Source organism: Bufo gargarizans, chromosome 1, assembly GCF_014858855.1.
Source record: "Bufo gargarizans isolate SCDJY-AF-19 chromosome 1, ASM1485885v1, whole genome shotgun sequence".
In the NCBI taxonomy this organism is placed as follows: domain Eukaryota; kingdom Metazoa; phylum Chordata; class Amphibia; order Anura; family Bufonidae; genus Bufo; species Bufo gargarizans.
This window is the reverse complement of record NC_058080.1, coordinates 5,502,482-5,574,570: the sequence shown is the minus strand read 5'-3', so window position 1 is coordinate 5,574,570 and position 72,089 is coordinate 5,502,482. Positions and strand designations below refer to the sequence as shown.

The 72,089-nt window shown below is 44.5% G+C and overlaps 2 protein-coding genes across 3 annotated transcripts in view; one reads left to right on the top strand and one right to left on the bottom strand.

Moving 5' to 3' along the window:
• Window positions 1-29,983, top strand: part of KCNIP4 (potassium voltage-gated channel interacting protein 4) — a 469,961-nt gene extending 439,978 nt beyond the window's left edge. For both annotated transcript variants that reach the window (XM_044294254.1, XM_044294263.1), the window contains 4 exons: window positions 19,050-19,157; window positions 20,867-20,971; window positions 25,964-26,026; window positions 29,877-29,983. In XM_044294254.1, coding sequence (XP_044150189.1) covers window positions 19,050-19,157; window positions 20,867-20,971; window positions 25,964-26,026; window positions 29,877-29,924 — 324 coding nt within the window. In that variant the 3' untranslated portion in view covers window positions 29,925-29,983. The remainder of the gene's footprint in view (window positions 1-19,049; window positions 19,158-20,866; window positions 20,972-25,963; window positions 26,027-29,876) is intronic.
• A 9,455-nt stretch (window positions 29,984-39,438) lies between these two features.
• On the bottom strand, window positions 39,439-70,558 carry PACRGL (parkin coregulated like). Its single transcript, XM_044280155.1, has 8 exons — window positions 70,421-70,558; window positions 61,557-61,705; window positions 58,827-58,894; window positions 52,133-52,223; window positions 46,004-46,138; window positions 43,247-43,354; window positions 40,402-40,482; window positions 39,439-39,654 (listed from the first exon to the last, which is right to left on the bottom strand). Exons 2-8 carry the CDS (start codon window positions 61,686-61,688, stop codon window positions 39,598-39,600), a joined length of 672 nt encoding a protein of 223 aa, XP_044136090.1. The 5' UTR covers window positions 61,689-61,705; window positions 70,421-70,558; the 3' UTR covers window positions 39,439-39,597.
• Window positions 70,559-72,089: the final 1,531 nt, after the last annotated feature.

Below are 72,089 nucleotides of genomic sequence, written 5' to 3'. Positions count from 1 at the left end.
CACAATTCCCACCACTAAAAGAAAGCGCTGCCACTGTGTATATGTGCATACCCTGGTGTAGGTAAGTATTGATACCACCAGTTAGTGTTGTAATACTTAATCAGGGATGCAAACAGTTATATTTCCTCCATTGACTTTTTAACCTTTGCCAACCATACCTCATTCTCTAGAGTAGTATAAGCCTATGGCAGAGGTGGTCTTAAGTGGAGAGCAACCGTGATGAGGAAGACTGCTTGACAGCAAGCGTGGGTGAAGAGGAGCCTCCCTGCAGGTCTGCCAATTATAAGAAATATGACGTCCCTCTTGGAATTAGGGATAGTGTAAATCTTTGCAAGGACTGTACCTTTCCATCAGAGAAGATATGTTTACTGTGACTTTAAAGGGGTTGGCCCATCTTAAACATTGGGGGCATATCACTAGTCTGATAGGTGCGGGTCCTACCTCTGGAAAGGCCCTATGGGAGTGACGAAAATAGCCAGGCAGCGCACTGGGCTATTTTTGCGACTCCCATAGAAATGAATGAAGTGCGGCCGGGTTGTGTTCTACACATACTGTATGTGCGGCTTCCACCTCTGTAATATGACCCAGTGTACAAGATGAGCCAACCAATTTAAGATACTGCAATCACTAAAAATTAAATTCGGCTGCTTCTCAGTTATATTTGTTTTCAGGAAAACCGGGTGATAAGCATTATTGTAGGAACTGCCTGTCCGAGTGACAACCCCTGGGGGAGCAGTAATTGAGCCCATATTGGTTGTCATAGCTTTCTTCTAAAACAGTTTCAATGGGAAAAAACAGCTGAACACTGTAATACTGTACTTTTTTCTCTTTAGTGTGAATTTTTTTATTGCAGGAGCAATGAATAATTAATACATGCCTCTCATTATTTCAATTACAAGATAGACTGTGCTCGAGCCCCTACTTACACCATAGCCGTACCCTCAGACTTGAGTTAAACCCTGTAACTGACTTTCCTGAATACTTTCCTGTATCTGACTTTCCACAAAGCTGTCTCAGCTAGAAGGAAGCAAACTTTCTATTAATTTCCAATAGCATCTCCTTGCTGTAGATATAAATGAATGGTGTCTTCTTGTTTGTGTATACACAGTGCATTATCCTCACAGACAGAACTGTTGTGCACATTGGTCCGCTCCCCGTGGAGCACTTCCTGGCTCCATCTGTTCAGATGATTTATTTATTCACTGTACACGTGTTGAGGAGCATTTCAGCTAGAACACCAGTTGGGGAAGAAATTTCAATAAAAGTCTCTTATCGAAAAGCCTTGTGTTTATTTCTCACCTTGAGTCTCGAGAAACATCTCTCCCTGGTGTCTTATTTCCAACTTTGGCGTCTGCTGTTCTAAGAAACAATAAAATATAAAATTACACTTCAGATTGCACATAGATTCCTTGTCAGGACCATTATTTGTTTCAGTAAACCCTTTCTTCCCCTTTGAAGTCAATTGGGCTTGCTATAAAGAAACCTGTGCCTGTCAATTAAATTCAAGCTTAGCGGACAAAAGGTTTCTACAATGCTGGATTTTTTGCAAGTCATGCCACTATCCAACTCATTTTTATTGGATCACCGCTACTGGCCGTGACCAGTAGACCTAGCCTTACTTCCGCCCTGCTGATATCTGATGTAGGAGCAGATATCAGATGTCAGAATCTGTACATGTGGGCAGTTTCAGCAATAACACACAGCACAGGTTTCAACAGATTAAAAGTCCAAATCGGAAGCCAAAGTTAAGTCTTCATTTTGAGCAAAGCACAAACATAAAGAAAATAGGCACTGCCACTCTGACGTTAGACCTGCTACTATGCTGCTTGGACTGCAGTCAGGGGGGATATTAGTAGAAGAGGTTTTAGGTTCCTGCGCCGGTCGGGGTCACTCTTATCAGGCCAGGTGCTCCAACCATGCCGGAGGTAGAATAGTTTAGAGTACTCAGCTAGTTAATAGGGTGAAACTAGACCTCAATAACTGGCACTAGGTTACTATACCTAACCTCTTTGATGGTCTAATGTATCATCTCGGCAGGTACAAAGGATGCACCAGATACACATAAAGTTTTGAAACTACTTCAAATTTTGCATAGTTTTCTTTTTAAACAACACTAACAAAAGCTTAAGTTTTAGTGATTCCTCCATTTTGAGATGAACCTGCCTATCTGGGCACTAACTTACCATCAACATTAGATAACCTCTTGCACAACAAGCAGGTTTTGCAGCCTCAGGTTTTGAATGAGCTTCTCAGCCCTGTATTTATTCCCCCAGTAATAAAACTAGCAGGTAAACCCATGTTGCCTCAAGCTAGGGGAAAGTGTAGTACTGGAGTAGGGAGGGAATGGAAAGGCCCACTACCAACCTACCTGCCATTCCATAAAAAAGCCAGCCCATTAAACAATTTGAAAAAAGTGCCTCAGCAAACTACATTTTGCCGAAGCAACCCAGCTTTCCTAGATGCTTTTATCTCGCTCATCTAGGCATTCTGAGTGAGATTTATACCCCCCTCCAGTACTTTAGCAGACACTGTTTTACACAGGATATACTATTAAATATACTATTATACAATTAAATATCTTACATAAACTAAGGATAAGAAGCTGTGTGTGTCTGTAGAGGGAACATGTCCCCGTGATTACAGCAGCCTCTGCGCTGGTGTAGCTAGTGTGTATATACACTAGGTACTAACAGAGGAGTGTTAAAAGCAATGTGACGTGTCAGGATTATAGAAACTGTGGCCAGTTGTTTTTAGTGAATTAGAAAGAAGAGGTTTTAAGTAATTTTGAGACACTGTACACAAGAATAGATAAGAGTCTAAGGGGTGACACTTTAATTAGTGGACTTATCACTGTTCCTGTGCTGTCATCAAGATTTTTTTTGTCTGTCTGTACAGTATGCGTCCTGTGTCTCTCCAGCATGTGTTGTGCCTGTGCCTGAACAGCAAGTGGCAGCATATAGCAGACTAGCCTGAAAGATTATTGGAAAGAGTCAGTGGTCAGTGTGCAGGGGGTGGCTGTTGTAGGCTCTACAGCTGTAATAGACCCAATATAAACTTTGCATTATACTTACGGAGTGTGGTAGCCACCTATGAGAGCTGACTGGTCCAAGAACTGCAGAAAGACTTTGGACTGTAAAGTCTGTGTTAATTGCTGAGCTGAGAATATGGAATCATTACAACAGTGAATATACAGGATGTTTTCTGATTTGAAAGAATGTATACAGTCGTCCATGGAGTTATAAAAAGAAAATTTTTCTAAGCTGCAGGGGAGACTATTGCTGCTTCTTAGTCCTGAGGGGAGGACATTTTTAGTGAACGCCCGGAAGTTCTAGTCACCTCCAAAGTTTTCCTGGACCTCGGTGGGGCTGGACGCCTGTCAGCGGGACATCTAAATGTATCGTCCTATGAGTGGAACATTCCTACTACAGGTATCTATGTATTTACCAGCCCCACCTTTATCTACCAGCCCACTTTTTTGTTTTGTGTGAGCACCCGTCTTTTGTACCCCCTGATGAACCTAATGAGTGGGGGAAACGCATTGAGATGGCAGTGTACTTTTTTCAGGGCTAACTAGGGTAATCCAGGATAGGTATGAGGACAGGGGGTCACCACTAGAGATGTCCCGAATAGTTTGCCGGCGAATAGTTCCCGGCGAACATCGCTTGTTCGCGTTCGCCGCGGCGGGCGAACATATGCGATGTTCGGTCTGCCCCCTATTCGTCATCATTGAGTAAACTTTGACCCTGTACCTCACAGTCTGCTTTTTTTTTTTTTCCTGTGTAATCTAATTGCAGTTGCCGTGTGTGTCAGGCTCACAGCGTATACTGTGCCCACTTGCCCAGTGCCACCACTCATATCTGGTGTCACAATAGCTTGCATTTTAAAAACTTTTTTGTCTGTGAAATAATAGCAGTCAGTTTACTTCACGCGTGTGCGTTTCAGGGCCTGCCAGGGAACAGTGTCACACCAGTGCAACTCATATCTGGTGTAACAGTAGTGTACATTTAAAAAAAAATTTTAAATTTGACTGTGAAATAATAGCAGTCAGTTGCAAAACGAAGTAATGGCATGTCTGGCACACAGTGTTGGGGCAAGGGTCCATCTGACCACTGATACCTGGTCTGCAAAGCACGGTCAGGGCAGGTATATCACCTACACTGTGCATTGGGTAAACCTGCTGACGGCTGCCAAGCATGGAATGCGTGGCTCTGCAGAGGAGTTGGTGACACCGCCACGACTTGCAGGCAGGCCTACTGCCACCTCCTCTACTCCTCCTACTCCATCCTCTTCCATAACCTCCTCGGCTGAGTCCTCTTCTGCTGCGTCTTGCTCCACATCAACGGCCCCCCCCCCCAGCTCCCCAGGGGCTATTTCACATCCTGGATTCGGCAGTGTCACGCCGTCTTGGGGTTGACTTGCCTGAAAGCAGAGAGTCACACCGGACCAGCACTCCTGTCCGCCCTGAACGCACAGGTGGATCAGTGGCTGACTCCGCACCAACTGGAGATCGGCAAAGTGGTGTGTGACAACGGAAGCAATTTGTTGGCGGCATTGAATTTGGGCAAGTTGACACATGTGCCGTGCATAGCACATGTGTGTAATCTGATTGTACAACGCTTTGTGCATAAGTACCCAGGCTTACAGGATGTCCTCAAGCAGGCCAGGAAGGTGTGTGGCCATTTCAGGCGTTCCTACACGGCCATGGCGCACTTTTCAGACATCCAGCGGCGAAACAACATGCCAGTGAGGCGCTTGATTTGCGACAGCCTGACACGTTGGAATTCAACACTCCTAATGTTCGACCGCCTGCTCCAACAAGAAAAAGCCGTCAACGAGTATTTGTATGATCGGGGTGCTAGGACAGCCTCTGCGGAGCTGGGAATTTTTTTGCCACATTACTGGACGCTCATGCGCAATGCCTGTAGGCTCACGCGTCCTTTTGGGGAGGTGAAAAACCTAGTCAGTCGCAGCGAAGGCACCATCAGCGACATCATCCCATTTGTTTTATTCCTGGAGCGTGCCCTGCGAAGAGTGCTGGATCAGGCCGTAGATGAGCGTGAAGAGGAAGAGTTGTGGTCACCATCACCACCACCAGAAACAGCCTTATCAGCATCGCTTGCTGGACCTGCGGCGACGCCGGAAGAGGAGTGTGAGGAAGAGGGGTCAGAGGAGGAATGTGGCTTTGAGGAGGAGGAGGAAGACCTACCACAACAGGCATCCCAGGGTGCTCGTTGTCACCTATCTGGTACCCGTGGTGTTGTACGTGGCTGGGGGGAAGAACATACCTTCAGTGAGATCACTGAGGACGAGGAACGGGACATGAGTAGCTCGGCATCCAACCTTGTGCAAATGGGGTCTTTCATGCTGTCGTGCCTGTTGAGGGACCCTCGTATAAAAAGGCAGAAGGAGAACGACCTGTACTGGGTGTCCACGCTACTATGTTACCGAATTACCAGAAGTCGGAAAGGATGCAGCAGTTCCAAAATAAATTAAAAAGTATGCTTTACACAGCGTATAAGGGTGATGTCACAGCACAACGTGAATCTAACAGGGGAAGAGGGGAAGTAATCCTCCTCCTACCACGACCACGCCGGCAAGGACAGGACGCTTTACAGACGTGTTGTTGATGGAGGACATGCAGAGCTTTTTAAGTCCTACGCATCGCCACAGCCCTTCGGGGTCCCCCCTCAGAGAACGACTTGACCGACAGGTAGCAGACTACCTCGCCCTAACTGCAGAAATCGACACTCTGAGGAGCGATGAACCCCTTGACTACTGGGTGTGCAGGCTTGACCTGTGGCCTAAGCTATCCCAGTTTGCGATAGAACTTCTGGCCTGCCCCGCTTCAAGTGTCCTGTCAGAAAGGACCTTCAGTGCAGCAGGAGGTATTGTCACTGAGAAGAGAAGTCGCCTAGGTCAAAAAAGTCTAGATTACCTCACCTTTATTAAGATGAATGAGGGATGGATCCCAAAGGGACTGACAGTGGACGATGCATTCGACTAAAAAAGGCCTGGTGATGAGATGATCTGCCTTGGGCTAAAAATGGTCCACACGCTGCTGTATTTTATCTCTGAATGCAGGTTGACTTGCATGACTTATCCGCCACCAACTACGGTTCAAGCCGCAATGTTTTAGGGCACTTTCTGCCTGGGAAACAAACATAAATTTTTTCAGCGGCTGCAACAATACCTAATTTTTCTGGCCTCTGGTGCTGCACTGTGGCTTCAAAAACCAAACAAAAAAAAAGGCACATACATGTGTCAATTCCCCTTCGTGATCGTTACCTTGTTGTGGTGAAGGGGCTTGCGTATCACAATGAAGCGACCACCTCTATGAGTGTGTTGGCAATGGCAATGTTGGCACACCCCAGATGATAAGGTCGTTGCTTCATTGTGAACAGGCCAAAAGTGATCGGCTGGATAATTTTGCATAGAAAAAACATTAATTTTCTTTGTGATCATCTAAGGTGATTATTAAAGCCTACTAGGCCAACAATGGGTCCACACTGCAGAATCATTATTTTCTGGGTCACTTATCTGTCACTGAACTACCTCAGCACGACCATAGACTTTGAAAAACCCCCATCGCCTGCAATCTCCCAAACGTGCGCACGAGCACAGTCATCACTACACCAAGATTGACGCATAGAGAAATAAAATTTATGTCATGAGTGTGTCAACTATTGACAACTCTTTGCGGTTGTCTAAAATCGATGCCATATACACGTCCCCTGATAGGGGACGTAACAGGGATTAAACTGATAAGAATAGTACTACTTAACACGCCACTCATATCTGGTGGCACATTAGATTGCACGCGCAGTGCCCCAAATTTGAAGTAGGAGGACCAACCAAGAATCTTTTTCCATCTCCCAGTTCCTAAAATCGATTCCATATACACGTCCCCTGATAGGGGACGTAACAGGGATTAAACTGATAGGAATAGTACTACTTAACAGACCTTATAATAACGCAGAGAGAGGCAACGCAGAGAGAGGAGTCTGAAGAAGAGGAGTCAGAGGAGGAAGGTGGCTTTGAGGAGGTGGAAGACCAAACACAGCAGTCGTCCCAGGGGGCTTGTTGTCATCTTTCGGGGACCCTTGGTGTTGTACGAGGCTGGGTGGAGGAAGAGACCTTCAATGACATCAGTGAGGACAAGGAACGGGACATGTCTAGCTTGGTATCCAACCTTGTGCAAATGGGGAGTTTGCGGTTGTGCAAATGGACTGTTTGCGGTTGTTTGCGGTGCGTTAAACAGGGAGTTTGGTCTGTCACTGTGAAGCGGGCGTAACCGATACACTACATGATCGATACAACATCATACCTGATGTTTTAAAGCACGTTATTCCAAACAATTTAGGATTGTTAGGTGATTTATGCCTTTTATGGATTAAAACCCGACTCTGCGTCAACTACGTAATTTTCCATGGGAGTTTTGCCATGGATCCCCCTCCGGCATGCCACAGTCCAGGTGTTAGTCCCCTTGAAACAACTTTTCCATCACTATTGTGGCCACAAAGAGTCCCTGTGGGTTTTAAAATTCGCCTGCCCATTGAAGTCAATGGCGGTTCGCCCGTTTCGCCCGTTTGCGAACATTTGCGAAAATTCTCATTCGCCGTTCGTGAACGGAAAATTTTATGTTCGCGACATCGCTAGTCACCACCATTAGGTGATACCTCTGGGCTGAGGATCAATCAGGAATTTAATAGGGATAGTACTGTCCCAGGTACGATTGTTTTCCTCTTGTCTACTTAATCCTGGACCCTTTCCTATCCCATTTAGGGTTATATGTGCATCGTTTGACCGGTTAAGGTCATTTTAAGTATATTAATAAAAATCTATAGTTTTAAGTGTTCCTTAGTTTATTTTCATATTGTTTAATTGCTGAGCTGAGGATATGGAATCATTACAACAGTGAATATACAGGATGTTTTCTGATTTGAAAGAATGTATACAGTCGTCCATGGAGTTATAAAAAGTACATTTTTCTAAGCTGCAGGGGAGACTATTGCTGCTTCTTAGTCCTGAGGGGAGGACATTTTTTGTGGACTCCCGAAAGTTCTAATCACCCCCAGCAGTGACAGACATATGGTTTAGCTTCATCTGGACGTCACACATGGAAATTCTAACCTCAAGTAGAAGAAATGAAAATATTATACATTTTCCATATACTTAGGGGATGACTCATAGATGTAGAATAGGACGGGGGTCTGGTAGCACCTCAGCTATCACTGCTCAACTTTATCTCAAATATGTAAATGTAGGAGATACAGAAATCATAGCTTAAACGCTAAGCATTGACTGGATATAGAATAATATATGCCCCCATAGATACCACTCAGGCTACTTTCAAAATTGCGTTGTTAATTCTAGATCCGGCAGATGATCTCAATATCGGAATTAAACGGATCCGTTTTGATTTTGCACATCAGGATGCCTCCATTCTGTTAGGATGCAGTTGTGTGAAATCAAAACGGGAAAAAAACGGATCCGTCACTAAATACATTAAAAGTCAATGGGTAATGGCTACCGTTTTTAAGGCTCCTAAAAAAAACTGATCCATCACCATTTACTAAGGGTCCATTCAGACGTCCGTAGAATGGGTCCGAATCCGTTCCACAATTATGCTGAACGGGTGCGGACCCATTCATTTTCAATGGGGCCAGAAAAGATGCGGACAGCACACAGTGTGCTGTCCGCATCCGCATTTCCGGTCCGTGGCTCTGCAAAAAAATAGAGCTGCAGCTGCGGACAAGAATAGGAATCCTCTATTAAGTGCTGGCGATGTGCGGCGATGTGCGGACCGCAAAACACTATGGACGTCTGAATGGACCCTTATATTGTTTTTAGTGCAGCAAATTTGTCTCCAGTCACAAAATGGAATGCTGTCGGAATGGAAGAAGACATCCTGATGCATCCTGAAGGGATCTATTGCCATTCAGAATGCATGAGGACTAAAAGGAAAGGATTTTTTTTCCGGTATTGAGATCCTCTGCCGGATCTCAATACCGGAAAACAACAACGCAAGTGTGAAAGTAACCTAAGAAGGGAGGGGATATGATGGTGCAATTGACATCCATTATTAAGAAGAAGGAAGCATGTCCAGACTGTTATTATAGGGCCAGTTAACCCCATTCTACTAGGGATAGCTGGTGTTGGGGTCGGCAGTGAACTGTGCGGGATCTCTGACACACAACAGCATGACATAGGGATTACAGGGTGGGCCAGACCAGGGGTTAGGGAGAGCCTAAGCTTCTTTTTCAAACTGCTCATTTTCCGTACAGTTGCGCTGGAGTCTTTGAAATTGGCTTGTTGGTATATTAACCTACCATCTAGGCAAATGGCAACTGGACTGTTTCTTGCAACAAATTTATTGTTAGAGTTCAGCGGACACCTGGGTGTTCGGGTTCGGCCGAACTTGAAAAAAAAGTTCGGGTTCGGGACCCGAACTTGACCCCGAACCCGAACCCAATTGAAGTCAATGGGGACCCGAAATTTTGGCCACTAAAATGGCTCTAAAATAGCCCTGGAAAGAGCTAGAGGGCTGCAAAAGGCAGCAAAATGTGCTTAAGAGCATGGCAAATGCTCTGCAAACAAAGGTGGATAGGGAAATGAATAAAAAAAACATAAAAGACCTTAAAAAATAAAAATTAGGAATGATGTAGGAGGAAGAGGTTGAGGAGGCGGTGAATGGGTGGACGTGGCGGTATATGCTCACGTGGCGGTCTAGGTGGAAGCGGCGGCGAAGGAGGAATAGGTAGCCAACACAGATGTGTGTTATTTAGCATTTTTACATAGGGGTATCCCCCCAAATATTGGGACATATAAAAAAAAAAAAGTGCACTTGAGTACAAGGATGGATGGTTGAGGCTGTTAGAACTGTTTATTATGCACAAGGTACAGACAAGTCCTGAGGGATCCAAGCCTGGTTCATTTTAATGAACGTGAGCTTGTCCACGTTGGCTGTGGACAGGCGGCTGCGTCTCTCTGTAATGACGCCTCCTGCAGTGCTAAATACACGTTCAGAGAGTACACTGGCTGCAGGGCAGGCCAGCACCTCCAAGGCATACAGGGCAAGCTCTGGCCATGTGGACAATTTGGAGACCCAGAAGTTGAATGGGGCAGACCCATCAGTCAGTATGTGTAGGCGTGTGCGCAGGTACTGTTCCACCATGTAGTTCAAATGCTGCCTCCTGCTAACACGCTCCATATCAGCAGTTGGGGCCGGTTGTTGCGGCGAGGTGACAAAGCTTTTCCACATGTCGGCCATGCTAACCCTGCCTTCTGAGATGCTGGCGCTGACACAGCTGCGTTGGCGACCTCTTCCTCCTCCCCTGCCTTCACCTTGTGCTTCCACTTGTCCCCCGGCGTCAGTCGGGAATGCTCTCTGATTCTGCAGTGGTGTCTGAATCAGTGTGTATATATACTCATAAGCAATTCCTACTTTGCTCTTGCTATATATGCTGTGAACCGTAAATAGTAATGCCTTCTAGTGCAATTTTAGTTTTTTTCTAGTGTAATGCTTTAGTTTAAATGTCAGTTCTTGTTCCTCTGTCCATGGCATCTAGGATTGCTCCAAACAACATTCCATTGTATTGTACATTGTATTACATTGCATTGTACAGTGACAATAAATTCATCTTATCTTATCTCTCAGGAGCGCATCTACCAGCATGCGCCTGTAGTCGCGCATCTTCCGATCACGCTCCAGTGAGGGAATTAAGAACGGCACATTGTCTTTGTAACGGGGATCCAGCAGGGTGGCCACCCAGTAGTCGGCACACGTTAAAATTAGTGATGAGCGGGAGGTGCCATATTCAATTTCGCGATATTTCGCGAATATTCGATTGAATATTCGTATTATATTCGTCAAAATCGAATATTCATAATTATTTCATTTATCGCGAATAATATGCGATTAAATTAATCGTGCGATTTTTATTTTATTTTTTATAGATTTTATTTCCCCTGTATAACGTTCATGTACATCGTTCCTATGACTATGGCTAGGCTAATATGTGTATTTTACGAATATTCTTAATATTGCTCTAACTTCGTCTTTTAGAATATTCGTAATATTCTAAAAGACGAAGTTAGAGCAATATTACGAATATTCGTAAAATACACATATAGACTGTAATTTAGCTAATATAGTGCTATAATCTTTTTTTTTTGTTAATTTTTTTTTGCCTCTTCTGAACTTCAGTTTTGGAAAATATATACACTATTAAAAATATCACTATAGCACTATATTAGCTAAATTGCAGTCTATATGTGTATTTTACGAATTTTCGTAATATTGCTCTAACTTCATCTTTTAGAATATAACGAATATTCTAAAAGACGAAGTTAGAGCAATATTACGAATATTCGTAAAATACACATATAGACTGCAATTTAGCTAATATAGTGCCTTAATCTTTTTTTTTTTTTTTTGTCTAATTTTTTTTGCCTCTTCTGAACTTCAGTTTTGGAAAATATATACACTATTAAAAAAACTACTATAGCACTATATTAGCTAAATTGCAGTCTATATGTGTATTTTACGAATATTCGTAATATTGCTCTAACTTCGTCTTTTAGAATATTCGTTATATTCTAAAAGACGAAGTTAGAGCAATATTACGAATATATTACTGCTATATTCCATATTAGGCTAGAATTAACGAATATGGAATATAGCAGTACTAACTACTAAGTTGAAATCGCCATGCGATTACTTCGAGTTATATTAATCGCATTGTGATTTTAACTTACTGCTGCTGGGTCTCAACTAAACCAGGTCCAAGTTGAAATCGCAATGCGATTAATTCAAGTTATAATAATCGAATTGCGATTTCAACTTAGCACTGCTATATTCCATATTAGGCTAACTAATATGGAATATAGCAGTGCTAAGTTGAAATCGCAATTCGATTGATTCAAGTTATAATAATCGAATTGCGATTTCAACTTGGACCTGGATTACTATGGTTGGCTTGGTAGAATTAGCGAATATGACGAATGTATTCGTCATATTCCACATAAACGAAGATAATGAAGTATTCTCCATCTTCGTTTTAGCTCCATATTCATCAACTTCGCTAATTCTAGCAATCATATAGGAAAGTTTACTATAGAGACAGCTAAGTTTAATTCGCTATGCGATTATATTACTTTGCTTTTTTTTTATAAATAGAATAATAATAATAATTATCAGGTATTATAATTATTCTATTTATTTTAAAAAAAGCAAAGTAATATAATCGCATAACGAATTAAACTTAGCTGTCTCTATAGTAAACTTTCCTATATGATTGCTAGAATTAGCGAAGTTGATTAATATGGAGCTAAAACGAAGATGGAGAATACTTCGTTATCTTCGTTTTGTGGAATATGACGAATACATTCGGCATATTCTCTAATTCTACCAAGCCAACCATAGTAAACCAGGTCAAGTTGAAATCGCAATTCGATTATTAGAACTTGAATTAATCGAATTGCGATTTCAAAGTAATTCTCAAATCCGACAGTACATTCTAGTATATGGAGACGTTCCCATGGTGATGGGGACGCTCCATGAGCACGGAAGTCGGCAGAAGCGGCAACGGGCACTGACTTGAGCAACCAGGAATCCTAAGGACAGGTAAGAACAACTTTAGAGAAGTGGGAAAGAAAAAAAATAAAAAAAAAACCAAAAAAAACGAATATTCGATTTTGCGAATATATAGAACTATATTCTAAATATTTGCGAAATCTCGAAGTTACGATATTCGAGAAAAAAATTTGCAATTCGAATATTCGCGCTCAACACTAGTTAAAATGTGGGCAACTCTGCAGTCGTTGCGCAGGCACTGGAGCATGTAGTCGCTCATGTGTGCCAGGCTGCCCAGAGGTAAGGACAAGCTGTCCTCTGTGGGAGGCGTATGGTCTGCGTCCTCCGTATCCCCCCAGCCACGCACTAGTGATGGGCCCGAGCTGCGTTGGGTGCCACCCCACTGTGAACATGCTTCATCCCCATCCTCCTCCTCATCCTCCTCCTCCTCGTCCTCCAGTAGTGGGCCCTGGCTGGCCAAATTTGTACCTGGCCTCTGCTGTTGCAAAAAACCTCCCTCTGAGCAACTTCTAAAACACTGGCCTGAAAGTGTTAGAGATGACCCTTTTTCCTCCTCCTCGTCCTGGGCCACATCCTCTTCTATCATCGCCCTAAGTGTTTTCTCAAGGAGACATAGAAGTGGTATTGTAACGCTGATAACGGCGTCATCGCCACTGGCCATGTTGATGGAGTACTCGAAACAGCACAACAGGGCACACAGGTCTCGCATGGAGGCCCAGTCATTGGTGGTGAAGTGGTGCTGTTCCGCAGTGCGACTCACCCGTGCGTGCTGCAGCTGAAACTCCACTATGGCCTGCTGCTGCTCGCGCAGTCTCTCCAGCATGTGCAAGGTGGAGTTCCACCTGGTGGGCACGTCGCATATTAGACGGTGAGCGGGAAGGCAGAAGTTACGCTGTAGAGCAGACAGCCGAGCAGCGTCAGGATTAAGAAGGGCGCACAGACGGGGTGAGGGTCTGCTGCAAAGCTGACTTTCTAAAACATTAGAGGCGAGTGCCTGCTACTGATCTGAGCATCGAAAAAATTATGGCCTAGTGCCAGCTGCTGAGCTGACCATTGAAAAAATTATGGGCGAGGGCCTGCAGGTGAGCTGACCCTCTAAAACATTATATGCAAGGGCCTGCAGGTCAGCTGACCCTCTAAAAGATTGTAGGTGAGGGCCTGCTGGTGTACTGACCCTCTAAAACATTACATGCAACAGCCTGCAGGTGAGCTGACCCTCTAAAAGAGGCATCCTCAAACTGCGGCCCTCCAGCTGTTGCAAAACTACAACTCCCAGCATGCCCGAACAGCCTACAGGTATCAGCCTACAGCAGGGCATTGTGGAAGTTGTAGTTTTATAACAGCTGGAGGGCCGCAGTTTAAGGATGCCTGCTCTAAAAGATTGTAGGTAAGGGCCTGCAGGTGAGTTGACCCTCTAAAACATATGCGAGGGCCTGCAGATGAGCTAACCCGCTAAAAGATTGTAGGAGAGGGCCTGCTGGTGAGCTGACCCTCTAAAACATTACATGCAAGAGGCTGCAGGTAAGCTGACCCTCTAAAAGATTGTAGGTGAGGGCCTGCTGGTGAGCTGAACCTCGAAAACATATGCAAGGGCCCGCAGGTGAGCTGACCCTATAAAAGATTGTAGGTGAGGGCCTGCAGGTGAGCTGACCCTGTAAAAGACTGTAGGTGAGTGCCTCTAGGTGAGCTGACCCTCTAAAACATTATATGTGAGGGCCTGCAGGTGAGCTGACCCTCTAAAAGATTGTAGGTGAGGGCCTGCTGGTGTACTGACCCTCTAAAACATTATATGTAAGGGCCTGCAGGTGAGCTGACTCTCTAAAAGATTGTAGGTTAGGGCCTGTTTGTGAGTTGACCCTCTAAAACATTATACGCGAGGGCCTACAGGTGAGCTGACCCTGTTAAAGATTGTAGGTGAGGGCCTGCTGGTGAGCTGACCCTCTAAAACATTATATGCGAGGGCCTGCAGGTGAGCTGACCCTCTAAAAGACTGTAGGAGAGGGCCTGCTGGTGAGCTGACCTTCTAAAACAATATATGTGAGGGTCTGCAGGTGAGCTGACCCTCTAAAAGATTGTAGATGAGGGCCTGCAGGTGAGCTGACTCTCTAAAAGATTGTAGGTTAGGGCCTGTTTGTGAGTTGACCCTCTAAACATTATACGTGAGGGCCTACAGGTGAGCTGACCCTGTAAAAGATTGTAGGTGAGGGCCTGCTCGTAAGCTGACCCTCTAAAACATTATATGCGAGGGCCTGCAGGTGAGCTGACCCTCTAAAAGACTGTAGGAGAGGGCCTGCTGGTGAGCTGACCCTCTAAAACATTTTATGCGAGGGCCTGCAGGTGAGCTGACCCTCTAAAAGATTGTAGGTGAGGGCCTGCTGGTGAGCTAACCCTCTAAAACATTATATGCGAGAGCCTGCAGGTGAGCTGACCCTCTAAAAGATTGTAGGTGAGGGCCTGCTGGTGAGCTGACCCTCTAAAACATTACATGCAAGGGCTTGCTGGTGAGCTGACCCTCTAAAAGATTGTAGGTGAGGGCCTGCTGGTGAGCTGACCCTCTAAAACATTAGGAGCGAGGGCAGACTGGCAGACTAATAATCATTGATATGATGGAAAAGGAGGTGGAGGAGGACAAGAAAAGGAAGCTTGAACCATATACCCTTTTTTGTGGTGGAAGGAGTGCCTGGGAATACAGTGTATTCCGTACATTATAAAAAACACATTTAAAGTGGCTTTATATTCAGCCGCTTTCCTCAACCTGTCAGCATTTTCAGTTGACAGGCAGATGCGCTTATAAGTTATTATGCGCCGAGCAGCACTACATTCTCGTTCTTACAAAACACTGGAGGCAGGGCAGGCCAGCACCTCCAAGGCATAGAGCGCCAGTTCGTGCCACATGTCCAGCTTGGACACCCATTAGTTGTAAGGCACAGAGGGATCATTAAAGGACGCTGACACGGTCTGCTATGTACTGCTTCACCATCTTCCAAAACTTTTCTCTCCTTGTGACACTAGGCTGCGCATTAAGGTGAGGGTGTTGGCGGGGTGTCATGAAACTGTCCTAGGCCTTGGAGAGTGTTTCCTTGCCTCTGTTGGAACTGCTGTGTGTTCCCCTTGTCTCCCCTCCTCGGTTGCCCAAGGAACTACGTACTCTGCTGCCAGCGTTGTCAGATGGAAATTTTTGGAGCAATTTTTCCACAAGGACCTTCTGGTATTGCACCATTTTGCTCGTCCTCTCCACCACAGGAATGAGAGATGAGAAGTTCTTTGTAAAGGGGGTCGAGAAGGGTGAACAACCAGTAATCAGTGTTATCCAAAATGCGTAAAACAGCTGGGTCACAGGAAAGGCAGCCTGACATAAAGTCAGCCATGTGTGTCAGAGTCCCAACAGGCAAGACTTTGCTGTCATCATCAGGAGGATGACTCTCAATCTCCTCTTCCTCTTCTGCCCATCCACGCTGAACAGATGGACTTAAACTTACATGGGTACTACCCTCTGTAGCGGAGGCAACCCTCTCCTGCTCCTCCTCCTCCTCATCATCCAATTTGCGCTGAGAAAACAAACTGAGGGTGGTCTGGCTATCACCTGTGTAATGTCTTCCCCCATTTCCACCTCTTCCACATGCAAAGCGTCCGCCTTAATTGTGAGCAGCGAGCGTTTGAGTAGACACAGAAGTGGGATGGTGACACTAATAATAGCGTTATCGCCGCTCACCATCTGTGTTGATTCCTCAAAGTTTCTTAAAACCTCACAGAGGTCAGACATCCATGCCCACTCCTCGCTTGTGAAGAGCGGAAGCTGACTGGAAAGGCAACGACCATGTTGCAGCTGGTATTCCACTACTGCCTTCTGCTGCTCACAAAGCCTGGCCAACATGTGGAACGTCGAGTTCCAGTGCGTGCTCACGTCGCACAACAGTCGGTGAGCTGGCAATTGTAAGCGCTGCTGCAGTGTTTACAGACCGGCAGAAGCTAGCAGCAGGCACAGTTTCAACGCGCGCAGGGTGCACAATCAGCATCACGGACACTTCCCTGCCCCTTACTGCTCGCCTTCTTCATATTAAATGTTATATATGCTTGAAAGTATGTCACACGTACAGTAGCGTAGGATTTGTAAGTGTATGCGCCCCAAAAAATTAAAAAAGGTATTTGGGATGTGGAAACGTCACACAGAAGATATACTGCAAATAATGTCGCTGATGTCAGCAGAAGCTAATATAATATTACAGGGAATGTCACAGGAATTTGGGATGCGCACACGTCACACAGGAGAAATACTGCAGATAATGTCGCTGATGTCAGCAGCGGCTAATATATAATTACAGGGAATGTCACAGGTATTTGGGATGCGCACACGTTACACAAAAGAAATGCAGCAGATAATGTCGCTGATGTCAGCATTGGCTAATAAACAATTACAGGGAATGTCACAGGTATTTGGGATGCACACACGTTACACAGGAGAAATACCGCAGATAATGTTGCTGATTTCAGCAGCAGCTAATATATAATTACAGGGAATGTTACAGGTATTTGGGATGCGCACACGTCACATAGGAGAAATACAGCAGATAATGTTGCTGATGTCAGCAGCGGCTAATAAAAAATTACAGGTAATGTCACAGGAATTTGGGATGTGCACACGTCACACAGGAGAAATACTGCAGATAATATCGCGGATGTCAGCAGCAGTTAATATAAAATTACAGGGAATGTCACAGGTATTTGGGATGTGGAAACGTTACACAGGAGATGTACCCCAGGTAATGTCACTGTCCACAGAGGACACCGTCTACGGAAAAAGTACACTGGATGTCAGATATTTTTGGGATGCGCACAGGTTACACAGGAGATGTAACACAGATAATGTTGCTGTCTGCAGCGGCCTAACTGTTGCATGCTATTTAGCGCAGGATGCGCTAAAAATAGATATTGCTGCCTTACACAATAGTCCTTAAAAGGACTTTTGGGTCTGTAAAGTTTTAGCAATTTACCTCAGCTTGCGCTAAGAATATATATTGCTGCTGCCACACAGAACAATAGTCCTTAAAAGGACTTTTGGGTCTCTGACAAGATTTTCAACTTCCAAAAAAAAACAATTTCTCTCCCTACACTATCTTTCCCTTCCTCAGCACAGCTCTCTCTAACACTGAGCCGAACACGTGTCATCGGGTGTTATGTATCACCCGATGACGCGTTCCGGCCAGCCAATCACTGCAATGCCAGTAACCAACATGGCTATGGCATTACAGTGAAGGGCAGTACTTACCTGCACGTTTATTGGCTGCCTAGCAGACAAAAAGCGTGCGGGGAGGGGACTCGAGCATGCTCGATCAACACTAAAGAGGACCTTTCATCAGTTTTGCAAAAGTCTAATTAGGGTGTTATCTTATAGGGCGGCCCCCATGGATGCGATGACAGTTTTTTTTTTTTAAAAGACCCCCCCATTTGTCCGCTGTGGCCCTCCGTTGATTTTGGCGCCTTGTATTATAATGAGGAGTATCGGAACAAAGAGGAGGAGACTGAATCTTTCTCTGTGGGCGTCTCCTTCTCCCTGGCTGTAGTGCTGTCCAATCGCAGTGCAGAGCGTCACAGCCAGGGAGTTTTTTTCTCCCTGGCTTTGACGTTCTGCGCTGCGATTGGGAAGCGCTACAGCCACAAAGAAGGAGATGTCCATTGAGAAACCCTGGTGTCTCCTCCTCCCTGTTCCGATTCTAGTAATAAGCATACTGAGCAGGGAAAATACCAGAGGGCACAGCGGGCGAACGGAGCTGCGCCCAGGAATACTAGTAAGCACTATAGGATCCCTGCTTTATGCCCTACCTAACGTGCTACTTGTCTTATAAAGTCTGGACCCATAAAAGGTCCTCTTTAAAAGGTTTTCCGAGATTTAAATACTGATGACCTATCCTCTGGATAGGTCATCAGTATCTGATCGGTGGGGGTCCAACACCCGAGACCCCTGCCAATCAGTTATTTGAGAAGGCATTGGCACTCCTGTAAGTGCCACAGCCTTCTCTGTGCTTAACAAGCAGAGTGCCATACATTGTCGAGCGGCTGTTCCTGGCATCACAGCTCAGCCCCATTCTATAGGGCTGAGCTGCACCTAGGTCATGTGACCGATAAACGTGTCATCACTCGGCCTAGGGAATGCTGCAAGAAGGCTAAGGCGCTACTGTTCTCAAACAGCTGATTGTGGGGGTCCTGGGAATCAGACCCCCACTGATCTGATACTGAGGATAGGTCATCAGTATTTAAGTCTTGTAAAACCCCTTTAATTCTCAGGATCAATGGAGAGTCCCACAGGTCAGACCCTCAACAATTGTAAAGTGATGACATATCCTAGTGATTTGCTATCACTTTATAAGATAGAAAAACCTCTTTCACGGGGCTATGTGGACTCAACCTGAGGTTACTGGTTCTTAATTTTTTTCATATTTCTTTCCTGTCTCTGTAGGATTTTGTAACGGGGCTTTCTACACTGCTGAGAGGGACAATTCAAGAAAAACTCAACTGGGCATTTAATTTATATGATATTAATAAAGATGGCTATATCACTAAAGAGGTAAGGCCCATTCTTATACGGCATATACAAATCAATTTAATGACAGTTTAATCTTCCAATGAAAATGTTAACAAACTCAAGGATTTATGATGAATTATGAAAGTATTTGGATTGAAAAACAATAAAAAAAAGCAGCAAAAAAGAAAATCAGCCATCACAGAAAATACAAAACAGGTCATGATCTTATGAAGGGGCCTATTAGAGTGTAGATGTCATGTTATTACACTTCCTGGCTGAACTTGATGTACCTATGTCTTTTTTCAACCGTACTAACTAAAAAAATAATAATCCAGGCCCCTCTTGAACTCTTTTAGTGAACTCACCATCACCACCTCCTCAGGCAGAGAGTTCCATAGTCTCACTGCTCTTACCGTAAAGAATCCTCTTCTATGTCGAGTTATAAACCTTCATTCCTCTAGACATAAAGGATGTTCCCTTGTCACTGTCGTGGAAAGATCTCTATATTGACCTTTGATTCATACATAGTTATTACATCTCCCCTCAACTTTTTTCTAAACTAAATAATACAGTGGAGCGAGATTTTCGAAATTAATTTCGTGCTCAGTTCACTTAGTTGAACCAATCATCAGATTTGTTTTGGGCCTGAATAAATTCGACCCAAACTGAAAGTGACGCAATCGCCCTCAAAAGCCATGTATGACATTCTGTGGTCTCCTAGGACTGTATCCAACCCCTTTTCAAAGTGACAGCAATATACAATATCTACGGGTGGTAGCCAATGGTGACAAACATCCTGTTTAATAACACACTGCAATGTCGTACTTTACTTTTTAAAAGATGGTCCAGAAATTATCCCTTTTTGGTGGCAGATGCCTGCTTCTCTGTCTTCTGACCTGTAAAATAAGTAGCTGCCATTTTGAGCCCTTTTTCCAAAATGAATTTTGGGGGAAATTTGTAACAAATTCAATTTGATTAGAAACAACTCATCTGTGCAAGATACTACTAACCTCTAATTTTGATAATCTTTCGGGGTACTATAGTCCACCCATTCCAATTATTACTTTAGATGCCCTCCTCTGAACTCTCTCCAGCTCTGCTATGTCTGCCTTGTTCACTGGAGCCCAGAACTGTACACAGTACTGCATGTGTGGTCTGACTAGTGATTTGTAAAGTGGCAGGACTATGTTCTCATCACGGGCATCTATGCCCCTTTTGATGCAACCCATTATCTTATTGGCCTTGACAGCAGCTGTCTGACACTGGTTTTTCCCAACTACAATTTCCAAAAATTTTCCGAAGTCCTTTTCCATGTCAATTTGACCCAGTCTCATGTAGTAGGTAGTCTTGGTGTGTATGTTCCCTTTGCACATGCATTGCTATACATACTCCTCTTTAAATCTCATTTACATTGTAAAGTATGTAATTCCTCACTAATCTAGTCATCTCAGCCAGTAATCCTAGAGGTCACCTCTGGGGCCTGCACCTACCATATGTTGCAAAATGGGCGTCTACCTATTTTTAAACAGGGGACAACCAGCGACCTTGGCCTCTAGACCCTATTAGATACAGTATTTTACTATTACGTGATTATTATACATTATTCTTCATCATTGGAAATAAACTGATAGCCAATAAAATCATATTTCCCAATTCTATATTCATCATCGTCATTTATAGGTGGCAATGTAGAATTATATCCCGTCAATCAAGGCTGCTGATCTCGATAAACTTCTGATCATGTCTTACAGGAGATGCTTGACATCATGAAGGCCATCTATGATATGATGGGTAAATGCACATACCCTGTTGTTAGGGAAGATACACCAAAACAACATGTTGAGAATTTCTTCCAGGTAAGATCAGCATATAAAACTGAAAATATGTATGATAGATAAGAATACGCTTTGTCTGAAGAAGATATCTCTGTACATACATTAAATGACATAGTGCATTGTTCACACCGTGTCATTTTGGTGCAGCTTTTGCATAAGTTACCTTTATATTTTACATAGGATTTACTCCTGATTTTGGCTGGTGAAACTACAAAAACTACACCAAAATGGCACTGGATATCAGTAAGACCTCAGGCCTCAAAACAAGGTAACATTTTAAGCAAGTAGATATTTGCTATCAGGCATAATGCACTGCAATACAAGAGGATTGCACTAAAGAAGTGTTCCTCAATATTCTGTCTGTGTACCCCAAGGGCAGGACTGGCATCGCATTCAGCGATATTTCATGGTCGGTTGCTAGAACCACTTCCTCAGGACACCGATGCAGTTTAATACTGGGGCACGGCATTGGTCTGCCGCGTCGTTCACTCTCATAGGTGTAGGCCTGAAGCCTATCAGAAAACAGCACAGGCAGCGCAGTGACGTCCTCGTCCTTGCACCGCCTGAGTCGGGATGCAAACAGCTCAGAACGCTGGAAGAGGCCTGTGTTCTGCACCGCATTGCAGATGGCGCTATGAAATGAGGTGAGCATATGATTTTATTTTCCGTTTGGAACGCATAATATTAGGTCACTAAAGCGCTCTTTCACACAAGCGAGTTTTCTGTCCGGATGTGATGCATGTAGTAAACACATAGCATCCGGACTGAATTCTGACCCATTCATTTCAATGGGTCTGCGAACACGTTTTTCAGGCATCACTTTTGCATTCAGGAAAAAATCGCAGCATGTTGCATGTACAAGTGAAAAACACATGCGCTCCGCATATAATCGGATAGAAAAACACATGCACTCCGGATATAATCGGATAGAAAAACACATGCACTCCGGATATAATCGGATAGAAAAACACATGCACTCCGGATATAATCGGATAGAAAAACACACACACTGAGCGCAGTCTCCGAAAAAATTGATTGAACTTGCGTGCAAAAGTGTTTTATCCTGAAGAGATCCTGACACAACCCGTACGACTAGTGTAAAAGAGGCGACACGGGTTTATTATTAGTAATGAGAGGAGCTATGGTGGGCTTTACTACTTTAGAGGGCTTTATATGAGGGCATTAGTGCCACTGGGGGCACACTATGAAATCTTTATTACTAGTGGTTGTCTCTTTTACCTATAGGGGAACATTAGCACTAGTGGTGCACTATGAGGGTCATTATTATCAAAAGGGGGCACTATGGGGCCATATTACTACTGGCAGCACCATAAGGGGGCATTTTCTTTTCTACTGGGACACATTATGAGAGCTTTTATACTACTGGTGACACTATAGGCAGGCATTATTACTTTTGGGGCATAGTATCAGGGCTTTATTACTCCTGGGATGCATTAGTATTACTGGGGGCATCATAAGGGGGCATATACTACTGCTGCACACCGTAGGGTCTACTGGGGGCATTATGGTGGCCTTTATCCTTACTGAAGGGCACCGTGGTGGGCTTTATTACTACTGGGGCACTATGGTGGGCTTCATTACTTCTGGGGCACTATGGTGCACTTTATTGCTACCAGGTCACTATAGGGGGCATAAGTACTACTGAGGGCACCATAGGTGGACGTCGTTACTTATGATGACATTATGGTGGGCTTTATTACTACTGAGGGACTATGGGGAACATGATGACTAGTATGGTCACTACAGTGTCGGAATTGCTTCTGGGGTACAATGGGAGAAATTACTACTATTGTGGGTACTGTAGGGGCACTATTACTACTAAAGGCACCGTTACTATTGGTGGGACTTTTTGGAGCACTATTACTGTGGACGTACCCTGGCGCAATATCATCTTGGCACAATTATTTATATCTTTTTTTTTGGGGGGGGGGGGGGCACTTTACAACAACATTACTGTCAGGGGCTCTATTTCCTGGACACAATTATTTGAGGACACTGGGTGGCAATAATCATTGAAGGGGGCACTATCTGTGTGTTGCTAGTATTTTAGTGGGATTATCTGTTTCTGCAGCATTTAGTAGCACGGCAGGTACAGTATTGGTGGTAGCAGGATGGGTTGTTGCAAAGGTGTGGAGGATGATGTAAAATTAGGAGCCTAAGATGTCTGTGTGACAAGCTCTGCACAGACGAGACACGGCTGAAAAAACTCATCATGGTGGTCTGGTCCGAATGGTGAAGATGAGGAAAAGAAACATCTATACCAGAGGAGATGTCAACGAATCTATAGGGTACATAGTGCTGTATTCTCTTGAATGTTGTTTAACGTGGAATGTGATTTAAATAGTAAAAGTCATCCATCATGGGTCCTAGGGTGGTGTCTAACATTTTGACAGTAAGATTAGCTCTGCACACTGCTCTATTCTTTCTGTCAAATCTCAAGGAACTGCTCACATAGGCCTAGAGCAGAACCGATGACAGCAGAGAAAGAATAGCCTTATTTTGTTAACACTTATCACTGTTTGCGTCCTTGGGGTGCTGGCGTCAAAAGGTTGAGAACCACTGCACTATATTATCAAAAACTATTGAAGGATCGCAAAGTCAAGCCCCATAGTAGCGTTAAAAAACAAGGGAAAAAACTTCAATAAAGTTTCCCAAAAATTGTAATAAAAAAAATCACATTTGCGGTAAAACAATTCAAAAGTAAAAACAATATATAAAAAATACACCAAATTATTGCCACATCCATTTATATTCATTTTTCCGCTTAGTGAACATTGTTAAAAAACAAGGGATTCAAAGAACAATCAACAGAAGAGATCTCGCCTATGACCACATCGTTTTATCCAGAAGACTGCTTAGGGTACTTTCACACCTGCGTTTTTCTTTTCCGGCATAGAGTTCCGTCACAGGGGCTCTATACCGGAAAAGAACTGATCAGGCATATCCCCATGCATTCTGAATGGAGAGTAATCCGTTCAGTTTGCATCAGGATGTCTTCAGTTCAGTCGTTTTGACTGATCAGGCAAAAGAGAAAACCGTAGCATGCTACGGTTTTATCTCCGGCGAAAAAAACTGAAGACTTGCCTGAATGCCGGATCCGGCATTTTTTTCCATAGGAATGTATTAGTGCCGGATCCGGCATTCAAAATACCGGAATGCCGGATCCGTCATTCCGGTCTGCGCATGCGCAGACCTTTAAAAATGAAAAAAAAAAAAAAAACTGATCCGTTTTGCCTGATCACACCGGAAAAACGGATCCGGTATTGCAATGCATTTTTCTGACTGATCAGGCATTTTTCTGACTGATCAGGATCCTGATCAGTCAGAAAAATGCCTGATCAGTCAGAAAAAATGACATCCGTTTGCATACAGTTTGCCTGATCAGGCAAACGGAACTGCCTGCCGGAATCAAACAACGCAAGTGTGAAAGTACCCTTAGTGAACATTGTTAAAAAACAAAATCCAGGAATTCCTGGTTTTGTTCCATCACGACTCCCAGTATGACTGCTTTCAGACGAGCGTATTGAAATCCGTCAGTATTCAGGCCCTGGGTTATGCACGGATTCCTGATGATATACCATCAGTACTGCTTCAGATTTTCATCAGGATTTACATGCGTATTCTTTTCTCCATTTTTGATGCACTCCCATAGACTTTAATGTGTGTATTTGGAAACAAATATGCATAAAACTCGGACATGCTGTGGATTTCACATACTGGTGGAAATTATACACCCATGTGAATAGCTCTATTCATTAGCATTAGTACATAAAATCCGGGCCATATAGGGATTGCAAATACACTTGTGTGACAGCAAATTAAAGGGAATAAAGTTCCATCAATGGGTTTTGTGTACCCCAAAATGGTACCATTGAAAACTACAATTTGGCCTGGAAGAGTAAGCCCTCATAAACCTTTGTCGATGGCTTTTTAGATGCCGATCTTAATAACCCCTATACCTGGTGGTGGATCCGCCGGAGTTATGAAGATGCTCCGGCCTCTACATAACTTCAGGGGATCCACCGCCACTTCTAAATGTAAGATAGTAGCTTCCTAGCTGTTTTACATTTAGACCATTTTCTACAACTAAAACAGACGCAGAAAATGGTAAATGGGACGGGCCTCCCGACCCATCCACTTCTCCGCCCTTGCCATGCCCCTTTTTTAGACCTGGCTTGAGCAGGAAAAGTTGCAGATTGCGGCACAATCTGTGGCAGAAATACACCTAATTTAGGTATATTTCTGTTTGATAAATGACCCCCATAACCTTCAAAATATTTAGAATATAGCGTTTAATTGTAGCTATTTGCATTTTACAGTACTTTATTCCTTCCCCACTTTGCACTGCAATATGCCATAGGGAACAGTACGTGATTTATAGTCACTGTGGCACGAGGGGTGTTCCAGAAGAAGAGGACTACCACTGTAAGCCCATGGACACTCCCATTTGAAGATTACTATATTACTGTACTGTATTCAACTGCTCTGAGGCAGAACCATAGAGAAGAATGGATTGGCAGTGTGTGCCGCGCTCAACCATCGCTGCATTCATACGGACAGACACAGGATCCCTGCCTTTGTGATCAGTAGGGTTCCCAGTGATTGGACCCCCAACGATCAGACTCATCTTGTGGACAGGATATTGGGGACACATCCTTCCTGTATTGTCTGTAGACACAGGGTAGCAGGGTGTGTGCGCTGTATGGCAGATGCAATAAATGGGAGTCAATTAGCAGAGAGATGTCATGTACTATTACTGTCGTCAGGAAAAACCCTGACAGGTGAGCTGTGACTGCTCTAGCGGCATGCGTAAAGATAAACTGTTTACTTTTTTTTTGTTATCCACATACCAAATAATAAAAAAAACGCCCAAAATGAGTAAAACGGGTTTATAATAAAAACCTGATTTGTGTAATGTTCTTACGATACATTCCTTTAAATAAATGCTATTGACAGTTGTGCATTTATATATCCAGACATTTTATTTTTCAGAAAATGGACATTAATAAAGATGGAGTTGTGACTATAGAGGAATTCATAGAAAGCTGCCAAAAAGTAAGTATCATACAATCACAAAGTAAGTATCATGTAATAAGGACCTGTATGTGCTCACTAGCTACCTACATTACCAGGAATATCACTGCTATAAAAGGGTAAAAAATAAAGGTAATAAAAGGGAAAGAACCACTGAAATAAACCTTGTCACACAGTCCAAAGCATGGAAGGCACGCATCTTTCCAATATACGTTTTCGCAGTTGGCTCCACTCCTGGTTTTGTCTTACTCGTACTAATACACAATACTGATAGCATGAAAGAAGTCGAGGCTTCACCTACAAATACTCGATGTACTGATACAGCAGGTTCAATGATGGCCAACAACTATGCACAGCCATCTCTCCATTCCTAGCCAGATGTGCCAGGGTCCTGTTCTTGAGATTGGAGTGGGAGAGTGGGTCCCAGAGGTGGGATAAGCTATAAATGTCCCAGGTAGGACAACCCATTTAAGAAACTTATAATTATTGCCAGGAGAAAAGAAAAAAAAAGGCGTGACATGATTGAACTTTAAAGGGTTCAAGGTTTAAACAATGTTCAGGTAGATGTCTTCCAAAAGAGCTTTTATTGAGACAGTTTTAGTAGTTTGGAACAAACAATCTTCTGATGTAATGCAAGAATCAACAGTGATTGATTATTAGCAAGCCTGGGACAAACATGAGTCCATTCTATAATGAGGAAGCGAGAACTTAATGGGGTTGTCCAGGCAGGAAAGTTTATCTAGAAAACTGCTTTAAATGTGCTAAAATAACAAAAGAAGTCATACTCTAGTACCGATCCCCCCTGTGGGCGTCTCCTTCTCCCTGGCTGTAGCGCGGTCCAATCACAGCGGAGAGCGTCACAGCCAGGGAGAAAAAAAACCTCACCTTCTCCGCTGTGATTGGACCGCGCTACAGCCAGGGAGAAGAAGACGCCTATTGAGAAACAGGACAGTCTCCTCCTCCCTGTACCGATGCTATTCATTAGCACACCAGCTGTCCACAGAGAGGGCTCTGAGTGCCGCCTCTGGCACCTGTGCCATAGGTTTACCATCACTGACTTAGGGATTCAAAGAACAACCAACAGAAGAGATCTCTCCTATGACCACATAATTTTATCCAGAAGACACAGCACCATTGAGCCAAAAACAAGAAACATTGAAATTTCTTTTCTTGAAGACAACCTTGAAAAAAATGTCTGATAGCCAGCAGCAATATGACATGTTCTTCACACTTCACCACAGTCTATGTTACAGAATTCTCCATTTCAAGGAGTCACTTACATACACCAAATGGAGAAAAGTATAGGGACATAGTCCACACCACTTAATCACTGAATTCAGGTGTTTGACTCAGTCCCATTACCACAGATGTATAAAATCCATCCCTAGCTATACAGTCTGCCTTAACTAACATTTGTGAAAGAACTGATCGTTCTAAAGAGATCACTGAATTCCAGCCTGGTCCTGTAATAGGATGTCACTGTTGTCAGTTTGTGAAATGTCATCCTTCTGACAGTGGTATTATTGCAAAGTGGGACCACAACAACTTAGCCATGAAATGGAGACCACGTGACGTTCGAGAGCGGGATCAGCGAGTGTTGAGGTGCACAGCGCACAAAAGTCACTGACGCTCTGCTGAACCAACTGCAGAGTCCAAACCTCCTCTGGCATGAACATCAGCACAAAAAACTGTGGACCAGGATCCTCATGACATGGGTTGAATGGACTGGTGCCGCTACTGGACTCTTGAGCAGTGGAGACATGTTCTCTGGCAGTCTGTTGGACGAGTCTGGGTTTGGTGAATGCCAGGAGAACGTTTGGTGGAGGAGGGATAATGCTATGGGGTTGTTTTTTTAGGGATTGGAGTACTGCCCTTACTTCCAGTGAAGAGAATTCCTAATGCTTCCAAAAAGAGTGCAAGCTTTTTTTTGCAAAGGGGACACCAGCTCCATATTTATGCATATAGATTTAGAATGGGATTTCATTAAAGCTTAGGTGTAATTTGTAGGTGTCCCAATATTTTCATCTATAAAATCACATTAAATAAATGTTTAGTCCTGTTTTGTTACCAAATCACATATTACCGCCCCCGGAAACAAGGGCAGCTCAATAATATCTCTAGTAATAACATTTTATCATCAAGGTATTAGAATTGAACTCCTTTTCCATGAATCCTATTGACTCTTTAAAGACCATCTGATGTTCATTCTTCAACTTATATACTAAAAACGACAGAACAAGGGGTGTCTCACTTCAGCAAGTGGCACTTACCATGCAGACAAAGTTACTACAAGGCACTTACTAATGTAATGTGATTGTCCATATTACTTCCTTTGCTGCTGGATTAATTTTTCCATCACATTATACACTGCTCGTCTCCAGGGGTTATGACCACCCTGCAATCCAGCAGCGGTGGCCGTGCTTGCACATTGTAGGAAAAAGTGCTTCCGTGTAAGCGCACTCCTGCAGTCCCAGTCAGGCCAGCGCTTTTTCCTATATTTTGCAAGCCTGGCCATCTCTAAGGACGACGACAAGATTTTCAGCCATGTTAGAATGTTAAATATTCGAGTTGGGGTAAAACTGTAATTTTACCACAAATATAACCATGGAACAGGGTTGCCAACTGGAATTTTTCTTTTTTTGGACAATTTATCCCAAAATCACGAACAGCCAACACTTTTTTTCCATAAAAATTGGAAAACAATAATGAATGATAAAGATTCTAAGGCCCCTTTCACACGGGCGTCACGTTTTGGCTCCGGAGGCGTCCCGGGTGCAATGCGGCAAACCCGCGCGAGTAGGTACCCAATTGCAGTCAGTTTTGACTGCGATTGCGTTCTGTTCAGTTTTTATTGCGCGAGTGCAATGCGTTTACTTAATGTGGTACCCAGAAGTTCAGGTTTGGGTTCAAGGTTGTGTAGATTGTATTATTTTCCCTTATAACATGGTTATAAGGCAAAATAATAGCATTCTGAATACAGAATACATAGTATAATAGGGCTGGAGGGGTTCGCGCAGCCGGCATCTCTTCTGTCTTCTTCTTTGAGGAATAGGACCTTTGATGACGTCACTGCGCTCATCACATGGTCCATCGCATGATCTTTTACCATGGTGATGGATCATGTGATGGACCATGTGATGACCGCAGTGAAGTCACCACAGGTCCTTTTCCTGTGCACAGCATAGATGAAGACAGAAGAGAAGCCGGGCTGCGCGAACAAGTGGATTAAGGAGAGTTAAATTATTTATATATTTTTTTTAACCCCTGCAGCGCTATTGTACTAAGCATTCTGTATTAAGAATGCTATTTTTTTCCCTTATAACCATGTTATAAGGGAAAATAATAATGATCAGGTCCCCCATCCCGACCGTCTCCTAGCAACCGCGCGTGAACATCGCACTGCATCCGCACTTGCTTGCGAATGCTTGCGATTTTCACGCAGCCCCATTCGCTTCTATGGGGCCTGCGTTGTGTGGAAAACACACAAAGAGGAGCATGCTGCGATTTTCACGCAAAGCACAAGTGACGCGTGAAAATCACTGCTCATGTGCACAGCCCCATAGAAATGAATGGGTCCGCACCCGCGCGGAAATCTCGCCCGTGTGAAAGGGGCCTAAGTAATACAGGTCTACAGCTCAGTATACTAAGAACTCAATATCAGCATTTACTGGGAGCTCTGACATGATGATAATTACCCCCAAAATAATCTAGTCAAGCACCTCCAGCCTCAAAAAAATCCCAGACACATCTTTTTTTTTAAAAGGTTGGCAACCCTGCCATGGAACCCTAGTCCTAGTCAACACTAAGGACCCTACAAATGTATGTGGACCTTTTAGTACTGAAGCGTTCTTCTCTTTTCTGTGTCTTTCAGGATGAGAACATCATGTGCTCCATGCAGCTGTTTGAGAATGTGATTTAGCTCATGTTCGTGGACTGTGAAGAACGGACATTTTCTCTAGTTTTGACAATAATTTGGAGCTGCATCTTACATTTTACCATGAATAGACTGTTCAGCTTTATACTAAGTCATATATTATGCAAAGTAGCTTTTCTATGATGCCTTCCAAAAATCAGGTCTCATGACGTATAGCGTTTCAGATTTGTTTCCACGCTTAAGACATCTCATTGTTGACAGGGCTTATTTTACATTCCGCGCCAGGATTTAACATTAGACCATGTTGTATTGTTTAACCCCTGCCACTTATGAACACTTCATGTACGTTGGCTCTGCCTAAAAAATGGCTAGGTCTGATAAATAACAGGTGTATTTTTGTTAATGTTTGCGCCTATTTATTTCATAGGAACTGTAGATTATATTTATTTGGTTATGAAATGAAAATATAAGTCTGTATCCATAATCCTGACTTTGCCTTCTGCCTGGGAGAAACACCTACAAACTGATTTTAATGGACTTTGCAAGTTTTGCCATACTTTTTGCTCTTCTCGTGATTAGTTTTGGAGGGAATAGGTGACTGTTCTTCTGCCAGAATACCATCACCAACCATGAAGCTTCAGTAAAATACGGATTAGAGAAGATAAAGGTTGTTGATCTCAATACTTGTGTTTAAAGATGATCTGTGAACTCCAATATTAATGTCAGACCAAACATCTAAAGAAACCCTCTATTACTACATAGTCCTCCAAACGGTGATTTGCGGAGGCTACAACCTGCACTGCAGTGATCCTGGGGACAGATAGGGAACACTCTCTATGGTGTGATAATCGGAGGAGGAAATGTCGCTGATTCACGAGAAATTAATGAAGAAGACCCCCACAGCCTACATGTACCTTAGGGGATATAAATCATGTGCCTAAGGAATACTTGCACTGCAGCATATTGTAGGATTACAGCATTCTGGGAAATTTCAGGTAATTTTTTGAGTAGGGGGGTACATGGCTTAGGAATGCTGAGGACAATGCACTTAAGTATACTTAGTTTACCTGAAAGTAAAAGACAGTGGTGTACCTGAAATCTAGGCAGACCATGTGCATGCTACGGGCCTGGAGGGAAGGGGGTCCGGCACAGAATTTCTGCTCCCTGTGTGGAAACACTGTATTATTAAGAAGCCACCACAAGGGTGAGCTCAATGCAAAGACTTGGTTACAGCTGCCATGGTAATTGCATAAATTCCTATGCACGGGGCTCCCCCTAGTGGTGGCTGCAAGCAGACAGCTTTGTGATAGAAGGGAAGCAGGATATTTATTAATGTTTTGCCAGTTTTCTGGGGTAAATGTATTGAGAAATATGGTGCTCACAGTAAGCATTAAAATTTTGAAGCACCTGTTCCACTTTTTTTTTTTACATATGGATAAAGTAGTTGAGTCCAAAGGTATTTTATATTACAGTTTGCATTTTTTACAATTGTTATGCTTCAGTAAAAAAAAAGTGTAAATTTATCGGAAATTTGGGGCATTACTCTATGTGTTCTGCAATGCCTGGCAGTGACGGACACACAAATAATTGGAAACCGGTTGGGGCAGGGGGGCCCATACTAGGTTTTGCCGTACAACCCTGGTCAAAGATGATGCAATTTTTCAGTGTAGGTTGTGGACCCCTTGTCACTGTTTGACTGGTCATGATAGAGTACAATTAAAGACCATGACGTCTACTACATTTGTGCCAAAGACCATAATTCATATGGACTTGCCCTTGAAGGATACCTTTCAAAGGGCCTGTGTACTTGATACTTTATTCTAAGTTTCTTCAACTGTTGTGTAGAGAGAACCTCAGATCATATTGGATGCTATGGGAAAGTCAACCAAGGTGATATGCATCTGATTAGGTGTGGGTTCAACCAATACGAACCCACTGATCACAAAAATAGGGGGTCCTGTGTCGCCTAATATGAATGAAGCTGGGATGACTAGGGGACTGACAAAGTTGTACACTAAACACCCGTTCTTGTGAACTGTGAGGGTCCCAACTGTCAGACCCCCAACAATCAGAAAGTTATCACCTATCCTGTGGATGGATAATAGGTTTGACTCTTTGGACAACTCCTTTAGTTTAGCAACCCTGGCCACAGCTTTATTCTTGTTTCATAGAAACCAGTTCATATTCTTTTATTCTAGCTGGTTTCTAGGACTTATGATGACCCATGCATCCAAGCTGGTCAGTAAGGGTATGTTCAGACAGAGGATTTTGAGCGTGGGTTTCCGCTTTCCACTTGTTCTCAATCAGAGGCCGCAGTTCATGTGGCCGAGAATTTTGGGCACGTGGTTACTGTGTGGACCCTTCTCAAAGCCGCTGAGGGAGCCTTCGTGGTTTAGCTTAATTCAATGGAGCTTTACAGAGAGCGGGTCCACAGAAACCGCAGAACAGCGTAACTGTTCCTGCCGCTGGATTTTGTCATACATGTTCTATACATCTTAATTAGGAAATACAGTTCTCATACCTTTGATAGACTGAATCATGCATTAAACTCTATAAAGAACTGATACCCAAATAATAGAACTACGGCTCCAATTATAAGTACAAAAATTCTCTTTATTAAATAAACACAATCACATTGTCATAAAAACAGCAGTAAACAGGTATGTTATAGTGAGGAAAGACCCGAGGAGGACCGGGGGATCGACACACATGGGCTCACATAAGTTAGTAAAGAGCGTCACAACAAAGCCAGAAAAAGATAACTCTGGATGGTTGTATCCAATGAGAATATACATAGGCAGTGTTGAAAATAAAGACAAGCTCAGAAAAAATACCCAGTATTGGTGCGCCGATCCCTCAGTCTCCGTGTCCCAACGCCGTTTTGCCAGCAACCTGGCTTCTTCCTATCCCCGGAAGAAGCCAGGTTGCTGGCAAAACGGCGTTGGGACACGGAGACTGAGGGATCGGCGCACCAATACTGGGTATTTTTTCTGAGCTTGTCTTTATTTTCAACACTGCCTATGTATATTCTCATTGGATCCAACCATCCAGAGTTATCTTTTTCTGGCTTTGTTGTGACGCTCTTTTCTAACTTATGTGAGCCCATGTGTGTCGATCCCCCGGTCCTCCTCGGGTCTTTCCTCACTATAACATACCTGTTTACTGCTGTTTTTATGACAATGTGATTGTGTTTATTTAATAAAGAGAATTTTTGTACTTATAATTGGAGCCGTAGTTCTATTATTTGGGTATCAAATTTTGCAAAATGTGTTAGGGCTCCTTTCACTTTATTACTACCTGGTGTATTTAATTGGTGGGTGTTCTATGAAGAACTGATATAACAATCTCATATAAGTGGGCTCGCACTAATGTCAAAGTAACGGTCTACAGAACGCTTGCTGCACTTCCATCGAAGGATTGCTTTGGTGAGATTATCACTAGGGATGAGCGAACCGACTTCAGATGTTTCATCTGAAGTCGATTTGCTCATCACTAATTATCACATTATGACTATAAAAATATAGTGAAACAAAGGGCGAGAACAGATGTGGCTGAATAAGTCAGGAAGAGGAAGGTGGTGGTTATTTCATCTAAAGGTCATTTGCGAATGAACCTAGTTTATTGGACATGACCATCAATCTTGCAATTTGGAATCTTGGAGTTGACGTGAATCATCGAGTGACCACCAACAGGACGAATGGACACAATCACATGGTATTCAGAAGCTTGGAGACTGAACCAGAAGACAGGACATTGTTCATATGGTCACCAGGATGCAAACCAATTTGATGACACTAAGAGGGAGCACAGTGTCCCCCTTAATGTTCATGAGAAGTTCATATGAATGCTCATCCCCAATATTTATCCCAATCCTTGATCGGTGTAAGTGGCCTTTACAGAGTGCCTCTCCATTTTGGCTCAGAGTGGAGTCTGAGTCTCTCATGAGACAGTTCTTTTCCATCTGCCCGCTACAGACCAGTAGAGCATATGAACTGTATTAACCAGAGGAACTCCAGCAGCCCTGGCCCGTCCATGTCTTACACGGTCAGCCCTTCAGGGGTAATGCATGTGATACTAAAGAACAGTGACATCAGCCACAGAAGATCACAGATTAAACCGTTTACTGGTTTGTGACAACCAGGTGCAGGAGTGTGACTAGCCCTTTAATACGGAATCCTATTTGCTACAGATTTTTGAGCATTGTTACCAGGACGCCATCATCCCCATAGCTCCGGTCTCTCCTCTCATTAGCTCAGCGTACCTTTACTTTGAAATGTTAATGTTGACAGAAGGATGACAGCAGAAGAACTGAAAACAGTTATCAGATCCTCAGGAATCTGGAGCATTAGCTCGGCACAGAAATACTTGACAAAAAAAAGCTCTGAACAGTGTTTTTAGAGCTTCAGTGGATGCCAAGAGCATACAGAGTAATGTGCCGCAGAACGCAAAAGCGTGAGAAGAAGGGAGAAGAACCAGGTTAAAGCGCATAGGGTATGTTTATGCTGCGGCCATTTAAAGAGGACCTGTCAGCTCTTCTGCCATGCCTGATTTAGTAAATGCTTGCACCTCTAATGTAATATCAATGCTGAAGCAGCTTTTCTTATAACTATATGGTGTAATGTTCATTTGTTATTCCTCCTAGAATTGAATAAACTGATGGCTAGGTTTCTCCACAATCTGACAATATCCAATCAGTGCTGCCAGTGTCAAACCGTTGAGAAATAAGGGGAAGTGCAACACCAAGTTGGCAATTTTCATATACATACAGCCAGGGCCGGCGTCAGCACCCGGCATACCCGGGCAAGTGCCAGGGCCCACTGCTCCTGGGGGGGGGACCACTGTGCAGTGGCATGCTTAGGGGGGTGTTACAGTCTAGGGGGTGCCGGGCTGGCTGCTATGAGCACCTCCATCAATACCGATGGAAGCGATCATTGCTGGAGCGCATGGGAGCTGGCGGTCCTTTCCCTCACTAACTGCAGCTCTCCCTGTGCTCCTCCTCTCCTCCAGGCCCGGCCCAGCGGTGACGTCATGATGTGTGGAGGGGAGAAGCAGCACAGGGAGATGAGCTGCGGTTGGTGAATTAAAGGACCACCAGCTCCCCTGCAATGATGATAATGTGAGGGGGTCATTACACTGTGAGGGGGCCAGGGTTATAATACTGCTGAAGGGGGCCACTTGGGGGAGTCATTATACTGTGTGAGGGTCCCTTGCACAGTATAATGACCCCCAGTGCCCCCCATTCAGTACAATGACCCCAGAGGCCTCATTCAGTATAATGACCCCTAGTGCACACTCCATACAGTATGACCCCTAGTAATGTGTCCACTGGGGATCATTATACTTTGTGGAGGGCCACGGGGGGGTCATTATACTATATGGAGGACCACTGGGAGATCATAATACTTAATAGAGGGCCACTAGGTGGGGGGGGGGGGGTCATTATACTGTGTGGGGGGCCACTATACTGTATAAAGGGCCACTGGGGATTATACTGTATGGGGGGGCACTTGGGGGGTCACTATACTTTATGGGGGCCCTGGGAGTAATTATACGGTGTGGGAGCCACAGGGGGACATGTAAATGTGAAAGGTGCCGAAGGGCCCATATAAACCTGGGGCCGGCCCTGCATACAGCAATTTATATACTGTATCCCACAAAAGTGAGTAGACCCCTTACATTTTTGTAAATATTTTATTATATATTTTCATGGGACAACACAGAGGATAGGACACTTTGATACAATGTAGTCAGTGTACAGCTTGTATAACTGTATATTTGGTGTGCCCTCAATATAACCCAACACACAGCCTGCCACCCACCTCCTACCCTCACTTAGGGAACATTCCCATCTCAGGCTGCGATTGGAAAGCCAGCTGTATGGAGCAGCCAGGTTACAGTAACAGCATAGCAAGCGCTGCGGCTTCCTTAACTTGCATAGAGGTGAATGTGAGTTGTGGAAAGATGGTAACAGTCTGCCTGGCTGTTTCTGTGACCCAAGCCACCTCTGACCGACACAGAATAACCCCCTAAAGGGGATATTGCGTGATTGATGTAAAAAAATAAAATACATCATATAGTACATGACAATACCTTTCTAACAAAGCTACAACCAGCCCTGTACCTCACATGGATCCAGAGATCTCCCCATTCATTGCTACAATTGTTGTGCTAGATCCTCTTCAGGCTGGCAGCTCGGCGGGTGTGTCCTCTCTGCTGCAGCTCTCTCCCTGTAACTGCCCCAGCTTCTAGCAGACCATATGGCCGGTGGCAGTGCGTGTTCAGCAGGTGGCGATATACAGATACATCGGCTATACTACATTTTTAATTACATGCAATTACAACAATATTCAGATTCAGGTGCTGGTATTAAAAATGTAGAATATGTTTCATGACACAGCCCCTTTAAGTGGCAATTTAAGGCTTGTGTATAGAAGTAGCTGGCAGGGCTTATCGACCGCCACGTTCTGCCTAGGTCAGCAAGGATTTTGTGCAAGATACATTAGGACTCATAAAAACAAATGGGAGTAATTTCGGCAACCGATCCCATCACTCCTGTAATTCCCCGACAAGATGGGGTTGCTGTACATAGGTCCTCGAGCCCTTCTAATAATGGCCTGTCTCACCAGTATACTGGTGCCAGCTGCCTAGTCACAAAAGTGAAGTTACAGATGAGGGAAGTTTTGAAAAATTTGATTCGGCCGCTTCGTTAAAGTTCCCCAAGAATTTGATTTGTTCTAAATTAATTTGTCACAAATCGCTATAAATCGGGTACACCCAGACCACTCTGTCTTTGGGTACGGCCACATGGAGCGACCGTGCTGCGGGCAGGTTGTGGCCATGCTGCGGTGAAGAACCGCTTGGCCAATTAGCCCGCAGCTGCCTTTAATAATGAAGACTGCACTGTATAGTCCTTCTTCATTGTAAATGGCCGTGCGGCACCTTTAAACAGGGGCGGTTGCTGGTACAGGGTTTGGCTGTTTAGGTGGGGGCACAATATGCTGGAATACCCACTTCTCCAACCCCCGCGCTCTCCTGCCCTACAGGTGGGAGCCCTTCTTCTGCCATCTGCTTTTCCACATCATCTAAGGCTACTTTCACACTAGGGTTTTTGCTGGATGCGGCAGGGTTCAGCAAAAATGCTTCCGTTACTGATAATGCAAACGTCTGCATCTGTTAGGAACGGATCCGGTTGTATTATCTTTAGCATTGCCAAGACGGATCCGTCATTAACTCCACTGAAAGTCAATGGGGGACGGATCAGTTTTCTGTTGTGGCAGAGAGAACGTATCCGTCCCCATTGACTTGCATTGTGGGTCATGCCAGATCCGTCTTGCTCTGCATCCCAGGACGGAAAGCAAAGTACAACATGCTGTGGTTTGCTCTCCGGTATGGGAACGCAACTGAACGGAATGCATTTTGGCGCATTCCGTTCTGTTCAGTTTTGTCCCCACTGACGATGAATGGGGACAAAACTGAAGCGTTTTTTTCCCGGTATTGAGCCCCTATGACGGATCTCAATACCGGAAAACTTTAACGCTAGTGTGAAAGTAGCCGAATATAGATGAGAGTAAGTCATCAGGAACATCCAGCTGCTCCTCTTTCTGCATCTTGCCGACTTTTCTAGGCAGTAAGGCCAGCAAAAGAGGGGGATGGTCATCATTAAGACCTGGCCCCCCCCTAAGGGGTACAGACGGATGGTATTGGTTGGCACGCTGGCAGTGGAATAATAAAGGCTTATTGGAATTTAATTCTTCTATTAATCGTTTTCAGCAACACTGTCCCTAGCACGCGAGTGCTCGTCACGTCTCTCCCTATGCTCCGCTGACAGGACAATGGTTGTGACAGCACAGGCGATGGCTATCTGCACGGCATTATGGGTGATCTTGCGTTCCCGGGCTTGTCTCCTCTATACTTAGATTTGTAACACGTGCAGCTGCCATTTTTAGGAAAACCTGATTCGTTACCATGAAGCTCGAGGAAATTCGGATTCGTTTAGAATCTACGTTTTCCTAAACTTCGGAACAGAATTCAGCTTCGCTCAACACTATATGTAGCATACCCCTTTTTTTACACCAAAAAATAGACGAAGGGAAATAAAAAAAGTTCCCCCATAATGAGTTTATCGCACTTAGGCAATGGTACATGGAGCATAATTCATCAATTCTCTCATACACAATTTTCTATATACACGGACATCTTGAATAAACCAGACAATCAGGCTCAGCTCAATAATAACGTGTACTTTATTATTTGGAGTAATGGGTGGGGTAGAGGAAGGGACCCCCTCCACTTTGTAACTTGTATCTGATATCTGATATTTAATAGTGCAGTGAATGATCCCCTACGATTTGTACAAATAACTGTAAATTATTTTAATAAATACAAAAATACTGGATTTCCATTCAGAAAGAAACACTTTTGCAAACTTTACATCCAGCTACATGATGATCCTGCAGCAAACAAGAAATGCAGGATGAACTGTACCCGATATATGATCACAAGAAATCTTTTAGGGCAAATACTGAGCTTAAAATGATAGGAAATGAGCAACACTTTTCCACATGAAGGCACTCAGGGCTTCACAGGGTAAATCCTAGCGCTGCTTAGTCATTAGGATCCTTGAAAGAAGAACAAAACCCTGATCTGGTTCATCGCCTTTTACACATGTACAGTATATGGTGCACCGCGCGCTGAAGCGTTGAGGAAGGATGTAAAATGGAGGCAGAACTGCAGCAGGTATTCACTCTAGAGCAGGCATGCTCAACCTGCGGCCCTCCAGCTGTTGTAAAACTACAACTCCCACAATGCCCTGCTGTAGGCTGTTCTGGCATGCTGGGAGTTGTCGTTTTGCAACAGCTGGAGGGCCGCAGGTTGAGCATGCCTGTTCTAGAGGTTCAGAACTTCTTAAATGGTCGCTGTAGTTTCAACAAACTTTGCATAAAACAATAGTGCAGGGCAGGTGAATATAGGAAACTTTGTAATATATCTCATAAATAAGAGAGAAAAAAAAATGCCCTTTGAAGCTATTACAATTATAACACAATGTTGTTCTCTTTTTAATAACAAAAATCAAGTGAATACAATTTCCAGCACTTTCTAACCACATCCTCATGGAAGTAAATAATGAAGGATCTCATGTGATGACAACAAACAGAGACCTTAACAGGCGGGCTACGTAAACTGGATATATCTTATCACTGCACCGCTAAATTTAAAGGGTTCACTTCAGCAAATGACATTTATCATGTGGAGAAAGTTAATACAAGACACTTACTAATGTATTGTGATTGTCTATATTGCTTCCTTTGCTGGCTGGATCAATTTTTTCATCACATTATACACTGCTCGTTTCCATGGTTATGACCACCCTGTAATCCAGCAGCGGTGTCCGTGCTTGCACACTAACAAAAAGCACCGGCCTATGAGCATTTCTGAAGACCTAGATTACAGGATGGTCGTAACCCCTGGATACGAGCAGTGTATAATGTGATGGAAAATGAATCCAGCCAGCAAAGGAGGCAATATGGACAATCACAATACATTAGTAAGTGCCTTGTATTAACTTTCTCTACATGATAAATGCCATTTGCTGAAGTGAGACAAACCCTTCAAAGGAAAGAAAGTTTAAGCGTAGTCCATGTCAATGTGAAGTCTTCTACTGGACATCAGGTTTGAGGCCAATATCATTACTGGTAAGACGCCATCTGTTATCCATCATTCAGCTGTATATCGAGCAGTATGTCGGTATTTTCGCTTTGATTATTCCTAGGCTTTCCTATATCGGAGAAAGTAAATAAAAGTTAGAACTGACTTGAATGAAATTTATAAAAGTCTACATTTAGTCTAATCAGATTAGACCGTGACAAATGCAAATCAATGACTCCCCCAAAATGTGTGTTTAAAGGGATCCTGTCACCTGGATGTTAATGACAGAGCTTTTATCATCACATCAGTCTGCTCGTTTTGTATTAAAATATACTAGTAATACTACCCTAAGTGTGGTCATTTGTCTAGAAAATCGCTTTTATTAATATGGTGATTACCTGAGTAAGGAGCCCAAGGGGCCGTCCCTCTGTCTTCTCCTGGAGCCCACCACCGCCCCACTGCTAATTTATTCACTCCTCATTGCTGGCTGGCGCATGTGTAGTGCGTCCTGTTAGGCCGATTCCAGGCGCTGACATGTGTATCCACGGCGCATGCGCGAGATTACGGCTCAGCGAACGCATTCCGTAGGGTGGGGTCTGGTAGAGGCCATGCAGGGATTCTGCAGCTCAGCTCTCATTCAAGTGAATAGAAACTGAGATGCATTACGCCATACACAACAGCCCTTCATACGTTCTACCCGGTCTGGATTCTATAAGATAGGCATGTCATATGTGCTTATTTTGTCCCACTTCCTCTATCACTTGTACTGGGGGGGTGCACTTTTTGAGCTATACAAGTATACTTACTGCCTCCATTGCCGATACAGTACTTCATGCCTTCACTTACATTGTCAAAAAGAACTGGCACATACATTTACCTTTCCCCCATACTGTTCCAATTTCTGTAGTGCAGTTGTGACTCCGTCCTTATACTTCCGGTCCATTAATCTTTTGGATAGCTAATATAGGGAAAAAAAAAGAGACAATTACACCAGTGACATCATTAAAGAGGACCTTTCACCAGTCCTGACATTACAATACAAGTGCCTGGCAGTGTAGGGCATATTGATGACATGTGATAGCTAATTTTTTTTCTGTGGGCTGCCCCGTTCCCCCGCTGTGCCCACCCTTTCTGGTTTCTTGTCTTGTATGTAAATCCATAGGCCGTGTTTCTCTAGGGGGCGTCTCCTTCTCGTTGGCTGCGAGTTGGCCAATCGCAACGCAGAGCGTCACAGACAGGGAGACGGAGATGCCCCTTGAGAAACGCAGCCATCTTCTCCTCCCTGTACCGATAGTATGGATTTACATACAGGACGGGAAACTAGAACAAGGGAACACAGCAGGGGAACGGAGCAGCGCGTAGAAAAAAAATAGCAATGTCACATGCCATCAATATGCCCTACACTGCCAGGTACTTATATTGTAAAGTCAGGACCGCTGGAAGGTCCTCTTAAAAGGGTAAATGGACATTAAACAAGTGCAGACAAAGGTAAAAAACATTGCAATATAAGGCTACTTTCACACTTGCGTTCAGAGCGGATCCGTCTGGTGTCTGCACAGGCGGATCCGCTCCTATAATGCAGACGATGGGATCCGTTCAGAACGGATCCGTCTGCATTATAGTTTAGAAAAAATTCTAAGTGTGAAAGTTGCTCAAACGGATCCGTCCAGACTTTACATTGAAAGTCAATGGGGGACGGATCAGTTTGAAATTGAGCCATATTATGTCAACGTCAAACCGATCCGTCCCCATTGACTTACATGTCAACGTCAAACGGATCCGTTTGCCTCCGCACGGCCAGGCGGACACCCGAATGCTGCAAGCAGCATTCAGGTGTCCGCCTGCTGAGCGGAGGACAAACGGTGCCAGACTGATGCATTTTGAGCGGATCCGCATCCACTCAGAATGCATTAGGGCTGGACGGATGCGTTCGGGGCCGCTTGTGAGAGCCTTCAAACGGAACTCACAAGTGGAGCCCCGAACGCTAATGTGAAAGTAGCCTAAGTATCTCAACAGAAAAAAGTTTTTTTCTCTAGTTATCGTGACTACTACCCAACGTAAGTTGTTCACTTACTCTGAATTCTCTGCTGCAAATTGCTTATCCGCAAAACATGGATACCGGCAGCGTGAGTCCCACATTTTAAGGATCTCCATGTCCTGCCCTTTCTTAGACATGCCTATTCTTGTCCACAAAACAGAGAAGCATAGGACATGTTCTATTTTGTAGCAGGGCCGCGGAATGGACTTACGGATGCGGACTTTTGTGTCCCCATTGAAATGAACGGGTCCACAGCTGATCCGCAAAAAAATGCGGAACAGATGCGGCACTGAAACTACGGTTGTGTGAATGCTCCCTCCAAATCCATCTTGGGAGACAATATGGGCTGTTAGCTCATTGAAGGATCAGAACATATGGTGCCCATAGAAACCTATGGAGAGTGGAGAGTGAGGAGAAGGGAGTGACACACAGACATACTGCCTATAGGCGCCTATCGAGAGGGAGAGAGAAGGAAAAAGAAAGAGGAGCCAAAGGAAAGAGAGACTGACACAGAGGCCGCTGCAGCTAATAATTCACATCTATACTGCTCAGTACTTCTTTATAACGTCCTATATGGTGCTTGTGTGTGACTGAGAGTGAGTTAGGGAGGAGAATCTCCTGTTTGCTCCATGTGCAGTCTATGGGACGCATCAAGCACAGCTGCTATCAAATGGATGATGCTGTGCTTGGTAAGCTGGCAGGAGGTCCGGTGATGACCTCGGCTTCCTCAAACAGCCGATTGGCGAGGATGCCAAGAGTTGGACCCCCACTGATCTCATATTGAGAACATATCCTGAGGACAGGCCATCAATATAAAAATCCTGGAAAACCCCTTTAAGGACCTATCCTCACAAGGGCTCTGACTCCTGGCACTCCCGCCGATCAGCTGTTTGGAGTGGCTGCAGCTCTAGGACGAACGCTGTGGTCACTACGTTGTATAGCGGCTGTGATTAGTATTGCAGCTCAGTCCTGCTCACTTGAATGGGGTTGAGCTGCACAAAGCCCATGTGACAGTTAGATGTGACATCTCAGGTCTCTTAATACAGCTAATCAGGGGGGGTTCTATGAGTCGGAGTCCCTCTAATCAGATACTAATGACCTGTCCCCAGGAGAAGTCATCAATATTTAAATCTCAGCAAGCCCCTTTAAATATCTCATTCCACTGAATCACAAGACGGGCTAGAAGAGAAAATAATTCCAAATTAACTTTGCTGAATTTGCCCAAAATATAAAAACCTTATTACTTCCCATCTGTGGCCCTTTAAGCGTCAAAGACATCAACATGAGCATGAATGATTTATAAGTCTGAACAAACAAACCGGCCAGGACCTTTCCAATCAAGACAGAAAATGTATTTAGTCTCGAATATTTCTCACATAATGACAAATAGTATACATTATTTATAGGCAACTAAACCACAGGAAACTGGGGCCCTAATAATGATCTGGGAAAGGAAAATCAAACTAAGAAAATGAAATTAAATCTAATTTGGTTTCCTACAAATGGCAAAGACTTTACCATGAAATGCCTGGCTGCAGCTTACCTGGTGAAGTCTGTTTGCAGATCAGATCATCACCCCAGGGGTTGCCTTTTGTGATGAGACAACCCCTTTAAGTAACCATGCTGGGGGCACGTAGAGCATCAAGCTGTAAATAAATCATCCCCAGTCCTCTCATCTACTTACACTGGTTAACAGATTCTTTAGATGAATAGTCAGCGCCGGCCCCACCACAGCGCTCAACTGCATCAAACCATTCAGTCCTCTTTCAAAAACTCCACCATCAGCGTGCACCTACAAACCAAACACAGACAACTGTGTATGAAAAAGGAAATACTGAAATATATATGTACATATACACTCCTCAATGTTGATATTGCAACACCAAGAAGGAAAAGTCGTAGAAGTATGGAAATCTTAGGATGGAGTGACATGATAATGATACCAAAACATTCAGAACATCTAGATTTACTCAGTATTGAGTGTGAGCGCCACACTCAGAAATATCACACTCATGAGCTTTGGCATGCGATCAATGATGTTATTATTGGTTGTCAGAGGAACGTTCTGCCACTCTGAATGCATTCGGGCACGCAAATCATCAAGATCTGCTGCTGGCAGCTCCTTTTTTCAATTGCCAATCAACGACGTCCCAGATGTGCTCGACAGGAGAAAGGTCTGGAGACACAGTAGCACGAGCAACATGCGGCCTGGTGTTGTCCTGTTGAAAAAAAGACTCCTGGGGCATTTTGGTGAAATGACTGTACCACTGGTTCCATGACCAAATCAATCTAACGTTGAGCTCTTAGTGTACCTGAAAAGAAGACTAGAGGGGTCCAGCTCCTGTGCATTATGCCATCACTCACTATAAGTCTCAGAAATAGGACCCATGTAATGTTCCCTTGTGAAGGCCTCTTCATGGTGTTGCCCGTCTGGTCTCCAGATCAATCTCTAGCTATCACTGTCTCCAAGACAAAAGTGGGACTCACTGAAGAGGAAGGATAGACATCCATTCCAGCCTCCTTTGCCATCTTGCTGTGCACCATGATAGCCTTTGAGAGCTGGTGACGTCATTGGAACACCTGTAGCTGGATGTCTGGCTCGTACCCAAATGTTATGCAAACGCCTTCTGATGGTTTGTGTAGACACGGTTTGCCGCCCTAGGCCTGGGATGTGATGTTCAATTTCAGTTGCAGTACAGAATGGATCACTACGCGCCTTCTAATTAGACGATCTGTCCACGCAGAGTTCACCTCTGTGCCCCTGTTGCGCTCATTCCAGTTTGTCATTGTTCTCTCCCAACCACCGGGACATGCAACGTTGAACAGCGCTGATATCTTGGCCTAGGCGAGTAGCGATCTGCCAGAGTGATAAACCAAGGACTCTCAATTAAAGGATCCTGTCCCTCTCAGTTTGCAATAACTGGCACGTCAACGAACAGTATGCAATGCACAATCATTCCGAATGACTTGATCTGATTTTCGAGGTTCATGTGGTTAAAAAGCTTTGCTTTCAATTGGGATTTTCTGACCCTCCTCCAGACTGGAGTTAAGTGCATATATATATTATGTGTTTGCAAAAATTTATGTTCAGTTAAGGCATTCAGAGATCTTACTATAAGGTACAATTTCTGTAGGCTACCACTGTATGACCAGGGGTCAGGCTTAAACAGGTGTTGCTTAGTTTGAGCATCCTTGCAGAGGGCAGTGGGGGAAGGATTTTGCAATAGAGGGCTGCCTACCAGCCAGAGACTGGTGTAATTTGGAGACTCCAAGAAGGAGGGCGAGGAAAAATGGTTCCCTCATTGTACACAAGTTAAATGATAATAATTACTTACTGATTGCCCTCTATTCTATTTTTTGGAAAGCAGAATGAGCAAAAAACAGCAACGCTGGCATTGTGTTCACTGTTATGGATGTGGCAAAGGGTTTTGTGCATCTCAACACCAAGGACAGTCACTATACAAGGAATGGTGCTATGCTTGGTGAAATGTGAAGAGGCTGCACCCCCTTCAAACAGCTGACTGAAGATACAGTAATCGCATCTAGAAAATGCACCTCCTTCCCTTTTGGATTCTGCTTTGCTTAGAAAGCATAAGAGGAAAAAAAATAATAAACTCATGAATTTCGACCCAATCAGACCATCGTGGAGTATTCAAGTTACTAACCAGAAATACACCTATATTAGGCGTATTTCTGGCACAGATTGCGGTGCAAAGGTCCTTTGTGCCGCAATCTATGACTTTTTCCCGCTCACGCCAGGTCTAAAAAAGTGGGCATGGCATGGGCAGAGAAGGGGACGGGCCGGCAGGAAGCGGTCTTCCATTTAGAAGTGGCTGTGGATCCGTCAGAGTTATGTAGAGGTTGGCGCCTCTACATAACTCCGGCGGATCCACCGCCAGCTATAGAGGATATTAAGCCCGGCGTCTAAAATAGCTCATGAATAGAATAGCTACGAAGAAAAAATATATATATCAATCAGTAGTATTTTTGATCACACATTTTTTTTTTTTGTGAAGACCTTTGAAGAAAATACACTATACCAATGTAGTAGAGCTGAGTTTGTCATGTGGGAAAACTCACATTGACGCCTGTTTTCTGGTGTAAAAAGAAAGTCACTAGTTTTAGAGCAAGTCCCATTTGGCGACAACATTTGTAACTATTTGCCGTTTTCTGACACTCATGCCTCTTTAAGGAAAAGTGCGGTGTGGGCAGGCCACATGTGGGACCTCTGTGGACAGAGATATTTAACAATATGCATGCCAGAAAGTGGTACACATTATGCCAAAAATCTATGCCAGCTAGTTCATGGATCTCCTGAGGATGCACATGGTATGCCAGCGAGTTTTCTTAGACTAGCATCTGAAATACCAGTCATAATAAATTCCCCCATACTGGAGTTTGCCTGCATACATAAAGAAGGGTAGGTATGGGGTATACATACAAGGGCACCTTTCAAAGCAGCTGCAAGCTTGGGTAAGATGGGCATAGCTTTTTCAGCAGCACCAGGAACCATCAGAAATTCCTTAAATCCTTCCTGGGATACGAACGTGTAAGGGTGCCTGGTTTCTTTGAGACCCTGGACAAAAGACATGGAGAGAAAAAAAAAATCCATCAGTGTTAAGAACAAGAAAACAGCTAATACATAGTAATGTTCCTACACAACTTGATGCGTGCCATGGTGCATCTTCAGCTATGGTTCCTCCTACAGAACTGCAGTGACTTGCACAATGTGTGGGATTTAGGTCACCCACAACGGCAGATGTAACCAGACATACGGCAGACATATATCTGTGTCCAATATGTGTGCTTTTCTGAACATAGGTCAGATATTATAATTCATCCTCTCCACACATACCTGGATAACGTGACCCATTCTACATAAGTCATATTTATAAGGATGCATAGGTACAAGACTGAAGGTCATGCAGAGTACCCACCTTCAGTGTGTAGATTAGAGTGTACGGTGGGGCTCACCTTACTAGAGAGAACAGTAATGTATATCCCTTTCTCTACAAAATCATATAGGCACAGTATAATACTGCCTCCCCGTCTCTCCTAGTAAATCATATAGGCACATATCATACTGCCTCCCTGTCTCTTCTAGTAAATGATGTAGGCACAGATAGTACTGCCTCCCTGTCTCTCCTAGTAAATGATATAGGCACATATCATACTGCCTCCCTGTCTCTTCTAGTAAATGATAAAGGCACAGAGAGTACTGCCTCCCTGTCTCTCCTAGTAAATGATATAGGCACAGATAGTACTGCCTGCCCATATATCCCTGTAAATTATGTTAATACATGTCTTTCCCGTAAATTATGTAGACATAGATAATGCTACCTAAATGGTGTAGACAAAAACAATACTGTCTCCCGTGGTCAGTAACTAGTGCAGAATCCTCCATAGGTCAATAAATGGTGTAGACACAGATAGTACTGCTTCTCTGTTTCTCCCTGTAAATGATGTAGGCATTGACAGTACTGTCTCCTTGCAAATTGCGCAGATACATATAGTACTGTCTCCCTCTATATGACATAGGCACCGATAGTACTGCCTCCATATGAAGAGAATAGATACTTTTAGTACTGTATCCCTGTAAATGATGTAGACACAGATAGTACTGCCTTCCTGTGCCTCCCTGTAAATGATGTAAGCAGACAGTACTGCCTCCCTGTAAATAGTGTAGAGACTTATAGTACTGTCTACTTATCTCTCCTGTGAATTATGTAGACACAGGCAGTACTGCCTCCTGGTAAATAGTTTGGGTACATATATACCGGTAGTACTATCTCCCTCTTTCTCCCTGTAAATTATGTAGACACGGATAGTAAGGCCTCCCTGTAAATGATATAAGCAGACAGTAAGGCCTCCCTGTAAATGATATAAGCAGACAGTAAGGCCTCCCTGTAAATGATATAAGCAGACAGTACTGCCTCCCTGTAAATGATATAAGCAGACAGTACTGCCTCCCTGTAAATGATATAAGCAGACAGTACTGCCACCCTGTAAATGATATAAGCAGACAGTACTGCCACCCTGTAAATGATATAAGCAGACAGTACTGCCTCCCTGTAAATGATATAAGCAGACAGTACTGCCTCCCTGTAAATGATATAAGCAGACAGTACTGCCTCCCTGTAAATGATATAAGCAGACAGTACTGCCTCCCTGTAAATGATATAAGCAGACAGTACTGCCTCCCTGTAAATGATATAAGCAGACAGTACTGCCTCCCTGTAAATGATATAAGCAGACAGTACTGCCTCCCTGTAAATGATATAAGCAGACAGTACTGCCTCCCTGTAAATAGTGTAGAGACTTATAGCACTGCCTATTTATCTCTCCTGTAAATTATGCAGACACAGGCAGTACTGCCTCCTAGTAAATAGTTTGGGTACATATATACCGGTAGTAGTGTCTGCCTCTTTCTCCCTGTAAATTATGTAGACACAGGCAGTACTGCCTCCTAGTAAATAGTTTGGGTACATATATACCGGTAGTACTGTCTCCCTCTTTCTCCCTGTAAATTATGTAGACACAGGCAGTACTGCCTCCTGGTAAATAGTTTGGGTACATATATACCGGTAATACTGTCTCCCTCTTTCTCCCTGTAAATTATGTAGACACGGATAGTAATGCCTCCCTGTAAATGATACACACACAGCTAGTAAAGTCTCACAGACACACTGACACAACAATAAGCAGGAAATTCTCGATCTAATAAGCCATCACTAAAAAATAAATATACTTCATAAAGTAAGATGATTTTACTGTACATAAGACCTGCAGATTGTCCATCAACAGGTAGAATGATGGCTGCTTCTGGTATTAATAAATGCACTGACACATGAAACTCTCATGATGGGATTTACATCCTTACAGTGAAAATAGAAGAGCCGTCAGCTCTCCTGAGAGCGAACATAGACGCACAGAGCACACAACTCAGCCAGACACCGCCGCGCCTGACAGATATATAAAATGGTTGTGATGGGGCATGATTAATCCCTCCGATGGTTGATAGGTGGGAGACACCTCACAATAATTACTCTGCCGCGGCTTCCTTGCCTCTAAAGCGCTCTGACAGATGTTGGGAAGTATTCTGATGCTAAACGGCAATCAATCACTTGTGCACTTTAGATGGGAAACAAATGTGATGTCTCTGCCTTCCAGACATCTGAAACCGGCTATGAAATATAATGTGCAGAGGTAGAAATATATTGCTGGGATCCGGACGGGTATACAGTAAAGCAACTTCATTGTGTAAATGTTTATACCGCATATTAGTATTAGATAGGACAATAAGTAACCTACAAATACAGGGGCACATTTATTAAGACCGGTGTTTTAGATGCCAGTGTTAATAAGCCCCTGCACTGGCGGTGGATTGGCAAGTTTATGTAGAGGTGCCGGCGTCTTCATAACTTTGGCGTATCCAATGCCGATTCTATATCTAAGATAGCTTCCTAGCGGTCTTACATTTAGACCATTTTTTACACCTAAACCAGGCGTGGAACATGATGAATGAGATGGACCTACCTGCCCATCCCCGTCCGAGTCTTCTTTTTTAGACCTGGCGTGAGTGGGAAAGAAGTCGCAGATTCTGCCGCACCATGGCGTGTGACAGAATCTGCGCCAGATATACGCCACACAAGTGGGGTACATCTGTTTGTGAATGACCCCCCATAATGTCTGTGACACTAGGACCCAGTGACTGTAGACAGCTTTAGACTAAACTAGTGGCTCAACTTCCAACACAAGATGCACCTCAGGCTGCACAATCAATGCACATGGGACAGTGGATTGCACCAAAGCTGCCGATGACCGCATCACTGATCAGCCTGGAACCATCACTATCATATTAGGAGGGATGCTCGACTTTAGCAATTCACTTAAAGGCCATGTATAGCTATGGGGGCATCATTATTGTACTGTACTCATTTTGAGCTAAAAATACAATACATCTTTGAATTGGTCTTTATGAAGGGCTGTTTCAGACAAGCATGTTCAGTCTGGAAATCACGCTCCGTGTGTGAAAGTGATACTCTGTTCTGGACACTGCTCGTCTTGCAGGTGCGCACGGCAGAATACTGATTTATAATGCCTCTGCTTGACCTTCCTTCTACAGGTTCATACAGACATAAAGCTGTCACTATGATTCTGTAGCAATAACATCATGAAGAGGCACACAGCATTATATAAATCATTATAATGCTGTGTGCTCCTGCAAGACGAGCAATGTCCATAAAGGAGGATCACGCTCACACACCAAGCGTGATTTCCGGACTGCAGACACTTGTGTGAAAAAGCCCTAAAAATGTTAAGCCCTTTTCTCTGTACAACCTTGAGATTTTCTAGCAGCATGCAGTCTTTTTATTACTCTGTTCCGTCAGGCAGCTCAGCTGACGGCTCCTTATCTCTGACCTCCTAAACACTCATTATAGCTCAGTTCTTATCTTACTGATAAGAATATGGTAGAGATAAGAGAGCCACTAGAGATTTGGTTTGGTTCAGGTTCGCCAAACTAAACTGGCTCCAATTGCCCTAAAAATTGGTATATAACACCCTCTAGTCCCCTAGGACTGAGAACTTTTAGGAAAACTTGTTATCGCTTTTCGTTTATTTTTTTATGATTTTTTTTCTTTTTCACTTCCCCCTCTGCAAGCTCTGGAACGCAATGACAGCAATAGTAAATGATGTATGAGTGACACTGACATTCATAGCTGCGGGTAAGGGCATGTTTGACGGCGTTAACATATAGCGTGTTTAAAAACAGACCGCGCTGGCATGTGTGTTATGCTTTTTCATATTCCAAAGCTTTAAAAAATGGTTCCTTATTGGGGGCAGGTTATGTTTAAACACACACAATGTTATGGGCAAAAAAATAAAAAATAAAAATAAAAAAAAAGTGGATTGGGGGACCTAGCGTCCAAAAATTACATCTTGACAGAATGTCTGTCCATACAACACACACAAGTTGTCAGAAGAAAAAAAGTGGCTCGTTATGAACTTCTCCCTTTTAATTGGAGGCAGCAGCAGTGCAGTGTGAATGTGTAAAGGGTACGGTACAGACATAGAGGCAGAAGCAGCATAGTATGGAACGTACAAGTCAGTAGGTCAGCTGTCTATGGGTAAAAGTAGTAGTGCTAGTAGTAGTAGTGAGGGCAGATGCTTTGCATTAATAATGATGGCAGTAGGGGATCAGCAGTGAGGAGCAGCTGAGGCAGCAGTACCCATATGGTACATGTTGGCAGGCAGGCAGCAGCATGATGGAGGCAGCAGAAGCCTTATAGAAGATGATGGTTGGCAGACCGTAGCAGTGGCATGAAGGCGGCGGCGGCAGCCGCAGCCTCAGTCGGAGGAGTGTGAAAATCCAGGATTGGTTCATTTTGACAAAAGTAATGTTTTGGACACTGGCGGGAGACAACTTGGTCCGTCTGGGTTTCACCACGGCCACCCACAGCACTGAAAACACTGGAGGCTGATGACACTGGAGGGTCGGCATAAAAGAAGAGAGCGTGCTGTGCCAGTTCGGGACACCTTTCTAGTCTGCCTGCCCAGAAATCCGAAGGGTCAGGGAACAGGGTATGTGCCAGCGACTGGCCAGAGTGTAGGTAAGCCTCAACCTGGGCGTTCAGGCGGTTAGGGTGGGTTCACAACACGTTTTTCCCATCTTTTTAACGTATACAAAAAATTTATACGTTAAACGGGTGCCTCAGACTGATGCCATACAGTGGGATCCTTTCACATAGTTCCATTGTTAAAAAAAAAAAAAAAAAATACAGTAGAATACAAGGTCCCCAAGATAGTTTTTTCTGGCAGACATTGCTACACCCGTCCACCGAATGACATGCTGCTCGTTCTACTAGGGCACCTGCCTGCTGCAGCACTGACTGGCTCATCCAGGCTGTATGTCAGTCGGTCATAGGAGCATCATTCTTCTTCCTCCCTAGTGCTTTTTTCCTTTGACTCGTGCAGTAAAATGAAGCTAAGCGGAGTTTTACTGGAGTTATCCGTTACAAACTGGTGCTCTCATCTTTAGAGTGTGGCTTAAATAAGTATTTATGACCTTTTAGAGATAAGCGTTATTAGATGACAGGCACAAACTGAAAATGAACAATGCATGCGGCTTCCCCGATTTCTGCTGGGGGAAGCGGGAGCACACCAGGAAGCGCACGCTTCCAGCTTTTTGCACGTTCAGATGCCCTGGTCACGTTTGAAGGGTCTAAAGTCTGCGATCAGCATTACCGTTTACGTGCGAGCAGGCGCCATATTTGAAGGGGTTAAACACGGCGTCTGCACACTCCATCTGCTGCTGCGGCGCCGTATGGGATCCCATTTGCTACTAATTTCTGCACAACACTAACGCCAACGGTGGCAAAACAGGTATCGTTTTCAACATCATGATCAACTCTACCATGGTTGGGTTTAATAGGATTTATCATTATGACAGAGCCTCTTTAAATTGGAGCGTGAATCCACGGGGAAACGACCTACCTGCTGCTGGGATCAAAGAAAGTTTCAGCCTGCCTCTGGCCTATGGACAAATCCAAACCTTTCTACAGCAGCTTACCTCAGCTAAAGTGATGAGCAGGGGGTCAAATGGTATCATTTCTGGAGGACGCTCCCACTGTAACTTGTGCTTGACTGAACCATGAACCAACCTGTAAAAAAGAAATAAAAAATGAATGACAAAGTAGTTACATAATAATAATCTTTGTATAGCACCAACATATTCCCTAGAACCTTACACAAATGGCAGGACGTGCTGGTTTAGTAAAACCTGACCAGCACCAAGGCTAAGAAGCTGAAGGACGCTGTGGGGCAGGTCAAGCCCCTTGGTGCACTGAAGTCCTAATTTGCATAAACCATAGAAGTCTTTTCTCTGGAGCTCCGTAACCAATTTTCACAAGCTAGGCATCATTTTACTCACGTATGCTTAGTTTAATGGGGTTGATCCTGATTGACAGGTGCTTATTAAGGGAAGTAAATGAGCAAGTGCACATGGCTGGAATCCCGGTTTAATGCATGCTCCAAAAACTGATGGCAAATTTGAAGGGGTTGTTGGCTTTATTTACAGTTAGGTCCATGTATATTTGGACAGTGACACAAATTTAGTTTTTTTTTCCAGTTTACTAAAACATATTCATAGAGTCCAGACTTTTAGCTTTCATTCGAGGGTATCTACATTAAAATTGGAGTTTCAGCTCCTTTACATGTGGCATCATTTTTAATGGGACCAAAATGAATTGGACAATTGGCTCAAAGGCTGTTTCATGGTCAGGTATGGGCAATTCCTTCATTATTTCATTCTCAATTAAGCACATAAAAGGCCTGGAGCTGATTATAGGTGTGATGCTTGCATTTTGAAGATTTTGCTGAGAAGTAACATGCGGTCAAAGGAGCTCTCCATGCAGGTGAAACAAGCTTCCTTTATCTGCGAAAACAGAAAAAACCCATCCGAGAAATTGCTACATTGTTAGGAGTGGCAAAATCTACAGTTTGGTACATCCTGAGAAGGAAAACACTGGTGACCTCAACAATGCAAAAAGACCTGGACACCCACTGAAGACAACAGTGATGGATGATCGCAGAATAATTACCATGGTGAAGAGAAACCCCTTCACAACAGCCAACCAAGTGAACAACACTCTCCAGGATAAAAGTGTATCAATATCCAAATCTACCATAAAGAGAAGACTGCATGAAAGTAAATACAGATGGTTCACTGCACCGTACAAGACACTCATAAGCCTCAAGAATAAGAAGGCTAGATTGGGTTTTGCTAAAAAAAAACATCTTAAAAACCAGCACACTTCTGGAAGAACATTCTTTGGACAGATGTAACCAAGATCAACCTCTACCAGAATGATGGAAAGAAAAAAGTCTGGCGAAGGCCTGGTACAGCTCATGATCCAAAGCATACCACACCATCTGTAAAACACGGCGGAGTCATACATGGCTGCCAGGTTTATTGATGATGTGACACAGGACAGAAGCAGCCGGATGAATTCTGAGGTTTTCAGAGACATACTGTGTTCTCAAATCCAGCCAAACTGATTGGTCGGCTTTTTTATAATACAGATGGACAATGACCCAAAACATAAAGCCAAAGAAACCCAGGAGTTTATTAAAGCAAAGAAGTGGAATATTCTTGAATGGCCGAGTCAGTCACCGGATCTGAACCCAATAGAGCATTTCACTTGTTACAGACTAAACTTCAGACAGAAAGGCCACAAACAAACAGCAACTGAAAACTTCTGCAGTAAAGGCCGAGCCGAGCATTAAACAGGAGGAAACACAGCGTCTGGTGATGTCCACGAGGTCAAGACTTCAGGCAGTCATTGCCAACAAAGGGTTTACAACCAAGGATTAAACATTTACATTTTATTTACAATTATTTAATTTGTCCAATTACTTTTGAGCCCCTGATATGAAGGGATTGAGTTTAGAAAACGCTTTAGTTCCTCACATTTTTATGCAATCATTTTGTTCCACCCACTGAATTAAAGCTGAAAGTCTGAACATCAACTGCATCTGAATTGTTTTGTTCAAAATCCATTGTTGTAATGTACAGAACATTAGATAAATGTTGTCTGTCCAAATATATATGGACCTACCTGTATATTGTATATAGGTCAGATCAGCTGGGGGTCCGACTCCTGGCACCCCCGCTGATCAGCTGTTTGAAGAGAAAGCAGAGCTTGTACGAGCGCTGACTCACTGCTGCGGTTGCGACAGCGAGAAGGTGTAATTACAGCTACGCCGTCCCATTCTCTTCAATAGGTCATCAAAATAAATAAAATGGACAATACGTTTAAATGTAATTTGTGGAATTCAATGAGAATAGTATGAGGAGAGCCAGAAGAGAATACTCCCTAGTGGGAGGCAGTCATGCCCTTACTGGTGGAGATGCCGTTGCTGGAGATCTGGAGACCCACAACAGGATATTTTTTTTTCATAAAGTTCATTATCCATAAATTCTTACTAGACCACTAGAGACCTCACCACCACCCCATACTGGGAAGTGAAGAAGTTTCCGAACCTCTTAAAATTAGACCATCACAGGGCGTGGCCTAACCGGATCAGGGGCGTGCCCTTTTGAACAGCTCACTCTAAGACAGCAGCACTGTGCTGTCTGAGTGTGAGCTGCAGTGAGAAAGTCACCGTCCCTCCCACCTCTGCAGATAACAGAAGTTTAATTTTTTCAATCCCTGTCGGCTGAAGAGTAGGAAGGGCGTGGCCTAACCAGATCAGGGCGTGGCTTTGCAAAACCTGGCGGCTGGGTTTTGAGTTAGTCTTTTGAGGGTGGACATATTGTGGCAGGGCGTGTGGCTGGGCTCCTTTCTGCAAGAGTGATGCCCTTCTGGGCACCTTACTGGCTCATTTGCATAACAAATGAACAGGATTTTCAGAGGATAAAAACATCTATTGCTGGAACAAAGGCACATCTGGAAATAAGGTACTAAGTGCTATTAGGCCATGGCTTTACTTCCATAGCCATTATCCTGGTGACAGATTTCCTTTAAAGCTCTCCTACAGCAGTAAAGAAAAATGGCTGGATTGTTATGGAAACCTGGTGTCAAACTGTGTACGTGGAGGCTAAAGGCCTGCGAGATTCTATTGGCTGATAAGGATCATGTGACCAAGCTTCTATTGGCTAATGCATTTTTTGGGGAATAGCTCAGGAACGGTACATCCTAGAGAGCTGAGACCTGGTCTAAAACTCCCGGACACCTGATGTACCTGTGTGCCAAATTTCACGATTGTAAATGCGACGGTGTGGATTCCTTTAGCGGACATACATACATACACACACACACATACACTCGGCTTTATATATTAGATTCTGATGCTAATACTATGATTATTTTGTAAATTTAAGATTATTGGCGTCAAGGCGATCTCTATAAGGTTACTTTCACACTTGCGGTCGGGGCTCCGCTTGTGAGTTCCGTTTGAAGTCTTTCTCAAGCGGCCCCGAACGGATCCGTCCAGCCCTAATGCATTCTGAGTGGATGCGGATCCGCTCAGAATGCATCAGTCTGGCACTGTTTGACCTCCGTTCCGCTCAGCAGGCGGACACCCGAATGCAGCTTGCAATGCAAGTCAATGGGGACGGATCCGTTTGACGTTGACACAATATGGTGCAATTGCAAACGGATCCGTCCCCATTGACTTTCAATGTAAAGTCAGGAGTCCCTATTAATATACCATCAGATCGGAGTTGTCTCCAATCCGATGGTATATTTTAACTTGAAGAGTCCCCATCACCATGGGAACGCCTCTGTGTTAGAATATACTATCGGATCTGAGTTTTCACAAAGTGAAAAATCTGATCTGAAAAAAACAGTTATGCAAACGGATCCGTTCTGAACGGATGCAAGCGTTATAGGAGCGGATCAGTCTGTACAGACACCAGATGGATCCGCTCCAAACGCAAGTGTGAAAGTAGCCCAAGATGGGAACGTAACACTAAATACTACCTGTTATAGCGCCATAATGGCCACCACAAAATTCATGGATTGCAGGTTCCACATGCAGGCGGCTTCCAACGAACGCAGGGAGAGCAGGCTACAGCTTTATGTTAACACTAATTAAAATCAGCCTATAGGACAGACAGACTGGTCAGGGGTGCAAGACCACCTGGAGTCAGCCACATCTCCAGCTCAGTACAACTGCAAAATAAAAGGGGGTCAGTCAGCACATCCCAAGGCGCAGGTGCACATCCCCATGGCTAGAAACACAAAGAAAAGAAAAAAAACACAACGCAACAGGAGAGGTATAGAGTGGGCTCAGCATGCATGTTGGTACCTGCATTCCCTGGACTTAATGGAAGCCATTATGGCACCAAAAATGGTAAAAGGCAGAGGGGACCCAGTATGCATGTGGAACCTGCATTCCCTGTATTTTATGGTGGCCAGTATGGCACTATAACCGGTAGTAGTGTTAGGTGTGTCTTATAGAGATCGCCTTGAAGCCGGCCTCAAATAATTTTGTACAAAATGTATTTGCCAAGAATCTCAAATTTACAAAATAAGCGTAGCATTAGCACCAGAATATTTCCTACAACTATGGCATTACTTGTACTTTATTTGGTTTGCAGAGTGCTGTTGCATTGTGTTTTTTTCCTTAGTGTTTCTAGCCATGGTGGCGTGCACCTGCGCATTGGGATTTGCTGACTGACCCCATTTTTTGCAGTTGTAATTGCCTAAAAGGCCATGTCTGAGGTAGAAGAACAGATCAGAAGATGACATGTTAAGTGCCCCAGGGGGCTAAAAGTGTGTAAAAAGTAAAAAAAAACAAAAAAAAAAAAACGGTTAAATAAATTAAAATTTAAAAACACATAAAAATTAAAATCACCCTCTTGCCCAATTTTACATACAAAAATAATCGGTATCGCTGCATCCCAAAATGCCCTAACTATTAAAATATAAAAATATTTTTCCTGCGCAGTGAACTTCATAACAGGATAAATAAATAAAATTCAACTATTCGTGACCAGGACTCTAGATGTCTCTCTTAGGAGTCTTGTCGGAATTTATTTTTATTTCTCCTGTATATCACAGAGCTCAGATTCTCAATGTCAGTCATATCCTGCTCCGAGAAGGGGTGGCCGAAATCACCTACTAACCTCATTGAAAAGAAAAGAAATCCTAAGGAACGGATTATGATGGAATTGATGGAGACCAACAAAGACTTACCCAAATGATCTCTCTATGCATCTGTACACGTGGCAGCTTTGCTTAGGCGAGAGTGACACCTTAGTTAATGAAGAACTCCAGGTATTTTTTTGTGATCTCCAGACTCCTTGTGGTCTCTGTATGAACTACATCACCTACCAAATTGCTCCTGGCAGCTCTCAGGTCCCTGCAGGTCCCACCCTCTTTGTTCCTCTGTATGCATACAATTCTGCTGAAGAAATGTCTCCCCTATTCCCTAAAGCAGCGGTCCCCAACCACCGGGCCGTGGGACAGCTGGTACTGGTCCGCGGGAAGCACCGTTGCCGGGGGCATTATACGTATAGAGGCCACTGCCTGGGGCATTATACGTATAGAGGCCACTGCCGGGGGCATTATACGTATAGAGGCCACTGCCGGTAGGCATTATACGTATAGAGGCCACTGCCGGGGGCATTATACGTATAGAGGCCACTGCCGGGGGCATTATACGTATAGAGGCCACTGCCGGGGGCATTATACGTATAGAGGCCACTGCCGGGGGCATTATACGTATAGAGGCCACTACTTGGATGCTTTATATGTACTAGGGAGTAAATGGGAATGTTTACCAAGTAGGGGCATAAACTGAGGCATTAATACTATATAGGTGTGTTCAATTTTGCATAAAGAAATTGTGGTCAACAGACGTGATCTGTGCAAGACTGAGGAAAAAAAGGAAAGAGAACGACTCCAGCTAGAGGAGACCAGTGATTAGCAGCAGCTATGTAAGCCTCCTGACTCCCATTGCCTGTCTCTGCCATCTGTGTGTGCTGACTCTCCAGTGTAGTTCTGTGAGATGCATCTTCACACTGTTCTCCCTGCCTCCTGTATGAAAGAGCTGACAGGGGAGATAGGCTTAAGCTGCACAACACAGGAACACATGGAGACTGCTCAGTGTGAGGGGACAGCTGTTCTGATTCACTGATCTGTTATGGCTGTCCTTAGATAGGACTCACAGCAATTCAGTGTGATGAGGCTCCAGCCAGCGCCTCCAGTGGAATCCCTACACCAGTACACCGCTCACATGTCAGCAGTGTACGGATCCCAAAGAACTACAGACGCATGAATATCAGGTGCCTTATTGTCACCAAAATAGTAAGATAAGTAAATCCGAAATTTAATTATGGCCCATTTAGAATATGTTTTAATAAAATTGTACAAAAGGCTGGGTACACTGTAAGCCTCTTGCTCTACGGACTGATGGGGGTGTCAGCACCCAGATCCCCAGGCGTATGACATGTCCCTGTCACAAACTGGAAGTGAATCTGATAAATTCGAGAACATTTTTTAATATACTGAAGAAAAGTTCAGTATATGGTAATTGTGAGGTCGGGTGAAACAGAACTGGATAACCATGGGTTAATTCTCGCTCTACGCTGTGAATGTGAAATTGGATCCTGACTATGCAGGTCAGAGAAAAGAGAAGAAGGGACTTATTATACAGAAGAGGAGATGGAGAGATGCAGTAGAAGGACGCAGGAACCTCACTTTTAACTCTTTCCGTTCTTTATAGAAAAATTCTGTTTATATAAAAACCTGATTTACCTGCAAGGAATTCCTCCTTTTGAATATATCGCTGCAAACGCAGAGGAAGAGCGCTGGGTCTCGGCAAACTGCAAGCAAAAAGACACATATTAAAGGGCATCTGTCAGCAGATTTGCATCTATTCTCTAAAATATATTTATTAATGATCTTGTAGAAGTAAAACATCAATGACACTAAACTGTGTAAAGTAATTAACACTGAAGAGGACAGTATACTGCTACAGAGGGATCTGGATGGATTGGAGGCTTGGGCAGAGAAGTGGCAGGTGAGGTTTAAAGGGCTTCCGTCACCCCACTAAACATTTTTTTTTTTTTGTTTACTTATAATCCCTATACTGCAATTTATGCATACATAATCTAATAATCATTTCGGTTCAGTAGATTCTGTTAAAAACGTACTGGTAGCAGCCGCATCCTCCTATCCTAAAGACGCCCCCTCCGCATGTTGATTGACAGGGCCAGGGAACGGGATCGTCCTCTGGCTAGCCCTGTCTGCTATCAAGATCTTGCGCCTGCGCCGTAACGGTATTCAGTCGGCGCAGGCGCACTGAGAGGCGCACGCTTGCTCGGTCGCTCCATCCTCAATGCGCCTGCGCCGATGACGTCATTGAGTACACCCGGAAGAGACGGGTGCACGCGATGACGTCATCGGCGCATTGAGGATGGAGCGGCCGAGCAATCGTCCGCCTCTCAGTGCGCCTGCGCCGACTGAATACCGTTACGGCGCAGGCGCAAGATCTTGATAGCAGACAGGGCTAGCCAGAGGACGATCCCATTCCCTGGCCCTGTCAATCAACATGCGGAGGGGGCGTCTTTAGGATAGGAGGATGCGGCTGCTACCAGTAAGTAGCCGCCCTACTTGCTGGTAGCAAGGTAATTAGCATATTTTAAAAGTACGTTTTTAACAGAATCTACTGAACCGAAATGATTATTAGATTAAGTATGCATACATTGCAGTATAGGGATTATAAGTAAACAAAAAAAAAACTGTTTAGTGGGGTGACAGAAGCCCTTTAACACTGACAAATGTAAGGTTATGCACATGGGAAGGAATAATGCAAGTCACCCATACGTACTAAATGGTAAAACACTGACATGGAAAAGGACCTAGGAATTTTAGTGGACAGCAAACTAAGCTGTAAAAACCAGTGCCAGACAGCTGCTGCCAAGGCCAATAAGATAATGGGTTGCATCAAAAAGGGGCATAGATGCCCGTGATGAGAACATAGTCCTACCACTTTACAAATCACTAGTCAGACCACACATGGAGGACTGTGTACAGTTCTGGGCTCCTGTGAACAAGGCAGACATAGCAGAGCTGGAGAGGGTCCAGAGGAGGGCAACCAAAGTAATAACTGGAATGTGGCAACTACAGTACCCTGAAAGATTATCAAAATTAGGGTTATTCACTTTAGAAAAAAGATGACTGAGGGGAGATCTAATTATTATGTATAAATATATCAGGGGTCAGTACAGAGATCTATCCCATCATCTATTTATCCCCAGGACTGTGACTGTGACGAGGGAACATCCTCTGCGTCTGGAGGAAAGAAGGTTTGTACACAAACATAGAAGAGGATTCTTTACGGTAAGAGCAGTGAGACTATGGAACTCTCTGCCTGAGGAGGTGGTGATGGTGAGTACAATAAAGGAATTCAAGAGGGGCCTGGATGTATTTCTGGAGCGTAATAATATTACAGGCTATAGCTACTAGAGAGGGGTCGTTGGTCCAGGGAGTTATTCTGATGCCTGATTGGAGTCGGGAAGGAATTTTTTTCCTCTAAAATGAGGAAAATTGGCTTTAACCTAATGTTTTTTTTTTTGCCTTCCTCTGGATCAACTTGCAGGATAACAGGCTGAACAGCCTTATAGACTATGTTACTATCTACAAAACTGGCTGACCTGTTACATGTGCACTGTGTTGGTCCCATGTTTATATGTGTCCACATCGCTGAGAAAAATGAAGTTTGAATATATGCAAATGAACTTCTAGGAGCAACGGGGGCATTACCGTTACACCTAAAGGCTCAGCTCTCTCTGCAACTGCTGTGTCCTCTGCATTTTAATTCATAGGGTCAGGCAGTGTTAATGTAATCACACCTGGACCTGTCAATTAAGTACAGGGGGTTCGGCAGTTGCAGAGAGAGCTGAGCCTTTAGGTGTAATGGCAACGCCCCCGTTGCTCCTAGAGTCTCATTTGCATATAATAAAACATCATTTTTCTCAGCAATGCGGGCACATATGAACATGGGACCAACACAGATGCCTTCAGCTGCCAAAGGCACACGTAACAGGTCAGCCAGTGTCATAGGTACAAATCTACTGACAGATGCCCTTTAAACCTGAGGTGGGAATGTCAGACTATTTCTGTTTTCTACGATAGTGCACGGACTCTTTTTAAAGGGGTATTCCAATGACTAGGATACCCCATCACTTTATGATCACTGAGGATCCAACCTTTGGGAGCAGCGCCAATTGTGAGAATGACGAGACGGCGGCGCTGGTGTAATACTGCGTCCCCTTTCTGCTGTGCAGGAAGAAGACAATAAAGCAGACTCAGAACTCCATCAGTCCCTTCATTCCCAAGATCGGTGACGGTGCCAAGGATGGGAACCCCATGATCAGAGAGTCACGGTATACCTAGTGCTATGTCACCACTTGAAAATTCAAAAACAAAACCAATCAGCCCCGTGTATAACAGCATCATGCTATGTGACTACAAACCACTCACCGGGTCTATGGTCTTGGGGTTCAGCTTGTCGCTTGGTTTTGCCCGACTTGCACCGGCAGAAGCTGAAGGCGCTGGAGAGGTCTTGCTTCTTGACGCTGTACTGCTGGACTGGCCTCTAGAGGACGCCGACATTTTCTGACCATAATGTTCTAAGAAGGTAAGATCATATTATAGAGGCCACCCATTGTACCTACCACATCACTACAGTGCCTTGAAAAAATATTCATACCCCTTGAACTATTCCACATTTTTTCACATTACACCCACAATCCTAAATGTATTTTTTGGTGGATATTATGTGATAGACCAAAACAAAGTAGCAAGTATGTGTGAAGTGAAAAGAAAATGATACATGGTTTTCAAAATTTTTAATAAATAAAATTCTGAAAACTGTGGCACGCATTTGTATTCAGCCCTCTGTACTCTGATACCCCTAAATAAAATCCAGTGTAACCAATTGCCTTCAAAAGTCACCTAATTAGTAAATAGAGTCCACCTGTGTGTAATGTATTCTCAGAATGTTACAGCTGTTCTGTGAAGGCATCAGAGGTTTGTTAGAGAACACTAGTGATTAAATAGCATCATGAAAACCAAGGAACACACCAGACAGGTCAGGGATAAAGTTGTGGAGAAGTGTAAAGCTATAAAAAAAAATATTATTATTATTATTATTATTATCCCAAGCTCTGAACATCTCACGGAGCACTGTTCAATCCATCATTTGAAAATGGAAGGCGTATGGCACAACTGCAAACCTACCAAGACATGGCCGTCCACCTAAACTGAGAGCACAGGAAAGAAGAGCACTAATTAGAGAAGTAGCCAAGATGCCCATGGTCACTATGGAGGAGCTGCAGAGATCCACAGCTGAGGTGGAAGAATCTGTCCATAGGACAACTATTAGGCCTCTTTCACACGAGCGTGACGGATTGGCTCAGTGAAACTCGCACCATTTTGCAGGCAAGTTCAGTCAGTTTTGTCTGTGATTGCGTTCAGTTTTTTCCACGCGAGTGTAATGTGTTTTGATGCGTTTTTCACACACGTGATAAAAACCTGACGTTTTACAAACAACATCTCTCAGCAACCATCAGTGAAAAACGCATCGCATCTGCACTTGCTTGCGGATGCAATGCGTTTTTCACCGAAACCCCATTCACTTCTATGGGGCCAGGCATGCTGCGATTTTCACGCAACGCAGAAGTGATGCGTGAAAAACAAGGCTCATGTACACAGACCAATTGAAATGAATGGCTCAGGATTCAGTGCGGGTGCTATGCGTTCACGTCACGCATTGCATTGTAACCGCACGGAAAACTCGCTCGTGTGAAAGAGGCCTTAGTCATCTGCTCCTCAAATCTGGCCTTTATGGAAGAGTGTTAATCACAGCTAAGACAATAACCCGTCAGAGGGTGAATATGCCAAGGTAGTATAAATCAAATGTAGTACCACCCCAATTAAAACGTAGCCTTTATCCATAAACGCTAAAATTGCCAAAAAACAAAGTATACCAAAAAATAAATAAATAATATACAGGTCCTTCTAAAAAAATTAGCATATTGTGATAAAGTTCATTATTTTCTGTAATGTACTGATAAACATTAGACTTTCATATATTTTAGATTCATTACACACCAACTGAAGTAGTTCAAGCCTTTTATTGTTTTAATATTGATGATTTTGGCATACAGCTCATGAAAACCCAAATTTCCTATCTCAAAAAATTAGCATATTTCATCCGACCAATAAAAGAAAAGTGTTTTTAATACAAAAAAAGTCAACCTTCAAATAATTATGTTCAGTTATGCACTCAATACTTGGTCGGGAATCCTTTTGCAGAAATGACTGCTTCAATGCGGCGTGGCATGGAGGCAATCAGCCTGTGGCACTGCTGAGGTGTTATGGAGGCCCAGGATGCTTCCATAGCGGCCTTAAGCTCATCCAGAGTGTTGGGTCTTGCGTCTCTCAACTTTCTCTTCCCAATATCCCACAGATTCTCTATGGGGTTCAGGTCAGGAGAGTTGGCCGGCCAATTGAGCACAGTAATACCATGGTCAGTAAACCATTTACCAGTGGTTTTGGCACTGTGAGCAGGTGCCAGGTCGTGCTGAAAAATGAAATCTTCATCTCCATAAAGCTTTTCAGCAGATGGAAGCATGAAGTGCTCCAAAATCTCCTGATAGCTAGCTGCATTGACCCTGCCCTTGATAAAACACAGTGGACCAACACCAGCAGCTGACATGGCACCCCAGACCATCACCGACTGTGGGTACTTGACACTGGACTTCAGGCATTTTGGCATTTCCCTCTCCCCAGTCTTCCTCCAGACTCTGGCACCTTGATTTCCGAATGACATGCAACAGTCCAGTGCTGCTTCTCTGTAGCCCAGGTCAGGCGCTTCTGCCGCTGTTTCTGGTTCAAAAGTGGCTTGACCTGGGGAATGCGGCACCTGTAGCCCATTTCCTGCACACGCCTGTACACGGTGGCTCTGGATGTTTCTACTCCAGACTCAGTCCACTGCTTCCGCAGGTCCCCCAAGGTCTGGAATCGGTCCTTCTCCACAATCTTCCTCAGGGTCCGGTCACCTCTTCTCGTTGTGCAGCGTTTTCTGCCACACTTTTTCCTTCCCACAGACTTCCCACTGAGGTGCCTTGATACAGCACTCTGGGAACAGCCTATTCGTTCAGAAATTTCGTTCTGTGTCTTACCCTCTTGCTTGAGGGTGTCAATGATGGCCTTCTGGACAGCAGTCAGGTCGGCAGTCTTACCCATGATTGCGGTTTGGAGTAATGAACCAGGCTGGGAGTTTTTAAAAGCCTCAGGAATCTTTTGCAGGTGTTTAGAGTTAATTAGTTGATTCAGATGATTAGGTTAATAGCTCGTTTAGAGAACCTTTTCATGATATGCTAATTTTATGAGATAGGATTTTTGGGTTTTCATGAGCTGTATGCCAAAATCATCAATATTAAAACAATAAAAGGCTTGAACTACTTCAGTTGGTGTGTAATGAATCTAAAATATATGAAAGTCTAATGTTTATCAGTACATTACAGAAAATAATGAACTTTATCACAATATGCTAATTTTTTGAGAAGGACCTGTATATATTATTGAATCAAAAATAGTGTAGACAGAACGGTCATAACTATTCCACACTATGGGATAGGGCAATATTGTAGGCAGGGTGGTGACAGTCTGATACGGGGCCTTTCCCTAATCCTCACCCTATACTGTAAACCCCTGCCTATAAAACGGAATAGCCGCCCCCATAAGGGTGATCCCGTATACAGGAACCTCCTAAAAGCCCTTGGATGGCCCTGAAGACAGATGTTAGAGACACCTAGGAAGGGTGTCCTGAAGCGGGTCTGTTAGATAACGTACTCTAAACACAAAAATACTAAATAATAAGTGCTGAGTACATCAAAGCAACAAACAAATACTGAGTATATCAAAATAAACCTATGCTGAATACATAATGATAGAGAGGTATAACGCTGAGGACATCAAGGTGAGCCATTGCTGAATACATAGTGATAGTATATAACCAGATACTGCAGAGATAGCATCTAATTAACCAAAAGACACCTTCAGCTTCCAGAGGTCATTAAAAGCAAAGTATAGGTCCCTTTCACTCCAACGCGTTTCGCCCAGTGCATGAAGTGGGCTCATCAGGGGGCATCAGTGCACTATAAGCATCTGAGGAATTATTGCCTACATGACCCAACCTGGTGTCCAGCACTTTTCTGTGACACCCGTTATCGATAAAGGGTAAGCGTTAATAAGACACGGATTCAGCCAAAAGAAAGCAGTAAAGCGGTGGGACCAGTGAAGACCCCTCACATCACATACAGGTCATGTACAGCCTCACAGAAGATGTAGAACTGCTTCATCGGAGGTGGTACAGAGAACAGGTACTGGGGGCCCCATGTGTTCAGCCAATATAGATGCTGCTCGATAGGGTACACCGGCCGCTGTGACGCAAAGTGGATCTGTGCCATATACTCAGTATTTGTTTGTTACTTTTATGTACTCAGCACTTATTATTTAGTATTTTTGTGTTTAGAGTAGGGGTGGGCGATATGGCCTAAAATCTATATTGCGATATAATTTTAAGCATGTGTGATATGCGATATATATCGCAATATATTGTTTTCTATATTTGGGGGGGGGGGGGGGGGGTTAAACTTTTTTTTTTTTTTTTACTTTTTATTTAATAACTATTAGCCCCCTTAAGGGCTAGAACCCTTGTCATATTCACCCTAATAGAGCACTATTAGGGTGAATAGGACTTTACACTCTCCCTGCTGCCCTGTGCGCACAACAGCAGGGAGCTGACCATGGCAGCCAACCTCTCATGTGCCCCCCAGCCTCTCATGTGCCCCCCAGCCTCTCCCTCTGGTAACTCAAACCCACCCCCCCCTCCCTCCCCAGTATTAATCGTTGGTGGCAGTGGCCACAGGGTCCCCCTCCTCTCCCCCATCATTGGTGACAGTGAGCAGTTCCGATCAGAGTCCCAACAGTGTAATCCTGGGGCTCCGATCGGTTACCATGGCAGCCAGGACGCTACTGAACTGGTATGTTAGTGAGTAGCATTATACTCACGTGCGCCGTGGCCGCCGGTCGCTCCTTCTTCTCATAGCTCTGTGCGGCGCATTGCTAATTCTGTAAGCATTAGCAATGCGCCGCACAGACAGAAGAAGGAGCGACCGGCGGCCACGGCGCAAATGAGTATAATCAGCAGCGTGACTCCTGGCTGCCATGGTAACCGATCTTCACTACCGCTCTGTGATCATATCGCGGTCCGGCGATATAGGCGATATGCACAAAATCCATATCGTGGCACAAATTTATATCGCATATCGCCCACCCCTAGTTTAGAGTACGTTATCTAATACAGTGTTTCCCAACCAGTGTGCCTCCAGCTGTTGCAAAACTACAACTCCCAGCATGCCCGCACAGCCGAAGGCTGTCCAGGCATGCTGGGAGTTGTAGTTTTGCAACAGCTGGAGGCACACTGGTTGGGAAACACTGATCTAATAGACCCGCTTCAGAGGACACTATCTAGGTGTCTCCAACATCTGTCTTCAGGGCCATCCAAGGGCTTTTAGGAGGTTCCTGAATACGGGATCGCCCTTATCGGGGCGGCCAGAGGTCGCAGTACATTCTTTCCAGAAGAGTAAAAATACTCCTCTGACCATTTTTGAGGAGTATTTTTAGCCTGAGGAGGAGTACGTTAATTGTAGTTATATATATACTACGTAGGCTTATATAACCTGTCACCGGGATTTTGGGTATAGAGCTGAGGACATGGGCTGCTAGATGGCCGCTAGCACATCCGCAATACCCAGTCCCCATAGCTCTGTGTGCAGTGGGTGGGGTCAGGAGGCAGTTATAGGGCAGGCTTACACAATATAGCAGACTGGTGCACAGTATAATGTACCCTATAGTCTTCTCTGGAAAGTGTGCTCCATATGGGAAAATAGACCTCTGGTCCAGGGAACTTACACAGAGAAACTAATAGCCAAGAGGTTAAGGTCCCTTTCACAGGAGCGAGTTTTCCGCGCGGGTGCAATACGTGACATGAACGCATTGCACCCACACTGAATCCTGACCCATTAATTTCAATGGGTCTGTGTACATGAGCGATGTTTTTCACGCATCAGTTCTGCATTGCGTGAAAAACGCAGCACATTCTATATTCTGTGTTTTTCACGTAACCCTGGCCCCATAGAAGTGAACAGTGCTTCAGTGAAAAACGCATTGCATCGGGAAGCAAGTGCGGGTGCGATGCGTTTTTCACTGATGGTTGCTAAGAAATGTTGTTTGTAAACTTTCCGTTTTTTTATCACGCGCGTGCAAAATTCATCAAAACGCATTGCACTTGCGCAGAAAAAACACAACTGAACAAAACTAAACAACTGAACGCAATCGCAGACAAAACTGACTGAACTTGCTTGCAAAATGGTGCGAGTTGCACGAATCCGGACCTAATTCGTCACGCTCGTGTGAAAGAGGTCTAAAGAAAACCCTACTTCTTATGTTAAATCAGAACTTCCATTTGATTGCTGATACCTAAACACCAAAAGGAAAAAAAGAATAAAAAAAAACAGCAGTTTCTCTAGATGTCTTTATGTTGATAGTAGTGTTAATAGAGTCCCAAAGGCATATAGAAGTACGGTACCTGATTTTATAGACCCTTGAGACTCTATTAACACTACTATCAACTAGGGACATCTAGAGAAACAGGTTTTTAAAAAAATAAATAAATCCTTTTGGTGTTTAGGTATTAGAGGAATCAAATAAAGGTTCTGATTTAACATAAGACGCAGGGTTTTCTTTAGCCTCTTGGTTATTAGTTTTCCATTGAGCTCCCAGCAGCAGGTAGAAGCCTGCAGGGCACTTCTGGGGTGGCATCACCTGGGCACAAGCCTGACACTTCTCTCATTGGCTTTGCTCCGCAGAGGCTCCATTCCCGCCATGCTTTCCCTTCATCAGCAGCCGGCAATGGCAGCGAGAGAAGGGGGTGTGAGAGGATCGGCCAATGGCACGGCAGCCTGTGGATACTGACCAATCAGCAGCCTCCTCTCTAATAACAGAGCTCTGTACTGTGAGGAGCTTTGTGATTGGATGTCTGTGCCGTTCACAGCGCTCAGTGCGCTCATAAATGGCAGTGAAATCATCGTGCGTAAGAGGTTTTTTAGGGAGTAAAACTGCCTGTACAGGCGTTATTGCGACCTCTGGGGGCGGCTATTCCGTTTTATAGGCAGGGGTTTACAGTATAGGGTGAGGATTAGGGAAAGGCCCCGTATTAGACCGTCACCACCCTGCCTACAATATTGCCCTATCCCATAGTGTGGAATAGTTAGGACCGTTCTGTCTACACTATTTTTCATTCAATAATATAATTATTATTTTTGGGGGGTAATTTTAGGGTACTTTCACTGTTTCACACTAGCGTTTTTCTTTTCGGCACTAAGTTCCGTCCTAGGGGCTCAATACCGGAAAAGAACTGATCAGGATTATCCCCATGCGTTCTGAATGGAGAGAGATCCGTTCAGGATGCATCAGGATGTCTTCAGTTCAGTCATTGTGACTGATCAGGACGGAGATAATACCGCAGCATGCTACGGTTTTATCTCCGGCCCAAAAAACTGAACACAAGCCTAAATGCCGGATATTTCTTTAGGAATGTATTAGTGCCAGATCTGGCATTCAAAATACCGGAATGCCGGATCTGTCCTTCAGGTCTGCGCATGCGCAGACTGAAAAAAAGGTGAAAAAATAATTAAATGCCGGATCCGTTTTCCGATGACACAGGAAAGACGGATCCTGATCAGTCTTACAAATGCCATCAGTTGGCCTACATTTTGCCGGATCACTCTGCCGCAAGTGTGTTTATGAATAAAGGCTAGGTTTTAATTAGGGTGGGACTCTGAACACTTTATGGCAGAGTGGCAGGAAGAAAGCCATTTTAAAAAGCAACCCATAAGAAGTCCCGTTTGCAGTTTGCCACAAGCCATGTCGGGGACACAAAAAACGCGTGGAAGAAGGTTCTCTGGTCAGATGAGACCAAAGTTGAACTTTTGGGCCGAAATGCAAAACACTATGTGAGGTGAAAAACTAACAGTGCCCATCACCCTGAACACACCATCCCCACCGTGAAACATGGCGGTGGCACATCATGCTGGGGGGATGGTTTTCTTCAGCAGGGACAGGGAAGCCGGTCAGAGTTGATGGGAAGATGGATGGAGCTAAATACAGGGGAATCCTGGAGGAAAACCTGGCAGTGGCTGCAAAAGACTTGAGACTTGGGTGAAGGTTCACCTTCCAGCAGGACAACGACCCTCAACATCCAGCCAGAGCTACTATGAAATGGTTTAGATCAAAGCCTATTTGTGTATTAGAATGGCCCAAAGTCCAGACCTAAATGCCGTTGAGAATCTGAGGCAAGACTTGAACATTGCTGTTCAGACGCTCTCCATCCAATCTGACTGAGCTTGAGAAGAATGGGCCAACATTTCAGCCTCTGGATGTGAGAAGCTGGTAGGGACCTACCCCAAAGACTTGCTGCTGTATTTGCAGAGACAGGTGGTCGTACAAAGCGCTGACTCAGGGAATGAACACAAACGCCCGCCACAGATCTCCACTAACCAGGGGCCATTTCTTGTCACCTCACACACACACACACTGCCTACTTCGTGTTATCACACAACATCCATTCCAGTTTGTGGGTGTAACGGGGAACAATGTGGATGAGTTCAGGGGGGTGAACACTTTCAGGCACTGCACCTCCAGCCGCCAGACTCTGTTCACACTGACAGTCAGAGCCCATTATAATTAGGGATGTGAGCACTTGTGTTCGGCGTATCTAAGATATGCGTTATGGTCCGTGGTAGCGGAATCCGTAACGGAATTCTTAGAGAACCCGAACCTTGGACGCTGAACTCGAAATACAAGTTCTCTCGTCCCTATAAGTCACTGGGGTCCGCTGGTGCATTGGGGTCTTCTGTAGACGGGATCTGTGACAACCCATCAACGTCTCCGTCAGCAAAAGGCTCCAAACTGAACCCAAAATGGCACCCGAACAAGCCGCCATCACAGGAGCTGTCACCCAGCTTTCCCAGGCACCAGAAATCTATTTACACAGGGCAGGGATCGCCAGACAATCTGGGAAAGCTGTGTGTCTATGGCAGCCATACTGCTGATCACCCAGCTTTCCCAGCACCTGATTAAACTGAAAGTCAAGCTTAGGATCTATCTGTGCCTGTGATTACTGCACATGGCGGAAACACAAGGGCGCCGGATCTACAACCTACATGTCACCGGACGACGTCAGGACTCCGGTCAGTGGTTGTCGGGGTACTTACCGGGCCTGCGCCGCCTTCTGCCTGTGTCAGGATCACCAGGCTGCAGCTACAGCGCAAACCTCCTCTGTTGCCACAGAAACCGCAGCCGCTGGACGGCGGCCCGAGAGGGACACACTGCTGCAGAGGGCGCAGCTGAGCGCAGTGCCTGCCTTGTGCTCATATACAGCAGTAGTGTAAGGAGACCGGGTAACTGGAGACTTCCCAGACATGGCGGGTAATGGGAGGGCTGCAGAGGCTGGGATTATTAGGCTAAAATTATTTTGCAGAGATTCTTTAGGTTTTAAGTAGTTGGCATTTCCTGCTTTTGTATTATTACATAGCAGTGACCAGAGCACTCACTCATCCCTGTTCCCACTTTACGTTATTTAGCACTGCTTTAGTGCATTGTAGTTTGTCTGCCGCAGATACCCCACATACAGCGACTGCCGCAGATACCCCACCTACAGCGTCTGCCGCAGATACCCCACGTAGTGCGTCTGCCGCAGATACCTCACATACAGCGACTGCCGCAGATACCCCACCTACAGCGTCTGCCGCAGATACCCCACCTACAGCGTCTGCCGCAGATACCCCACCTACAGCGTCTGCCGCAGATACCCCACCTACAGCGTCTGCCGCAGATACCCCACATACGGCGTCTGCCGCAGATACCCCACATACAGAGTCTGCCGCAGATACCCCACGTAGTGCGTCTGCCGCAGATACCTCACCTACAGCGTCTGCCGCAGATACCCCACATACGGCGTCTGCCGCAGATACCCCACATACAGCGTCTTCCGCAGATGCCCCTGATGGGATATAGGACAGCGTCTGCCGCAGATACCTCACATACGGCGACTGCCACAGATACCCCACATAGTGCGTCTGCCGCAGATACCCCACGTAGTGCGTCTGCTGCAGATACCTCACCTACAGCATCTGCCGCAGATACCTCACATTCGGCGTCTGCCGCAGATACCTCACATACGGCGACTGCCGCAGATACCCCACATACGGCGTCTGCCGCAGATACCCCACATACGGCGTCTGCCGCAGATACCTCACATACGGTGTCTGCCGCAGAAACCACACATACGGCGTCTGCCGCAGATACCTCACATACGGCGTCTGCCGCAGATACCTCACATACGGCGTCTGCCGCAGATACCTCACATACGGCGTCTGCCGCAGATACCCCACATACAGCGTCTGCCGCAGATACCCCACATACAGCGCCTGCCCCAGATACCTTACAGCGTCTGCCGCAGATACCCCACATACAGCGTCTGCCGCAGATACCCCACATACAGCGTCTGCCGCAGATACCCCACATACAGCGTCTGCCGCAGAAACCACACATACAGCGTCTGCCGCAAATACCCCACATACAGCGTCTGCCGCAGATACCCCACATACAGCGTCTGCCGCAGATACCCCACATACGGCGTCTGCCGCAGATACCCCACATACAGCGTCTGCCGCAGATACCCCACATACAGCGTCTGCCGCAGAAACCACACATACAGCGCCTGCCACAGATACCTTACAGCGTCTGACGCAGATACCTCATATACAGCGTCTGCCACAGATACCCCACATACAGCGTCTGCCGCAGATAGCCCACATACAGCGTCTGCCGCAGATACCCCACATACAGCGTCTGCCGCAGATACCCCACATACAGCGTCTG

What these genes read in the sequence shown, in the direction of transcription:
- PACRGL (XM_044280155.1), bottom strand. Translation starts at nt 61,688, where the DNA reads ATGTCGGCGTCCTCTAGAGGCCAGTCCAGCAGTACAGCGTCAAGAAGC. An exon ending in ACCCCAAGACCATAGACCCG is followed by an intron (nt 58,895 to 61,556) that starts GTGAGTGGTTTG and finishes TTTTGCTTGCAG; the next exon opens with TTTGCCGAGACCCAGCGCTC. An exon ending in AAAGGAGGAATTCCTTGCAG is followed by an intron (nt 52,224 to 58,826) that starts GTAAATCAGGTT and finishes TCTTTTTTACAG; the next exon opens with GTTGGTTCATGGTTCAGTCA.